The 72,089-nt window shown below is 40.0% G+C and overlaps 1 protein-coding gene across 1 annotated transcript; it reads right to left on the minus strand.

Annotated features, from left to right (window-relative positions):
- On the minus strand, window positions 17,490–55,367 carry KCNJ6 (potassium voltage-gated channel subfamily J member 6). Its single transcript, XM_021405488.1, has 2 exons — window positions 54,453–55,367; window positions 17,490–18,282 (listed from the first exon to the last, which is right to left on the minus strand). The coding sequence occupies exons 1-2, from the start codon at window positions 55,348–55,350 to the stop codon at window positions 17,957–17,959; spliced, it is 1,224 nt and encodes a 407-aa protein (XP_021261163.1). The 5' UTR covers window positions 55,351–55,367; the 3' UTR covers window positions 17,490–17,956.

Consider the following 72,089-nt stretch of genomic DNA (forward strand, 5'->3'; position numbering starts at 1 on the left):
ATCTGGTTTTTGGCTCTAGACTTTTTGGCTATATGGATAGAAAGAATTGCAAAGCGTATATTTAAAGAAAATGGTAGTCTTGTAGCAGAAAACATTGGGAATTTAGTCTTTCTAGTTGGAGATGAGTTGTAATTGCTGATTTGCTAAGTGTAATAGTTATAGATAATTTGAACGAATGATTTGAAATAGGAACATACAACAGAGATAATTTATGTAGCCTTATCTCCATCAAGCATCATCTATTTTAGTGTAAAATGGAATAACTTTTATGAGATCTTGTGTTTTGTGGCTTTTTTTCTGGACAAATATTAAAAGTAATTTCAGAATGATACTGAAATATTTCTTTAAATAGAAGTTATTGATTTAGACAAACGCCAGTATGATTTTTCCCCCCAAGTACCTGTTGGTAATACAGTTGCAGCTTATAACTATGTGTTCACTTGCACCTCCAGCTATCTTCATTAAGCTGGCTTTTCTTCCCTACTGGCTCTTTTAATTTTACCCAATGTGCCATCTAGAGGCAGTTATGGTGAAGCAGCCTTGAATATCTTGAGTTAATATAACAATTTCCATGAGCAGAAATAGTAATTTGATTCTTAACTTACTGTTAAGAACAAGCTGTATGATGAACAACATGGTTGAGTAATGACAAAATAAATGTATGTTTTGCTTTAACTATCACCTGAAACTCATACCCTCATTTAGCTGCTTGTAATCACTGCTGCTCCTTGTGGATTAAGAATGGTAAAGAAGGTGATAACACAGAGAAGAAAATGTAATGGAAAGTATCATGATCACTCCAGAAAAACTCTGTTCTACTCAGATCAGATTTCAGCATTCACATCTGCTTCCTCATGACTACAGTGCTGGAAGTCTTTCTCCTTTTTCTGTCCACCATTTTGCTCCCTCCACAAAGGATTCCTCTTCTCAAGATTTCCTGATTCTAGCAAAAAACAAACAACAAAAAAAAAGACCAAACCAAACCACAAAAGCCCAAGAAATGAGAGGACACAATGAATCTGCTTATCCCAGTGCTCTACTTACATGTTTAATTTGTTTAAATGCTGTTTACATTTGTTTAAATGAAAAGCAAGATAACATTGTTCTTGACAGAGAAGCATAAGTCTTTTGGTCTACTCCATCATCTGTAAATCAAAGGGAACTGAATGGTTCCTGCTGTCTGTATAGCTGTGACTGTGCAAAAGAGATGCAAAGCGGTCTGCTCACATGGTTTCCTCTGTTAAGGAGGCACTCAGCGGGAGCCTGGGGCAGGGAAGGAAAGCATGATGCTATTTCAGAGGATGTAAGTTACAGCAATGCGAATGAAAGCAATATCAGTATCTGAGGTGACAGCAGAAGGCCGTGGATTAGCACCTGTGTCCATACTAGACATCTGGAAACAAGGTGAGGAAAACAATGGGAAATCCCATAGAGGATGCATGGTGGTAAACTTGGGCAGAGTTCATGGAAGCTGTGAGGAACCTGAGAGGCACCTCACCAAGCTGGGGAAGCCACCCAATGGCATGCTGTGTGAAGCTGGCTATCTGCAGCTCAGCACAAAGGTCCAGTGGGAAGGAACCAGGAGTACGAAGAAAGGGTGAAGGGTGTGAAAAACACTCACGGAAGGTGGCTGAAAAGACTTAGGCTGCTTATTTAACATGAAGGAGCAAAAAGGATTAAATATACCAGTGTATGACTTTGCAGAAACTTCTGTTCACCTGTTGATTCATAAGGTTAAATAATGTGAAATTATTTTGCTGAAAAATTGAAATTGAATTGCATTTGAAAATGATAAAGTCAAAGCTTTTCTATCCTTTGCACTGCTAAGCACATATAACTCCTTCCCCTTACTTTAATTGGAACCAAGGATTGAAGAGAAAGCATTAGATAACATGGGGATAATGGTTAATCAAAATGAATAATGGATAATTATGAGGAACATGAACCCTCAGCCTTACAGGCACTAATCAGACCTGATCCCTGAAAGTTAGGAGAAAACTTCCTTGCTACTTCTTGGTACAAAAAGCTGCCAGCACTGCTTTCTGCTGTAGCTGCTCTCTTTGAAAGTTTGGTGCTTGCTATAGTTAGGGACGAGACTACGAGGATCCTTTCTGTGACCATGTACGGGCTTTATCAAAGCCTGCCTGTCCTGCAGCCTTCTTCATCACTGAATCCACATTTGGCTTCCCTTGTATTACATAAAAAGCTTCTTGTACCCTTTTTTTGAATGTGGGCCAAACTCTCACAGCTGTGAGTTCAAGAAGGCATGTTTCAAAATCCGAATGAGAGAGGAGGATTTAGAAGGCGTAATCGGAGAACCAGGAAAAAGCAGATCTAAGCACGCACATTTCTACTGACTTGTTTTTCCTGTTGTTTGGAAAAAAAAGAAAACAAAAGCATGAGAAGGTGACAAACTCTTCATAACCATCTGAAACAGATTTCAGTCTAACTCACTAGAGCGGTGTACCTGAAAACAGGTACTTTGGTTGGAATTAAAGTAGGTTCTGAAAATATGTTTGTCCATGCCTAATTATAGCTGCTGCTCTGCATGTGTTTGATTTTGCAGCACGGATGGAGCAGCTATTTCACTTGGCTGCATGTGCATTGGCCTGCAACCTGCCCCCTCATTCACTGTGTGCTGACACTATGTTTAGAAACACCAACTATCCAAATTGTAATGGGTCTCATGCGTTGCATTTTGACTAGAAAAGTTAAAGCCAATTAAAACTAATGCCACAGCATTCTTTTTTTTTTTTTTCTTTTTTCTAAATTTAATTTTAGGATGTTCTAAAAATCTATTTCGGTGAAATGTGCTGAAGATACATTTACTAAACAAACCTATATTTTATCCATTGCATTTATCTTGCATTTTATGCCACCTCTCCTCAAGTATTAGCTAAGAAGAAAGACAGAGTTTTTCTCAAATATAGGTTTGTAGAGAAGGGAATGAAATGTCTTCAGCCGTGTGGAGCAGCACCTATCTCTGGTCATGGGAGGGGAGAGTGTGCGCAGCTCCCTTCCTATCTGCACTTGTGGCACTGCCAACCTCTGGTTATTCTTTGTGTGTTGTGACATTCTCTTGCATTCTTTTGTTTATAATTTCTTCATTTTTTTTTTCTGAATGCAATCTCTTATGGGCACAAATAGACATTGCAAAGAAGACAAAATGTTGTACTTCTTGTGAATCTCATTTACTGCAAGGATATTCTGATATTCAATAAGGGATTTTCAAAGCCTTTTGCTAGAATGCGGTGAAGGTAGAATTTGTGCTGTATTTCAAGGGGCAGAAAGATAAAAGTTACAATTTAGTCTGAGATGTTTCAGGAGAACATAATTCAAGAAAGGGAGATGTACACGGTTGGATAAAGTGCAGAGGCTGCAACTGTCAACACAGAAATAACTGAAAGTCGATTTGAGTTAAGAGACATGAGGGATGGACAGCTATTAATAATAACAAGACATTGAAAAAATCCCACAGCAGCCAATGGAAGAAACCTGAGATTGTAATGCTATTAGAAGGATTTGTAAAAATAGTAAGATATGTTTGCAGGGGTGATTTCTCATTCATGTTGGTGGAGTAATGGAACATAAAATGTAAGTTTCTAGAGTTGGAGCATCAGAGATCCATAAGCAGACAGAATTGTGGAACTAACCAAAATCCATACCAGAGGAAAAGTCTTACAGAAATAGCTGAACTGCTGTATCGGATGACTGCAGCAAAATTACATGTGATCCAGCATGGAAAGCAGAAACACTTGTACATATCACTCAAGAGTGGAACGTGAGAGGAAGAAAGCAGAGTGGATACAGCTCAAAGAAAGTAAAACATTTGTGCTAGCCAAAAAAAAAAAATCCTTTGAAATCCATCTACATTTTGAGTGCAATTATAATTTGCAGTGAGTAGGAACCATTTTTTCCAGTCACAGTGTTTGGACAAGAAATGGAAAAAAAAATAAAGCAGCGCAGACTCAGTGGAAAAGGTGAGAGTCTTAATTAAGGCTGGCTTAACTGAGTGATGAGGGCCACAAAAATGGTCCAAGAGAAGGAACACCTCCTCTACAAGGGCAGGGTGAAAGAGCTGGAGCTGTTCAGCCTGGAGAAGAGAAGGCTCTAGCGAGACTTGAGAGTGGCCTGTCAGAATTTAAAGGAGGGATATAAGAAATAAGGGGACAGACTCTTTAGCAGGGTCTGTTGTGACAGGACAAGGGGAAACAATTTCAAACTAAAAGAGGGGAGATTTAGACTGGATATAAGGATGCTGTTGGCTGCTGGTCTCTGTGTAAGACCATCCCTCACCTGGAAGGAGGTGTGACTCCCCTAGCTCATCTCTTGGACAGTAACGCTGCATGCAGACACTACGTTGAGCACTTTGGACTTAGGCTGGTATGCTTATATGGTAACTCATGTGCCCTAGTTATTACTGTTCAACGAGGAGTAAATATAACAGGTTTACAGCCCACCATATTAAATGGCATTCAACCATAGGTCATTTGCAAAATCGGATGGTTTTAAGATGATCCTGCAATGTGCTGAGTAGCTCCAGTAACTCCCATAGGCTCTAATTTGGGAAAGGTATTTGTACACGCCCATGACCTTAAGTGCCTCTGTTCCTTTGCCTAAAGACAAGATTTCCTAAATTGATGGCACAATGCCTTCAACTCTTATTTTTAAAAAAATCCCCAAATTACAATGCAAATGTTGATAAAAATGTTACTGTCTTGTTTTTCTTCCAAAGTGTTTTAGCAAAACATGAACAGCATAATTGCTGCATGTTACACTAGTAAAATATGCATGTTGTTTGGAAGTTGTATTCTTGTGATTATTTTGTATAGCATCCATGCTTTACCCAGTTTTGTACAAGGTATTAATTTTCTCTGAAGAGTCAGATATATATATATATTTTGCTATTATTATTCCTTTTACAGAAGTTATCTAATATGTGTGTGGCATGCAGGGAACGATGATCTATTGACATATTGTAAAACTTTATCTGAAAATACTTTTAATACCAGCAGGAGACTGAATCATAGATAATGCTATTTCTCTTCGTCTTTGTTTCCATAACAAAATGAAATCATAGAAACTGAAAATCCGTTATTGAACAGCTTAAGAAGAAAATGTATATTAGCAATCAGGTGAGGGAGCTGGTATGTATTTTAGTGATTCATATTCCCAGGTTTGCTTTTTTGTCTTCTTTGCTCCTTTTGGTACATTTAATTTGCTTATCCTTACTCCATTTCTGTATTTTTTATTAAAAACTTTGGAACCAATCATTCAACCCGAATATTCAATCCAGAGGGGTTATTCAGTGATACAGTACCTTGAAGCCTACTCCCCTGTCATATGGAAAGCAAACATCACATCATGAATGTTCTTGCCCATCGTCCCTCTGTTCTTCTCTAGATGCGCTGAATATGCTGTTTGCGTCTTCCTCTTTCCAATCTGCCCCTTGGTCCACCCTCTCACTTGGGCAGTTGCACCATCACTGGGAATTGGGGAGATGGCTTTGCAAGGAAATCTGAATGGTGCACCATCTACATTCAGCCTTTGCAGTCTCCTGTTGGGCCGCTGAAACACCAAATGCCCGTTGTTTCAACTTCTCCCTTCTGTTGGCTTTCTCCTGCGAGGTCTCCTGCCCACACAGAACTCCTGCTTGAAGCTAATTTTTCAGCATTTCTACAGAGTTATACCTTATGTCCCTCCAGAAGGATCTGTGGGAATTAACTGTGCCTCTGTCCTTGGGCCCCTTCTCTACCTGTTCTTATTGCTGACCTGTTCCATCCTCTAACAAAAATTCATCAGCCATCTATGTGTAAATCTCTGTAATCTACCTCTCTGTTCCTGTCCTCAGGTGTCTGTCCCTAGGGTCAGCTTCACTGAAACAGAGATTCATGGCCCATAAATTTAAACTAGATTTATATTTAAATGCAGATTTCTCTGTTATAAATTTAGTGGTAAATTATTGAACGTCTTCCTTGTGTTTCTCTTTAGCACTGGAAAATAACTCTCCAAAAATAGCAACACTATGGTTTTATGTATAGCTTTAATTTTCCTCCTTGCAGCTTCTGTGTTTCTTTTTTCTTTTCTTTTGTGTGTGTGTGTGTGTGTGTGTGTGTGTGTGTGTGATGGTTACAAAAGCCTTAGTACTGGATGTTTCCCATGTTCACTGATACTGAAGCCTTACCTAACTTAACAATACTGCTCCATTATTTTATTTTCTCTTCATATTTAGCTGTTGCTTCTCATTTTATAATTGAGACTGTGAAAGTTAAGCTAAAATACCTAGAGGTATAATTTGAAGAAGATTATTTTGATTGCTTTGAATCATTTCTTTGGCAACTACTCAGAATTTAGATGGCTTTAACTTATTTCAATTTATTCCACTTTCCGTATAAAAATCAAGTAAGATTGAGCTACAGTTAACTATTATTGGCTTTGCAGAAGAATCAAATTTTGAAAAACTTGAACAATAAGAAATGGGTTTACCTTGGTATGTAGTGAAATGGGTGACTAGAATTTGGTAGAGGAGAAAGACTGATGAGAAAAGGGACGAGTTGCAGAAAATTGAGTTGTCACTAGGGAAACAAACTCTGCAAAAATTAAGATTGTAAGTAAGTGTCTGTTGATCTGAAATCTGATTATAGTATGTTACGTGATAATTTAGTGTTGTAATACTTAGAGAAAGCATGAAGGAAAATATATTCTCATATAATGTGGGAAAGTGCCACTTGAAACTGGAAGTGCTGAAAAGGAATTTCAAAATGTCTCTGAGACCCAGATAATTACCCACCAAATCCATTCTTTAAAATTCTCTGTTTGCAGTTTGTTAGCTGTTTTCCCCACATAAAACAGAACTCCACTGAAATACAAGCTGTAGAAAATATCTTCATCCTTTCATCCTATTATCTAACAGAACATTGTTTAATTTCAAGTACTCTAGCAGCAATAATAAAACTCTTCCTAGGAAAATGATTGGAAGCTGAACTTTCATAAACATCTTAGAAATTAAGGAGCTTAAGAACTATTGAAAATTATCTTACCTTTTAAAATATTAAGTGTGTTAAGATAACTAACTTTTTAACTGTTAAACTCTAGAGTTTATAGTGCTGAATAATTGAAAATAGCGTTTTGTCTAATGGAAGGTTACTACATTCTTAAATGTTAGAGGAAGAGTGTTATTTTTTTCTCCCATGATTCTCTTCTGTTAGCAAATTTTCAGTGTTTATCTGCTATTGTATGATCCCAAAGGCTAACAGTGAAGAACTATGTTTATAGGAGAGATGTGATCTGAACACACGACATAAAAACATAATCGTTTTTTTTTGTGTAGATTCCTGACAGACTGTTTCTGTGACTGAGTATCCTTAGTTTTCAGACAAGCATTTGTGCATATTCCTGTAGTGCCATAAAAGTGATGTTTGATGTATGCCTACATGTGTTGTGTGGTCATTGGGGACCAATGGGGCTGCGCACTCTGCGCTTGCATTGTATGTGCTGCAGCTCTGCTTGTATCTGCAGGCCAGACGAAAGAGACATTGCAAGCAAATAAGACACATTTACTCAGCATTTCACTGATTTTCTGATGAAACAATTGCCGGACAAACCAAGAGTTAAATGCAATTTGCTGCCAAGGAATGTCGTTTGCCTTCTGCTGAGGTGAGTAGAATGTGAGTCAACCAAAGCATCTGGCTACAGCCTGCTTCCAGGTTTGAGACTGAAACAAGATACTAGCTGTCTACACCTGCTGTACATCCATCATTTCTCAAAGTGCAGAGCCTTGTAGGCACACCACCTACAGGTGAATGCAAGCTCATAAAGCTACTGCTTGGTCTGGGACAGGAATAGGAAGAAAACCCAGCTCCAGTTGTACCCATGCCAAGTTCAATTAATACTGTAAAACTGTTAAACATTATGTTCAAAGTACGTGATTTTTTTCCCCTGTGTCCTAGATTTGCACAAGAATTACTCTGGAAAACCAAAGATGGAAAAATGGAGCCAGAACTCCAGGCTATGAACTAAGGACTCTAGGTCTTTACTAAGCTCTAGCCAACAGCTGGCTGTGCACTTGTATTTCAGTAGATTAAACATGAGCAAATAAAATCAAGACAATGCCCAAAGTTGTTTATTATTTCAGAGGAATTTATTTATTAGCATCCTTTTTTATTTTAAATTAGGTAAATAATTTTCCTATAACAATAGTTTCATATATATTTTATTTAAAATTTAAATTAGTTGTCTAAATACATAATTTTCTTGTGCTTCCTTAGTAAATATGCTTTTATCATTACCCATTCTCAGGTGCGTTGAATTTGTTTCTAGGGAAATACAGAAGACTTAAAGGTAGGTCAATAAGCCAAATTCTCTCTTTTTCATACCTACCTCCTATCTTCTCTTACTGACAGAATAATGAAGTAGATGTCATTATGAGAACAAGTCGGTAATTGAACTTTCTAAAGATTTTTTCTGATTTCTCTTTATTTACTAAGATGACTTGTGCATGCACTTACACAATATTACTATTTATTCATAACCTTATATGAAAGTATTTTAGTTCTTATTTACTAACTCAATTGTGTTATGATTTAACTTCCATAATTTAACATTCTGCAAAAATGTGGAATGACATGCTGAAATGCAGACAAAAATTATTTGATATTTCCATAGAAAGATGTGACTGTGCCTTGCAGTGGTTTGGAAAAAAGCTCTTTACCTGTTTGTTTTGCTTACCAGCAGAAGCGAAATGCTTTTGAAGGTTACAGATGTCTCAAAATGAAGAGGTGTGGGAAAGGTTTCACTTTTAACTGAATGAAATTTCCACTAACACCATACAACTGAAGTTCTGATTACAATAGTATTTCTTATTCTACTGGAAGTTATATTGTAGATTTGAGGCTTTGAAAAATTTGAAATTTGTATCTACTGGTAAAGCAATTTCTAAATATATTCAGTCACATTTATCTAAAAAAAAAGTACTTTAATTTGTATTTTTCCATTTGCAAGATTAACTGGAAGAAGAAAGAATAACAATTCTCTCTCAGGCTCTGGCTCTAGCAATTAATGATTTTAAAATGTAATGTTACAGGAAACTGCATAGACTGTTAAAATATCGTCATGTGGTAGTTCTGATTACAGTTAAAAGAGCATACTGGTATTAAAAGTTTAGTTTCTTAGATGATTTTTGTAAAGTAACGATACTAGATAACAGAAAAGCAGTTTTAGTTTTATGAGTCAAATGGACATTGTTGACTTATGTTATAGAGATTTGTAGGCTCAAGAGTTTGAAAATTCTTGGTCTTGTCCTTGTTGTAGTCACATAAGATTTGTTCTGTGTGGTATGGCATGGGAAATGCTGAGTGGAAACAACTGGTCAGCTAGCTGCCTGCCTGCAGTGTTGGAGACTAAAGGACCAGCAAGCCTAGAGGAAAATGTTCTCTGTTTTGAGGGCTCAGGCACAGACCAAGGTTTCCCAAGAAGTGTATGGAGTATTTGCTGCCAGTTAGTTGAATTGCCAAGAAAAAATCTTAATAACAAATTTTGAATTTATTACTGCTGAAAGTTTCTCTAAGGTACCCTAAGGTCATACCTTTTGCCATCAGTCAAGTGCTTATTCCTTAGGAAAAGCAGGCTTTTATATATATATATAATAGCTTTTCAGAGTTCACAACAGATTGAACCGATAATTCGTAATCTGATGGACAGAAACTGTAGGGGGAGGAAGGAGATATGGATAGAGCTTTTGCAGTTCCATATTTGAGGTGATCTGAGATTAAAAAATTTTGTTAGAGTCAGTTGGAGAAGGAAGTTGAGTCTACAATTACTGAATCCCAGGTGGCTCCATGACATTTTGGTACGAACCCTTCACAAGTCAATTTCTATGGAAATGTTCAGAATGTCATTTTGGGAAAAGCTTTATTTTAGCTGTAATGGGAGTCTTGGCAATAACTGACTCATATTGCAAGGGTAAAGATGATGGCAGATTACTGCACTGCTAGATATCTCCAGCACAGTTTTATTTTATTTTTTAAAATCTCTTACCTATTCATTTTTACAGTAGGTAAACTGACATTAATGTGATGATCTGAATTTGTTCATTGTCTGCAAAGATTTCAAAAGTTGATTTTTTTTTTAACCTGTTTCCAGAAAATCTCCAACTGAACAAAATATTCTGTTACAGTATCTGAATGCTTTGCTGTGTTATTTGGGATATGCAAAAGGAAAAAAACTGTGAAAAGAAAAGACAATTCCCTTCTGATTTATCAAGAAATCTTTTTTTAAGATTCATGAATTTTTTTCTATAAAGCAGTTCACTGTATTATTCTAATGAATTCTTTTTGAGAGGTTTTTTCATGGCCGCAGGACTTCTGTTTATTTGTTTTTAGCAAATCTGAGTGTTGCCACAAAGAGAGAATTAAAGGTCATTAAAAAAGGAAAAATAAATTCTTACTTAAATATTTGAAATTCTCTGCCATTATTCAGGAAAATTTCTGTGCAGTTTTTTTTTTCTTCCATTTCTTCTCTGGGAAATGAGACTAAGCAAAAGTTTAACTCCTTAGTAATGTAGTAGCAGTAATGTAATAGTTATCACATTATGTTATCTTGCTGGGATTTTTAATCGTGTTCATTCTGATTTAATGTCTCCAAGGGCTAAAAGCTTTTCTGGAATCAATACCATAGGTACTACCAGCACATGGCTGATTTCTTCCTTGTCACATAAATAAAGGCCAAAGATCCTAAACAAAGTCTTTTGTGCCTTGAACATTTTCCCCCTTTCTTTTGAATTCATTATGTTTAAAAGGAATATTGTCTTCTGCATTTCTCAGGAAGTAAGTGCTAAATGTGATTCAAGCGATGAATTCTCTCCCTTGTCTTTTCTCATTATACAGATTTAATTTTGATGTTTTGAGTAGTAAAAAAAAGTAGTGAAGCTTTAAAAGCAATGGTTTTGTTTATGTTTTGCTTTACAATATATATTTTATATTTTTATATATGTGTCTGAATGTGAAAAAAATGATGCGTATGTATAAGAAATAAAAAATGGCCAGTAGTATCACTTAGCTTTCAACATGTGATTCCTGCCCTTTGGCCAAGATTTTTGTTGGGTTTCTTCTGTAGAGTTTATACTTGTTTGTATTCCTTCCTTCCCTATCCAGGGACCTTTTGTATTTGCTGCTATGAACATCTTTAGCCTTTTGATGAGAAAGTGTTAACTTTCTAAAAACACAGATTATTTTCTGGTGTTCTAAAAATGAGCTCATTAGAAATGAGGGAGGATTGCTGACCTGTCTGCAAAGGGATGAATTACACCTTTCCCTACAGAAGCTGCACGGCAAGGGCAAACTGTGCAGCCTACTTTTCTTGACCCACTGCTATGCCTTAACACATTTTCAAATAAACTGCCTTTGTGAGAGTATTTTGTTCTTGTTGGTAGTGTCTTTAAAGGCACTTTAGACAGTGCCCTAATTTGCCTAATAATATGTGCCTAAAATCGACTGCAAAATGGAAGGATGTAAATACTCTTCCTGTGCTTTCTTAAGACTTTGGCATATATTTGATGCTGATGGAACATCACTGAGATGAAAGACCTTGCCTGACTCCATCATCTCCTAGGGAGCCTAGAAGCTGGAACAAAAGGCAGCAAAAAATCTCATACACTCATCTCAGCAGATGGTCTCTCTTTTTTTTTTTTTTCCCCCAGAGATGCCTCATCATTGCTACTGATTTTGGTAAGAACTGGTATATGTTCAGTATTTCTGGAGACTTAGGAGGGTAGCTGTAGCATCCCATCCACATAAACCAGAAATATTGCTGAGAAAATGAAATAACTTCTATTATGGTCTGATCTACATGCATTACTATGACTTTAAAGTATAGCAGTTTGGGTCCCCCAACTCCAATATTACTGACATTTTTAGATTAGAGATTTCTTAGTAAGGTATCTTAATATTTTTTCAGAAATTTTTTTTTTTTTTTTTTTACTGTGAGTTAAATTTGATTAGAGTTATGTTCTTGGGAAGATTTCTTTGGTATTTGACTAACTCTGCTAATGGTGCAAAGGTCCAGCTCCACTTCTTCAGCTCAGAAGGTTGTGTCTGATGTGGATCAAAGTGGATCCAATGAAGTGGATCCAACACTCTGTACTGCATTGCCATCCTTTCTGAACTACCACCTCAAGCACCACATTGTTCATCCTTTAATACAGATATTTCAGGGAGGAAATTGGGTTCTTCCAGTTCCTATGGTGGGGAAGCAGCCAGAGCGGGTGGCTGTGAGGATTCGTGCTCATGTGCCACCCTGTGCTCCTGCCTGAGCTGGAAGAAATGCAGAGGACTCCAGCCCAACAGGCTTGAAAAGTGTGCAGGGGAAAGTGTGGTAAAGTAACAGTTCTCCACCAGTTCTTCCAGTTTAAACCTTGCAGAAAAGTTAGTGCAAGCTGCTGCCAACAATTGTTTGAGGGGAGACAGTGTGATGAGGGATAACACTTCAGTGCAAACTGATAGCAAGATGGTACCCATAGCTTCCAGAGGGATACCCAAGACCTGTGGCAGTGGATTTGGAGCTCCTGCTGCCTTCTGAAATCAAGAGAAGAAAAAGAAGAAGAAAAAAGAAAAAGAAATCGAGGAGAGTTCTCCCTGTTTTACTCTGAGAAAAAAACTCTCAAAGCAGCTGGTATTATCTGAAAGTCCTGAATTTTTATACTGTGTGGATGACACACATGTTAGAGGGGATGAAAGAAGAACTGTGGTTTATACTTGTGAATTTGCTTGAAATAGAAAACAGATTTCACACTTGAGATGAAATAGCAAGATATGCAGGTCTCTTTGGAACATTATCTTTGCGTATGATTTCTGTGTGCTGTCTACATGGAACTGCATTACAGCACTGGCATGTGGGCAATAAATGGAAGAATGGCAAGTGGTAAAATAAGTACTCTGTTACACTGAAGTTATCATAACATTAACTGAAATATCTGAAAATCCGGGGAAGCTGAAATAATGGAAATGGGTGGAAGCAATCTTGAACCAAATACGTAAAATGAAATGTGCTCTAGAATGTGCAACAACACCCCTCCTCTCCAAAAGGTTAATCCTAGAAGTTTAAAATTAACTTGGGAAGCATAAAAGAGAATCATTTATTGTGAGTAATAAATACATTTCCTGTCTTGTCTTTATGAATTGGATAGCAGAATGCTGCTTTCCAAGTCATTTCCAAAGAACATGTTTATGAGCTGAAGGAACAAGAGTGTAAGAGAAGCCAATGTTTGTTCTTGTTTAGTTAGGTCTGATTTATAGCCTAAGTAGTGTCTGAATGAGGTAATGTGGTTGTTAATGGGGCTGATGTTCTGAAAAGAAGCGTATTTCGGCAGACAGAAATTACAGTAATAGTAAGAAGTGGATGTTTCGCAGTGAGAATCTCTGCTGTTAGCTAAAGAAATGTCCTACCCTCTCATTACCATATAGACAAGTCACATTTTCAGCTTTAAGCCTCTAATTCACCTTAACATCACGTATCTGAAGCAAGTGGTATAAATTCACCATTCAGTTCTCCACAAGCCAGAAGTCCCAAGTATCCCCTACTTCTGCCAGGAAGGCAGTATATCCATCCATTCTAGGCATAACATCCTTGCAGCTCTGTACCCGTCTCACAGTGAAGCTGGCGTGACATAAAATGACTTGGCTTTCCTCCACCTCCCAGGAAGGCTGCTCGGGTAGGTGGTGTTGAGAGCACATCAAGTCCAGACCTTGCAGGATTTGGGTCCCTGGGAGACGTGCAAGCTACTTACATTCAGAAGCATAGGCAAAGGCTGTGGTGATGCACTTCTGCAAAGAGCAGCTGACTGCTGGACAAGGTGAGAAAAGTGAGTTGTGTGCCTCCCCTAGCCTGAGGGATTGTACCCATGTCTGCCACACAGCCAGGGATTGCCCTAGTCAATAGCATAGAGCCTCATAGGGAGTGAGGAATTTTCCATTCTTTTGTTAAAAAATTACCTAAGGAAGGATTTAAAGTTTCTTTGGTCTAGTGAAAGAATTCAAGTATCCATCTGACCTTGGCATGGGTGTTGGAACTTTGCTGTTATTGTTATGGCTAGGTTGTTTCTTGGGAGATGCAGGGTGTAGGCTTGAACGTCCCTGTTCTGAAGAGGGCACTGAGCCCAAGTCTTCCCTTTCTTCAGTAGTCTAATGCCACACAGTTGAGCAAAACAGGAACTTGTGCCCTGTTGTTGAAAAGAAGATAGATTTATTCCCTGTCTTTAAAAGGCCTGAGCTGCTTTACCTGCAGAAGAAGAATATGGGCAACACCGGAACTAGGCACCTCTGTGCACCAGAGCTGAGCGCGTACACCCAGAGCCTGTCTGGTAACTCCAAACTGTCCATCAAGAATTTTACCCCTTGCAAGCACGCTGTACTGCTTGATTCAGTAGCTGCCTGCTGGGGAACCTTCTATGGCATACCACCTCCTTCCTCCATGTGGCAAAAGATGCTCAGAGCTCTGCTAACTCAGGGCTGTGAAGTCCACTCTGCACGTTCTGCAGATGTAGAGATGTACAAGCTTGCAGCGAGCCAGTCACAGAAGCAGACATTTCACCTTGATCACCATATTTACATTTTTTGGAATGTCTCACATCAATGGCAATGGCTGTAGCTGTGTAGGACAAAGATCTAGAGAGAGTGAGGAGGAGCAAGAGATGACTCTGCAGTACTGTGTATGAAGTCTATATGAATGTCCACAGCATTTTTGTTTATAGAAGGAACTGAGTACTGTAGTAGATGACTGCAAGTCCACATTTATATCTGAAAATTCTTTTGCTCCTGCAAATTACAAGAGACACTGAGACAAAGACATCAACATGTATTAGTGAAGTATATGGAGATAGAATGGGTTTTGATGAGTTATGTAGCCAATTAAGTAAAAATATTACATTACTCATGTTTCTCAAAAGTGATTTTCCAACACTATTCCCATAGGGCACTGATATTTCAGAGGATATTGCTTAGGGTTAGGAGATGAAGTTCTCAGGTTGTTATAATGAAAACGCCACTCAGCATATACGGCTTGAAAATCCATTGTTAATTAACAGCATTCAATTCTTAATTGTCTTTTTACCAGTTCAGTTGAAATCATTGACACAAAATACATTGTTAAACTGCTTAATCAATCATTGTAGAAAAATAGAGGTGTTTGATAGGGACATTCTAGTACAAAGTTTACGTGAAGCTTCCCCATTGAAAGCTTTGGAGGCTTCTATTTTTTTAAGCTTATGTTACAAAAATGAGATTTCATAAACTTTACAGTCCGTGCTACATGAATACCAAAGACAATAAAATACAGAAGGGGAGAGAGAAAAAGACAAACACACACACCTTAAGCTTGAAGTGCCCTATTCACAAAAATATAGCTTACACATGCGCATGCCCCAGTGGCGTAAAGTCTATTTTTTGTGCTAAAGGACACAAAAAAGGTTTCATTAGGGCCCTGAGCTGCTGTTCTAATTAACACAAACTTTTCTTAAACTGCAGCAGTGAATTACAGAGGGGCCCAGTATATTCCAAGAGCAAAAAGCAGGTTTATCCTCAGAGGAATGGTTTGCTTTCAGCTCATGCACCTTTTGCCAGGACTGCAGACTGACACACACAGGCTCTTGGCTACCCACGTGCTATCCCTGGGTTCTCTGCTGCAGAGCTTCTGTCTTCCAGCAGAGCTTTGGGGTGACCCTGCCTTAGAAGTGCTGGGTGACATTACAGATGGGTTGTGGTGGGTCAACGGGAGGACTTGGCTGGTTCTTGTGTTGGGGCAGAAGACCAAGCTTTAAAATGTCTGCAGCAGAAGGAGTTGTATCTCATGAAACCTCAGTGTAAATAATCTTTACAGAGTTGATAAAATCAGCCATCCTGGGTGGATGGAACGAAAATCCATATTCTGAACAATTACTTATGACGTACTGCTCTGTGGAAGCCTTTTGAAAAGATACTCAGGGCTGAAGCAAGACTTCCTATCCAGCCTGCCCTGCCCATTCCCAGTGTGCAAACCTTTCCCCACCTCCTGCTCTTCCTCCTTGGCATTAAGCACAGCAGGAGGACCTGCGCAACCCCATGGATTAGTCACTCTTGGTAAAAATTAGCAAGGGGCAGTTGCTTCAGCAAGAAATAGGTATGTAGTTGAAGTGAAAGCTATATCACAGTGCAAAATTTCCACCTGCCCACTGAGTTTCTCCTGAGGATTTTTTTTTTTCTTTTCTTCCCATTTTAATGTAAATGTTTCTGTACAAAAGATACTTTGGACTCCCTTCAGTGCGCTCCTTCTTTTCAGAGTAGGCAGGTATAAAAGTAAAAAAAAAACCAAACAAACAAATTAAGGCTGCAGCTTCCTTTCCTTCACTGATGGAAACGTTGTTGTGGATGGGCCTGGCGAAAGCCAACTGAGAGCAACGTGACCCGTGTTGAGTGGGTGGCACTTAGCGCATACAGGCCTGGCCGTGACCCGCAGGCTGAGCGGGTCAGCTCTGCTCCGGATGCAGACGTTGTGGTGTAAGCTATGCAAGCTGTCCCTGCCCCGGCAATTCTGAAGTCATTAAGTTAGGGTGTATAGGATTTACAGTGGTTTATGGCAGCCAAGGAGCTGATGTATAGACTCCCCTCTCCTGAGCGCGGGCGGCAGGATCTGTGTGTTTTGCTGAGAAGCCCTGTTGAAGCCTGTCACCCAAGGATGGCACCTGTTTTGTGATTTTTTGGGACCCACTAAGCACCGGTGCTGCTGGCGAGTGAATTTCTTCCATTGCAGCTTCAGCTGTTTCCTTCCCGGCTGGGTAGCTGCCATCTGCATGCGACAGGCCCACTCGGTTTTCAGTGGCCTGTGCCGTTCGTGCATCAAACCGCTTAATTGAAATCCTGTGGTTTGAGTGGGGAGAAGGGAGAGGTTTCCCTAGATATTGCACATAAAGGCTGATACCTCCGCATGAAACATGCTTGCTAGATTAAGAGTACGCAGGAAATTCTTGTTTGCCACAGTCTAAATTTAGGTTGAACTGCTGAGAAAATACCCAGGAATGATTTGCCTTATTTGTAAACATTTTCACAGTATATCAGTAAGTATGTTACAATTTTTCTACCCTGCCCTCTCCCAGACTTATGGCTTTTTAGAGTCAATAAAATGACCTGTTTGGGAAACAGTGAGGTACTCTAAAATAGCTGCCAGTCTGGTACACTGAAGAAGATGTCATGCACTAAAAGAGCCAGAGATATAGGGGTGAGAATCGATATGACACTCCGGATATTAGAAGAGAAGTGCTTACTCAAGGGGTAGTTTGTTTTTGCATCCCAATATTTCTAGAACTCATTTTCTAAACCTATATTAATTACACATCTATGTACATTATTTAGAAGTTCTTTACTACAGTACTTTTGTACATGCGTTGTTTATTACTAAATGTAAAGAGAAAGTAATTACATAAGGCATATGTACAGTATCATGTTGGGTTGCAGATCCCTCTGCACACCATCCTCTTAAAGCTGCAAGGCCCATTTTACAGAGGCTTGTCATCCAGTTTGCAAAGCTGTCCTGAAATGCATAAAAAAAACTGGAGCCAAGGCCCATTGCTTTGATGAACATCAATTAGTCTTTCCTTTTTATTTACCTTGTTTAGATTCCGGTGGCTTTTTTGTTATTTGAGGAAACCTGGAGGTCTGAAGTCAGAGAGGTGCAGAGGAAGCTGGCAGTCGTTATCAGGGTGGGGATGGAGATTCCAGTGAAAGTAATGGGTATTGCAGCTTTAACCTACCTCTTAGCTTAGTCTGTGAAACTCTTGAGTTTAAACTGGGCAGGTAGATATTTCACATCTGAAGCATTTATTTTCCCAGAATTAATGATGACAAGGAAGAAAAATAAAAGTGTGTGGAAGAAATAAAGGGGGAACATAAAGGGAAAAGTTAAAGATGGTCATGTGGCCCTTACACCTCTGGTTCTACACTTTGGACTCGTTCTCTAGGTTTGCCACATCACCGTTTCTTTCATTTTGGTCTTCTTGATTCTTCTCTTCCTCTTCAGTTTCCAGCTCAGCATGCTGGTCCAGCTTGCTGGAAACAGACCAAGTCAGGGGCAGTTCTGCTCGGCTGGCCATCTCTGCCAGCTCTTTGGCACTGTAAACTGGGGTGTTGGTCTCATATGTTTCATGAAAACTATTGTAGTCAACTTCATAAAATCCATCCTCCAGAGTGAGGACAGGGGTGAAACGATAACCCCACAGGATCTCACTTGTAACATATGAACTTCGAGCTTGGCATGTCATTCCTGTAACAGAGAAGGAAGAAGTGCTGTAATAATGACCCACTGCTTTCCCAAAACCTTAATTATTTTTTCAAATAGCCAGAGAAGTGTATGTAAAATGACACATGCCAGAAAAGTAATAGTCTTGACCTCATATGAGGTTGAGCTTAGAAAGTAATTTTATGGTGTGTAGGCTTCTCCTTCTATGCGTACATATAATAACATGCAGTACATCTGTGACCAAAGTCTTAACAATTCTTTATTATATGCCGTTCTTCTTCCTGTATTTAATTCATGAATAACTTGCCTGCTGCTGAGTCTCAGACTGCTTGTTGAGAATGTGATTTCCTTTTGTCATCCGTTTGTTCCCTGACAGATGACTTGTGTAACGAACCCACACCACCGCATTCAGCAGTTGCCCAGGCTGAGAAGCTTCTGCAAAACCTTTTCTCTGTTGGAGCTAAGTCCTGAGCCTGTGATCCACAGGTTGACTTGGTTTCCTAAGTGGCTGGAGCCACATTTTAGTTAAACTATACTGCTTTGATATTTGGGCTGGTGGTCAATGCACAAACATCAGCAAAGTTCCTAGGGGACACTGTAATATTGTGTGTGGTGTTGAATTTAGATGACTGGGAGTATCTTCTTTGTTACCTTCCCTTCATAGCTCTGCTGAACATCGTTCCAGCAGCTGCTGTAGTACAACAAATCTGTAAAGTACTAGGTCGTATTAAGAGACAAGGAGATAAGCAGCCATTCCGAGTTCAAACTCTAATTCAGGCTGTCCTCTGACTGAAAAAAAATCTGGACATGGTGGGGAGCTGTGACTTGGAGAACATGTCCCATCTGAAGCAGACAACTCAGGGAAGTACAACAATAAAATATTGTTGCTCAGTAATGGAAGGGGAAACTCAGCAGACTAGGAATAAGGTCAGGAGAAAGGAATTTATGAAGCAAATGCATATTCTCAACAAAATGTGTTTTCATGGAGAGGATGTGATGGCTTTCCTTTAATTATTTGTACATTATTAGCTATGTGTTCCTAAGCAAACCTCAGTTAAATACTATATGTCAAATACTTATTAAATACTGATATATATCCTCTGGATAAGTCTCCTACACATCAGGTATTTAGAAGGTAAACAACAAAAAAATCTTTCATTTGGGTGTACAAATGACATTCTCTAGAAATGACAATTATTTCTCTACCATATGAAGTGACATGGAGAGTTTCAGGAAGAGCAGATGTGGATAGCTGAATGTTTCTGATCTTTTTCAGGGCTGTGCTAGCTGCTCTTGATAATTCTGCCCTCATCCTCTCAAGTCTTTTCTTCAAGCTCAGGTAACTCATTTCTGACAGGTGAAAGCTACTATTCTTGGTACTCAACCTTTTCCATTTATACTGCTATTTTTACAAAACCATTTGCTGGCTTTTCCCATGCTGTGGTACTTCTCCAGTACTTTTCTCCACATCGCAGATGCTGAGGAGTGGTGACTCTCAGGACAAGCTTTAGCATGAAAACTGCCTCACTTTTTCTACTTGCTAGAAAAGAGAACATAGTTCTGCTCTGCTTACCTTGTCTTCCCCTGACTGGACTACTCAGGTCTTTGTTTTTCATGGTTTTTCAGCACAGGTCATGTTTGCATTTCACTTCTCAAGTCATGCACAAACAGAAATACAAAGATCTTACCATTTTACCGTTCATTTCATGGGTGTGAAGGAAGGAAGGACACCAGATATCATACGACCAAATTGTTCACTGTGAGATTTCCTGTATGATTTTTAGTCTAAAGGAGATCGTCTTCACACAAAATGACAGAGGAACTTGACAGCCCACAGAGCACTATGCAAGAGACAAATGCACTAGATGTGCAGCACCTTCCCAAAGGACCGTTTCCTTTTATAGAATTGTTGGGGTTGGAAAAGACCTCTAAGGTCATCTAGTCCAACCATCAACCCATCATAACCATGCCCACTAACAGCGTCCCTATGCAGAATTCTGGAATGGCCAAAAGAATGGATGTGATGTTTGGTAGGACATCCTTGACACAGAGATGGCGGCATTACCAGACTGGAGGCAGAGAGGGCTGGGAGCAGCCAGTCCTAATGTCTTTCTGCTATCTCAGATCCATCTCTGGTCTGGCTTCCCACCAGATCCTTTGGTATGATGTTACCCCTGGATGGGCTGTCCTCAAGCAGTGTGTCATCCATGACACTCATATGTTTCTAATTCCTTTCCTGGAGAAATTTAACTTTAAAATGAGCAGAAAATCTGGACTTTTCATTAAAAAGGCACTAAGATTAAATTAAAAAATACCGAAGTGCCTCCAAAACAGTGTTATCTTCCTGTGCTCTAACCAAGTACACACTGTTCCTGCTGTTTTGCTTAGGAAACATTAATTTGACCACTGGAAAAGAAAGGAGCAATTTTCTGTAGAAGTCAAGAAGATTAATAGAAATACGCTTGAGTTACAGTTCATTAAAATCTAGCCAAATCTGAAATTTTGACCCATCTCTGCTTTTTAATTTAGTCTCCCATTCCCACAATGATTTAATACTTGTTCATTTTCCATAGCTAGACAAAATAATTTCAGGGCTAGAATGAAAGAGTCAGGATTTTTGAAGCAAACAAGTTCAAATTAAGAAAAAGACTAAATCTAGCAAGGGGTGTGTGTTGAGAAAGGCTTTAAAACCTTAGATTACTAATATAGAATAGAGTCTGTGAATGGAGCGCAGCAATTCCAGAATAAAATGTCCCACAGTTGCAGAGACCCTTGAAGTGATTGCCAGTGAACCTGCGTGCATCTGGAGGCAGAACAGAGAGGTTTCTGCAAGGCTATATTGCATGGGTTTACCAGCTTGTGTCTGTGCTGGCCCAGGGTTCCTTGAACTTGTTCCTTTACCATATATTATCTAATTTACACACATTTTTTATTATATGTCATTGTTTTAAATTGTGCTAAAAAAGAAACGTGACTCATTATTTGCTCTAAATTCTGAAGTTTGTGGATGAGGCTGTATCTTGTGTGATGGTGTTTTAGACTTCAGGTTTACAAGTATTGCGTGGTTTATTTAGTAATCATGTGGTTTATGTGTAGCCAGAGATCTGCTGTACAATGCCTTTAAGAATAACTGTGGTTTGACATTTTGACTAGTGTTTCACTTCAACTGGATCCCTTCCGGGCAGATGAATGCTGGATGGGGAGCCTTTGGAGCTTCTTAGCTCAGCATTAATTGGACTTCTTCAAAATTAGCAGGGAAATTAGGAGACCCAAATAATTCATTTTAGATTAATTACAACTGTAACTGGAAGGAGTGGTCTGTTCAAGCAGGAGCGTTGCAGTGCATTGAAGACCTTGAGACTGGATGCTCAGATCCTGCTAAGTCCCCATGGCTGAGGGGTGTCAAGTGAAGCCAGGGTGGCTTGTGGTGACTGAAGGACAATCTCGGCTGCGCGGGGCAGCTGCCAGCCCCTGTAAATCCTTGTGAGGCAGCTCCACAGCCTCCTGCTCCATCTGTCTCTGCTCCCTGGCACGTTAGAAAGGCAGAAGCGGGATTAGGTTGCACCGCTGTGGGCTTTATCTTGCACCTGTTCATCTAGCTGCACGCTGGACTTTCAGCACAATGTGAGCTGATGAGACCTCTGATGGTTCCCCTTGGCTGTCTCACTCCTCTAAACTCACATAATCAGCCCTTGTGTTTGTAGCTTTCTCATAGGTCTTACTTAATAGCAGTGTTTTGGTCTGTTTATTTTATGTTTACACAGGCTGCAGCATCATAACTCAGTGTTGCCGGGCAAATTACCTCTGAAATAAAATTAATAGCCATATTACATTATTATTATGATTATTATTAAATTGTGCTTAATGTGCAGTTAGAACTTGGTGGGCTGTATCCACAGTCATAAAAGACTTGCCACTTCCTCCTGGAAGAACTGCACTGTTGTGGATACCATTCCTATGCTCTTCTTGTCCCATTTCCTGGGAAAGAACTATGCAGAGTGAATTTTGGCCCTTTGCAAGCTGAATTTTGGCCCTTTTTACATTACAGAAGGCAAAATAAATTATGGGTTTTGGGGAAGGAGATTTTTTTAAAGTGTCCAAGCTAACACTGCAGCATTTTCACAGTTTTGCTTTCAAACAGGAACAAAAAGATCCTGCTGACAGTGCTGGCTTAGTTCCATGTATCTGAAATCAGACATTAGCTACTATTTTGGATTATCCCATTACCATACAGCCAATTCGCCTAACATTTTATTTATTCCCTAAATGCTTATTATTCCTGTTCAACAGGTGAGGAGCTGAGCAGCACAGAGCCTTGAGCTGCACTGCAGAGTGAAGAGTGTCTTGTGAGCATAAGGCAGCCTGCTAAGCAACTTTCTGTCCCCCTTAAAGTTGACACACAGCTACTGCCCCAAGGTATCTGTGCCAGGGTGAAGATGCTGTGTATTTATCCATGGGTTAGGCTGTAGAGGTTTTGCTCACATCCATGACATTACATCCAGGCTGCCTCGACAAGAATTTGGGACCACGTTCTGGCTCCTGACGTGTTCCTCTCCAGGCAATCTAGGAGAGAAGGCTGAGGTGGCTCCCTCTGGCTGAATGGTAGCATGGGCTGGCTCAGTTTCTGTGCATCCCATCAGTAATTTTTCTTGCAGTTAGTATGTGAGGTTTTATCAAGCTTATTATTTGCAAGTGCAGTCTACGAAAATGACAAAATAATTCCTTCAAGCTGTTGCTAATATGAGGGTAAGGTTACAACCCCACCTTTGACTGCCTAGAGTTAATAATGAAATTGATGATATCTCCACATTCATTACACATGTGAAGTTGCCCTGTGCAGTTATTTTGAGGTTACAGATTGTTCGTGCTGTCTGCTGCTATTTAGGGTTATGCTTACCACTGTCTCACAGTGGTATAAAGATTTGGTGTGGTAACCCAGAGTGACTCGATGCCTTTCCTCACGGCACACTTAATTTAGATTTCATGATCCATTATACAATGTCATGTACACTTACCATGTATTATTTGACTTTGTGGTGGGAGTAATCAAAAATAAAACACTGTCAAAATGTTAGGGGAATAAGAATCATAGAGTCAAATACATGTTTGGGCTGAAAAACAGCAGTATTCAGCTCTAGGTCAGCGTACTGCAGATTACCCATAGGAACAGCCACACTCAGCTTTTGTGCTATGTGGGGTAGTTTTCATGACAACAGAACATTTTATTTTCAAATTCTGCTCCTGTGATAAAAAAAATGACTTGTAAGATATGTATTTAAATGAAATGGGGGGGGGGGGGGGCAATTATTGCAGCCAACTTTTGACTGCATCTTCTTGGCTGATGGTGACGTCAAGTGGATTTTGAGGCTCCGTTTAATGAGGATTTCCTCTGAGACAGACTTGCTGCTGCACAAGATCGAACCAGCTTCAGTCCTTGCATGGGAAGTTTGCTTCACGGTTCAGCTTGGAGTGAGATCTCAGCAGCTGAGGAGTGGAGAGGCCACAGAATGCAGTGGTGTCCCCATTTCTGGGGTGAGGAGATTTTTGCTCCTTTACATGAGTACTGAATTTTGTGTGGGGTCTCAGCTGGGAGCTGAGACTTTCAGGTGCAGTGTGTCCTAGCACACTACCTTCAGCCTCTCTTTAGTTGTAACATCCTCTTCTGAGTATTACTGTAGAGATTTCAATTTGCTTTGTCTAAAGGTTCATTTGTACAAGAACCTTTTAAAACCAAATGTAAACATTATAAAATCCTCTACTCCTTGAGATTAATTCCTGTGGCCTCTATACCAGCGTTCATGATGAAACTATTACTGTAGGAGTTATAAATAAAAAGGGAATTTTGGCTCATAGCATCAGAGCCAACTTTTGCACCTTACCTCAGGCACAGGTCAGAAAATAGATGAACTTTACTTAAACACCTTGATGATGGCACTAATATTGAGGTGATGAGATGAACGTGCACCTAATCTCTTAAACTCTGGTATGGCACAGTGACTTTCTGTGCTTGTGTTTGAGCATTGCTCCTGTGTTTACTAAGCACCAGCAGTGTGCTACAGAGATTCCATGATTCTAAATTCTATACAAAGTTCATCTTGGATCAGTCAAAGCATCCTGCTTTCATTCTGACTTTTCCAAACTTGATGTACTTATATAACATGAATAAGATGATCATATTTTAGTCTTTTTCAAAATATTAAAAAAATGCACTTTTTTTTTTTTCCCAAGTGGGGGATTTCATTGTCACTGAGATGATATTTTCCAATGGAAAAATGCTCCATTAGAAATATTTAACTTAATATTTCTCCTTTCAAGAATTAGAAAAGCATAGAGTATGTTGATTTGGAAGGGACCCACAAGGATCAATGAGTACATGAAATTCACTTCACTGAATATTTTGTATCTAATTTCTTGCTTTCTGGTTACATTGAGCTTAGTCTGAGAAATGCTACGCGCTGAAGGCAGAAAAGCTTATCTACATCAATCTCCAAGTGTGCTGCCATTTTTAGCTACAGTACCCATATACATTCTCAATAAACAGCTTCTCAAAGACACAGTACAACTACTATTCAGCCAATATTTAACCTTCATTTAGCCTTATATTCAGGCCTTGCCCAGCAAATCAAGCTTCCCGATGTGTATGAATTTAAATCATTTTTTCAGCTGCGCCTTTTCAAATGGACGGTGATTGCATTTTTATGCTGACTAAATCTGGGAAATTCAATATATCAAACAATGCAGCATCTGACCACAGGGAGAAGCACGTGGCAGAGATGGCTCTCAGAGTTTACCCCTCTACTCTGCCCTTGTTAGGCCCCATCTGCAGTACTGAGTTCAGGCCTGGGGCCCCCAGCACAAGAAGTATGTAAAGGTTTTGGAGCGAGTCCAGAGGAGTGCCACAAAGATGATCAGACAGCCCTCTCCTGTGAAGATGCCCCATCCCTGGAGGAGCTCAAGGCCAGGTTGGATGGGGCCCTGGGCAGCCCGAGATGATGGGGGGCAGTCCTGCCCATGGCAGTGGTTGAGGCTGGGTGGGCTGTGAGGTCCCTTCCAACCCAAGCTGTTCTGTGATTCTATGAAAGAGGAGGTCCCACTCAATGATTCTGGAACAAGAAGTACAGAGATTTCATACCCTATTCTGGAATACATTATTAGACTCAGTGGTATTTTAGACATCAACTCAGCACCATGCTTCAGTTCTCCTGCCAGACATCTACCGCAGGAGGATATAAGAGTGCAGTGCATGGCTGTATCTTCAGTGACTCCGCTTTCAAAACGTGAAGTGCTGATGAAAGAGACGACCTATCCTGACCTTCTCAGAATGCACTGCCATCAATCTGTGGGATTCCTCCTGAATTTTGGAGCACAGGTGGGATTCTCTCCTTCAGCATGTTGTGCGGACGTCCTGCTTTGCAGTTTCCTGATGAAACAGGGTAGGGAGTGGGCATTGAGGCACCAGGCTCCAGCTGAGCTGCCTGCTGCTGCCTCTGTCCTGGCAAGATTTTTGTGTTTTCGTAGCACTGCAGTTGCCCAGCTGCACACCAGCATGCCATGATGTTGTGCCATGCTTGCAGCATGACCTCAAGTTGGGAGAATGTAAAGGGAGCCTCTCTTCCTCCAGGAACTCTGAGTCCCCTCTTCTTTCCCTCACCTCTTGAAGGGTTCTGCAGGAAAAGCTGGATTTGGATAACAGGAAGGTGAAGAAGCCACTGCCTGAGCTGTTGCATTACTCATCTTGGGGAAGAAAGAGGTAGACTAGCTCATGTTCCTCACTGATCTGCAAAGACCCAAAAGCTGAATGAGATCACCTTCTCAGCAGCTGGTTCCTGTCTCTCCACCCCTTTCTGGGGAGCTAGAAGATGGAAATGGGATGGATATGAATCCCAGGAAAGAAAAATGCATCTTCTAACTTCAAAATCTAAAGTTTGATAAACTCCACCAATTTTTGAAAACTTGCGCTTTTATGTGCAATTTCATAAAATCTGCTTATTCTCCAAAATGTTCAGGCTAATGCTGCAGGATGCAATGGCTCAGACACACTTGAAGCAAGCATCCTGGTGCAATGCCTGGGGGTGGCATTGGGCAGAGCTGGATGTTCTGTGGGCTGCGTGCTGAGAATGTGGATCCTCATGTATTGATCTCAGAAAGTGGAAAAAGCATTGTTTGTGTGAGAGCTCTTTCAAGATGGCATCCTTTAAGACATATAAACAGAGAGGCAATCCTTTGTGGAAAAACATAGCTGACTGCTGTATCGGCTTTATGCTAAACAATGCACAGCCTATGAGACACCCTTGAGGAACATCTATTTAGAACACAATAGTAACTGGGACTGAGAATAGACCAAGACATCCCACATCACCGTTATGCCAAGGGATGGCTGGGAAAAATAATAATAATAATAAAAAAACCTATATTAAGAATGATGATTTCTGTGAAAACAGCATTTTTATAATGGCTTGTACCTGCTGCACATTTGTGCTGTCATGCCTGTGAGATAAGAATTTTGTTAAAATGCAAGTGAACTTTCTCACTTCTTGCAGTACAGACTTCTTAAACATATAATTTGAGTTTACATGTCTGGACGTTTTTTGTTTCTCTTCTTAAAACGGTACTTAAAAAAGAATAGAACATCCACTATTTGCTCTGTGCTAAAGATCAGTGACTTAGAGCTTTTTATAAAAATGTCACATTTTACTGTGGAAATGTTTGTGAACTCGGGATTACAGACAAAACAGTGTGAGCACGCAGCTTGGCATGCTGTAAAATGTAGGAAACGAGAAAGATCACTAGCTTTTTGACAGCAAAATATGAGTCACCCACAAAGTATTTGGTGGCAGTTTCTAGATTTGTGGCTAATGGCATTGCTGAAGCCTGGTTTAGCTGTTGTGAAGCAGGAGGAGGAGATGAAAGAGAGGTTGGGTAAAGCACTTGCTTCTGCCAGGCAGATGCTGGTAAGACGTGATGTCTGTAAATGCATCATTAAAAAAATGAAGAAATAAGCGATGCTTTATCCAAAATCACTTGGATTTTTGATAAGCAACAAAATTTGCTGGTGGGATTGACTGGGTGGTTTTGTAACAATGCGTCCTTTTAGGTGGGCTGGAAAATAAGCTAAACATGGGTAGGTGGTACTTGCTTTTAGCAGAGACAGCTTGAAGAAATCAATTTTCTAAAAATATCTTAGTTTCAGAGATGGTAATTTCAATTTATATTTTACCAGAAAGAGTCCCAGGAGGACTTGTACAGATTCAGAGGTGCTCAGTGGCTTTCAGAAGAAAGCTCTGGCTCTTGACAGCACCACTGGAACTGTCTCATGTACTGTTTGAGAAAGCCAGATGGGAATGGGGATGTGAGGAATGGAGAGATGGAATGGTCCAGCTCCATACACTGACTAATAACAGCACAACTGCTTTCTGGTTCTTACAGTAAGTAAGCAAGGCAACTAATGAGCTAATGTGTCTGCTTTGGGAGAAGAAACACCCGGGTTGGTTTTGTTAATATAGACATTCAGTCCTTTCATTTACACCATGAGATAAAGTTTAAGCAATCAAGTAATTGTTAGTGCTGTTATTTAGGACTGGTCATCTCCTTTATAAAAATCTTTTACAGGGAAATTTTTAAATAAATTAACCTTAAAAATTAACCCGTCATAATGATGATTTTTAATTAAAGTTTAAATTAGATGTATGGATTCAGTTGTTACCATTACCATAACAAAAGAATCAACCAATCCCTGACTAAAAGCAGCCCAGATTTTTGATGAACTTTTGCTGTTCTTTGCCCTTCTGGCTGTTATGAGAAGAAAATCATCTGTGCTGTTAAAATCCTCCCACTGAATCTCTAGTGCGTTTTGATTTTTTTCTATTTTTTTCAGTTCATAGGATGAGACTTAAGATAAGTTGATGCTTTCAGGTTAATAATGTCGGATATCTGTCAACTTTAGCAGCATATTTTGAAATGCAGTCCTGAGCAAAAACTGGCTGCCTTAGGGAATGAGATGCAAAATCTTTCACTTCTGAAGCACTGTTTAATATTCAAGTTATGTCAAAACCTGTATCCATATTTTAGCAGTGTGGCATCCTGGCTTGTAATAGGTGCTATTAATGTACCTGCTAGAAGATCAATAATCATTTTAGAAAAATTAATATTTCATTTGGTTTTAATTGACTTTGGCTTTGTTTGAGGTGGTGAGGATGGAGCTGAATTAGATCTTTAGTTACTGCCTAGAATTTAGCAATGAGTCCAATAAGGGAGGATAGCAGCAGTAAAACAGGGAATTTAGGGAAGCTTTGGTACTACTCTCCTGATACTTTTATTCTGGGAAAAAAAAACAGGAACCACACATTTCAGGCTCTAGGGTTTTCAATCTAGCACTTTCCTCAGTGCCTGAATTCATTTAAAAGGATTTAAAAAAAAAGAAAAGAAGCAAAACCCAGCAAAAGGGTATTTTGCTCCTTTCCCTGTTCATGCGTTTTAAATATTTAAGCTAACTGTCTCTGAGTGAGGCACAGACAGATGAATCCATGTGCTGTGCCTGATTTTGGGACAAATATTTCAAACCGTTGATGGAGCATGAAAGATTTAGTTTCTTTGACTTTCATACCTCATTTATGGAAGAAAGACTCCTTAGGACTTTCCACCACCATAAAAATTCTCCATAGTCTTAACAATATTTACCTAAGCTGGTGAGAAAAGTTAGTTGTATTAGTACAGAAAAATTACTGAGCTTGAGAGGAGGTGACTAGGAATAGGGTAAGCTGTCTGTGCAAGTAAGGAGAATATGGTGCTCACACCCAAAATCGTGCAGGTCCCAGAAGAGAGGCACCTAAGATCCTGCAGAGGAGGATGAAACACAATGAATGGGCTGCTGAAGCACCTTGTGTAATGGCCTGCATAATTTCATATGGTTCCACTGAGGGATTAATTTTTGTTTAATGTTGAGGTTAGGCTTGGTGTTGAGCAAGGATGCTAAGCTTTTTCTGTGAGAACAATGATCGCAAAGCACACCTTTGGCAAAGGAGTATTTGTCTCAGGATGCTGTGGTGCTATGTGAAAGCTGATAGGAACAGAGAGGATGGGCTATTGCAGCCCTCCCTGACCATGGGCACATGAATGCTTTTAGCTTTACCTCTGTGGGTTGTTTCATTCCTCTCTAGCAGTCATGAGGTGGCACTCTCTTACCAGAAGAGATAGCTCACAAGGATTTTGTTGTATGCATATATCTAAATGAAGAAAAACAAGCAATGCCTGGAAATGTTGTTAAGAGGTTATTGCAGAAGATCTTTTTGAAATGTTTGGGCAGGCAGGCAGCTGACGTACCAGCAGGATGCTGTGTGTTTGTGGCAGGAATGTAGTAGTTGGAGGAGGAATCTTGCTAACTTCTAGTTGAGCTAGAGGTTAGCAGCCTACTCGATTTTCTTCTGACTCCCATATAGATTTGAGGCGTTTCTGTGCGCCAGCTGCAGACTATATTCTTCTTCATGACAAGCACAATTACACAGTCTCTTTCTTGCAGCTTTTTTTACTGCTGCCAGACCACTGCTAATTTGGAGCACTTCACTGATATATGGTTTGTATAATGAGTGCTTGGCTGAAACTGGACATCCTTCACTCTGCTAATGTCCTGCCTCTCAAAAAATCAGCTAGAACAGGCTCTGAGTTTCAGAGGTAAAAGGGAGAAAAATGAAGCCTGGACCTTGCTGGCTAAAAAGCTCTACCTCTAATGTCTCGTATGAGTGTTTAACACAAAGTTTTAAAAAATGTATGCTGCAGCAAATGGAAAACACAAAGCCAGATTCCAGTCTCAGTCAGAAGCAGTTCAAATCAGGAACATCTTCCACCAAGGTACTGATGTTCCAGACTGTGGACATGACTCACATCTCCAGTTACAGACATCCATGGGATCCTTCCTAAGTCCTAAGCAACAAAGCAGATGCCTGTTTGTGAGCCATCATTCCTGGGCTCCTGCTGCGTACCTAAGAAATGCTTAACCTCTAGGATGGGAAAGAGAAATAGCATTTGTCAGAGCCCTTTTGGAAGCTTACTGACCCCTTCTCTCCTTCGCTCTTGCAGTGGACCAGACTTGGATACTACAGGAGTGCAGGGATGATGTTAAAGCCATTTGTGCTTCCTTTAAACAATGTAAATCAAAAAATCTAGAAGGAAAATGCAAGAGTGTGGAGACAAAGCAGGCTAGCAAAAGGGACTTGTTAGGGAGTTCAAGAAAGCACAGGAGGAACGTTGGGTCTAACCAGCTCAATGCCGTGTCCTTCTCTTCCCTCCCTCCATGACAAATGTTTTCTCTGGATGCCTAATGAAGTACAGTGCAACTGCCTTCACTTCATACTCCAAGCAGAGCTTCATTTATTAAAAGAGAGATAAAAGAAGCAAAGCCCTGCTTCAGGGATGGGTGGTATTTCATGAGTGCCACCTTGGCTCTTTTGTCCTGCCCCTCCTCTGAGTACCACTGTGGATCTGGGCCTTGATGTGGGTAGGTGCTCGTCACCCCCTGAGGCTGAACTCATGACTGCTGAATCTGAAATTAGCATGGGCAGAACCCCAAAAAGCCCAAGCCCAAACCCAAACATTGCCTGAAGAAGTCACTACAGAACTATCACAAGCTGTGTGTGTATATGCTTAGAACATTAGATGTTATTTGTTTGGTACAACCAGGATGATTTGCTGCCTCTGTTTCCTATCAATTTTTAAATCATGTTTTATTCTGATTTTACTGGAAATGGAGGCCAATGCAAATACAACAATGAACGTGAAGAATGTAGCCAATCAATTTGCATCAGAACGCAGAAGCTCAGCAGGGAATGAATTACTGAGACTCAGAAACAGTAATAGTAGTAGTGTTTGGGTATTATTTCCCAGGACTTTTTTTCTGAAAGTCTCAAAGGAAGGGAAAAAATATTGTTTTTGTTTTACAAATGGGGAAGCTGAGGCAGAGAACAGTGACTTGCTCCAAGGCCTCCAGAAGTTATATAGCAAATAAATACTACTGTAGTGAGAATACGTATGTTTTGACAACCATGTGGGGTCATGGAGGCTGTCTGCTGTCCTTTGATGTGAACCAGAAGGATTTTTTTGGCTGAAGCACCAATGCAGTTTGCATGAAAAGCCAATGTTTTGGAACAGCATTCTTTTTCTGATCCTGTTATTTCAACACAAAGCAAACTTCTGCTCATTTCCAGAGTCTCAGCAGAGCTCAGAATTTTCCTAAGACCAATTCTTCCCTTTGCTTTAAGCAGAGAAGGGTACAGATGGCAAAACTGAGGAGATGATTGTTTCAGAGACAGAAGTCTGATGAGATGGATCCAGGCAAGGAATGTGAATTCTAGAGTCATAATTTTGCTTCCTCAGCCTTTTCCTTTTGCTTGTGCAGTGGAATTCTCTCCTCCTTTTAATTGTGTTTTTTTTAAAAATGACTATCATCAGAATTATGGAGATTTTGCCTGCGGGTGCTGTGATAACATGAGGCCGTGCCACTCACACACACACGAACGGGTGTACAGAGATGCATAGATACCGTGTTCGGTGATTTTGCAATTCTCATATACCCAGAATAACAAGTTCTTGATGTGTGAGCCTTGGAAATCCTCAGTCCCTTCAAATACTTAATGAAGATAGGTTGATTATCATCAAATGAAAATTACTTCTGTCGTGTGAGGGGAGGAGAGGAGAATTTAACTGTCAGCAGTGAGAAGACAATTAACAGACATCAGAGAGGCACTGGGAGAGTTAAAACATTGTTACAAGATAATAACTGGGGATTGATGTATAGTATAGATCAGGCTATTTAAAGCATATGGTGACAATGTACCACAAGCTACCACAAAACACGGAAGACTGTTATGATGGGATTAAATCAGCTGACAGTGAGTGAAATGCCACTGTGCCATCATGGCACAGAAGTGTTTGTGATCAACATATTTTGAAAAGTTTAATGGCATTTCCTCCCTCTTCCCACTTGCTGCCCCCCCATGAAAACATTTGTAGTGCAGAAAGCTTAATTTGATTTCTAATTCGTATAAATGCTGTAGCACAACTCATAATTCTCTTTCTGCACAGTTTACTGGGGTAGTATTACACAACTTGGCTTTAAGAAAGTCCCCTAGTAAATGATAGCTATAGGCAGCACGCAGTCCAACCATCACTCTTGTAAATGCTCCTATAACCACTGAAAAGTTGAAATAATTTGGAACTATGGCTTTACACATTGTTAATCACAGAGCAAAGTGGTTGCTCTGATTTCACCAGGCATGCAAAAGAGCCTGTGACACTTTCAGAGGCCAGTACAGGGATAGAAGCACAGCTGATCATTTACTACCCCCATGACTGGGTTTCAAGCCCATTAATTCGTGGAGCATTCCTCAAAATTTGGTTAAGATTGGAGGTTTTCATTTAACAAATCCCTGTGTGAACTTAGCCAGGTTGTTTGTGTACTGACGTGTGTCCATGAGAGAAGAAGCAGCTGATTAATATCTTGTTCATGTTCCCAACTGATAATGAAAAAGAGGAATACGATGCAGTCCCCTAGTGAACTGACAGCTCTAGCTGTAATATATGCCTTTGTGCTAATCAAAAGTCCCACTTCTGCAGGCTTTCCAATCCAAGGTGAAGGTCCGTCCCAAGCTTCACAAAAACAAAAAGTAACTTCTAGCTGCATTTTGTATTTTGGAATGGAGTGGATTTAAGTCCAGATGGGAGATGATTTCAATAGGCTCCATAGGAATGGCACTGTGCTTCAGGATCCCTGGTCTTTGGGAACATTCTCCAGTTTTTCATGTGACTGCTGAATACCAGGAATATTTGTGAATCAAACTGTTGTAATACATAGGGAAGGACAACAAAAGAGCTCATTCAAATGAAATCATCCCAAGATAATGAGGATGTCATGACCCGAGTTGCACATGTCATAGAATACTAGAATCATTGAGGTTGGAAAAGGCCTTCAAGGCCATCAAGTCCAACCATCAACCTGACCTACTGAGTCCCATCACTAAACCATGTCCCTTAATGCCACAAAAAGGTGGCATTCTGCTTCATGAGCTTTTGCAAAACCTAGCAACAATATCACAACTGATTTCTATTACACATAGTGCCACACTCATGCCAGATCAGGCTGGCCTGCTGTTTTGGTTATTGTATCTTGAACTAAATTGCTGTGAGCAAACATCTCAAAAGAAGGAGTATAATCAGAACCCTGATTCTGCACAACTCGTGAATAGTGCTCTGGCTTGCAGCTCTGTTGCTAATAGGAGAAAGATGAAGATTAAGATGGCAGCTGCTCAGAGAAATTCATTTTGCAGCCTTCTTACATTATCATATTTAAGAGATAAAGTTACAAATATAACTACTGAGGTATGATGATTTAGAGGAGGACAGTTTGGATTTGCAAGAAGCTTTAAATGTCTTGTTTTCTCACAACTGCTTCCATCTCCCTTGGTAAGCTAATTTTAAAAGTTAATGGACTAGATCCTTCAACATGTTAATGCTGCATTGTACTGCTTCAGTGGTGCAAAAGAGCACAACAGCAATCTTCTTCTATCACTAGAGTTTTTCCCCTGTTCCAAGGAACTGATGGACAAAATGGGTCAGCCCTAAGAGATCTTTCTTGAGCCCTGGTACATGTGGAGCAAATGCTTCTGGGGAAGAAGTGGGGCAAGAGACGTAACCATATACCCGGTTTGGAGTGACTACTGCCTTGGGGCTGTAGGCTGAGAGAGAAAAACATTTTAGAGGCTATTGATGGAGTAAATAATTCCAAGACTGCGAGAGTGCTGAAAGCCTCAAAGCAGTGTATTGCCATGCCACTCCTCCTTTACCCAATGTAGAGTAAATGTGTGTCTATGCCATTTTTGACCGCATATTTGGAAGAAGGCAGTAAAAACATCAACAGATAAATGATTCCTTGCAACTCTTTCCCTCTTTCTCTTAGCTGTGCTGACAAAACAGCAAATATCCACTGGGCACTCTGGCACCTGTCAGTGTTTGATGCGTGCTGTACTGAGCTAAGCTCTGGGATCTGAGAGGTGATGCTGATCAGGGGTAGTAGCATCAACACATCCACTGTATGGAGTCTAAAAGTTAGTTCTGTGGGTTGAACAACCTACCCAGATCTTGCAGTGCACCCACTTAAAAACTCTGTGCTTACATGATTCAACCCATGGTTTTTGGAAGGTTTTGTAAAGATTCTGGAAAACCACACAGTGCAGGAGAGATGGTGTCCATTAAAACAGCCCCAGCTGAGATAATGTTTGTCAGTAAGAGGAGGCTGGCAGGGAGCAGTAACAACTTTGGCTGGCCAGTTTTAATCTGCTCTCTTAAGTCAGTCTGACTCCAGCTCATGGAGAGATGCTGAAACTGGTGCTGATTCTATGCACAAAGCTGCTCTCTGCCTCTGCCTTCTGGTAGAATACAAGCTCACAGTAAACCAACCTGAGCAGGGCGTCTACAAAAAGAAACATCAGTGAATAGCCAAGCAATCAAATTAGTTAGTTTTACAACTTGGTGGGAGAGGAGAGGAGAATTCTCTTGAAAGGGACCTGCAAAGATCAAGTCCAGCCTGAAAGAACTCAGTGAAATTAGTCCAAAGCTTGAGATGTGAACAAGTCTAAAGCACAACTGTTGGTTCTCCTTCATTACAGATAAATGCAGCACGAGGATTGGACAGACTCCATGAAGCCTATATTCACACGCGTGTAACTGTGGCAACAACCAACCTGAAGCTAATAATGAACAGGAATAGTATTGTCTCCTCCTTATGACTGTGAATCCTCCAATGGTGCTGTATGTTGCACAAATGCTATCTGCATATCAACTGGTACATCTGCCTAGGCCTTATGTACTGCGTGTGCTCAGTGAGTGTAACTACAGGGACATTAGGTGAGTCTTTCATTTTGTGCTTGTCATGCAGACAGCAGAATATGCCACAGAGAAATTTGTGCACTGTCCCTTTCTGTTAAACATCCTGCTATTTCTTTTGTGAGGAGAGATTTGTACCTTCAGGCTTGCCTGCGCTTGCCTCTGGGAAGTCCATTTCCTTGCACAGAAGCATGGGACCTGTCATTTGATCTGTACAGCAAGAATAAAAATGTGCTTATTTTCAAGACACTCATTACTTGGGAACAGAATGACTGTGGACTGCTTCCATCTTGGGTAAGAATAGTCTAACTGGAAATTTTCTGTTTTAGCAAAAGCAAGAGAATGGGGAATAGACTGCAGTGACAACCATGTGTTTTCCTAAAACTCAGTGGTTTTCATTTGAAGAGCAAAGCAAACATTTTTGACCTTGTCTTTTTAATACAAATGCAGAATAGTAGCCATGGCATCTGACATGTTTCCTTTGATGCAGGGATGGGAATGACCACTTCAGATAGATTTCAGTGGTGCTGCATAAAGTCTTCAGGCACTGAAGCAACAGGGATCTGTCTGAGAAGGGGACAAAAATGAGCTCCCTGGGTAGAGCGTAATGAGATCAACAGGGAACACTTCTTCCTGGGAAAAGCATCACTTACAAAAGGGCTGCTGTTTGTCAGGACAGTCAGAAAAGGCCTACGTGAAGGGAGACAGCACTGGGAAATCTGGATGACAGAATAGCACAGTCGTATGATTCAGCATTTCGAGGTGATCGGCTCAGGTAGGCCCCAGACGGATGTGCATCTGTGCCCTGTGAGGTGAATCTGTCGTAAGGGAGGACAGTGGGGGAAGATAAGAAAACTTTATTTTTCCTGTTGTCTATTATTTTCTATTTCTCTCCTTGTCAGAGAATGACAGATGCCTGCATGTCAAACTGACACTCTGTCAAGTGTAATTTTGAGCTGAACAAAGGCTGTAATTTTTTTTAAAGGGATTTGACAGGTTTTGAAACAATGGAAGTTTTAAGACTGAGCCAGGAGGATTTTGTTCATTAATAGTCTAGGTGCTGCATAACACAGTTTTCATAAACCTTTCATATTGCAGTGGCTGGAACATCCCTCCATCCACTCCTCCTGCTGATTTCAGAGGGACTGAGCGGAGATGAAAGATCTGGGGGAATGGACAGGTAATGAAGTGAAACTTCAGGGAGGTTGGATTCAGCAAATGAAGACTTGTGGTGATTTGATGGCTGCTGAGAGAGCCATGTGGAAAAGAAGCTGAAGCTCTCACAAAACACATAATTGGTTTGAGATTAATTTCCCAGCTCTCAGTTCAACTCAGCATCACAAAATTAATAAATTGGTGTCTTTTGACAGAGTCTGTACTTACATGTGGGGGTGGGTATAAGACCAGTTACAGCTCAGTAAAGTTGATTAAAGTCCATGGTGCTGTCAGCACGGATACAAAGCTTGAGGTGAAAAGCTGTAGGCCAGAACTGAAGAGATTTTTCACTTGCATTTCCTCAGAGATTATTCCAAAATAATTTTCCTGTGTCCTGTATGAAAAACTTGGTAGCTGGGTGGGAATCAAGCATATGAGTCAGATCAAATTGCTCTTAACTCTGACAAATCACGTTCACTTGGACTCTGGTTTGCATACAGGCAGATGGATTGACCTTATGGTGCCTCAAGGAGAAAGCTGGGTTTGTGCACTGCCTGTTGTCTTTAATGTTTAGGTTCTAGGTCTTCAGATGTAAGCAACCTGGTTAAAACAATGCAGTATTTTTCTGTTCTTCATCCTCAGAGGAAAGGGCTCCTGTTCCTTTCTGCTATAACCAGGAGTAGATTGCTGGGATGACAAAGGGACACAGTCTTCTCTTCTTTGGAGACAGCCAAACCTAATAAAAGAAGGCCACTCCTCTCCTAGGAAAATCCAACCCTCTGTTAGAAGGAGGGGAATCTCTTTTCCATTACTAAGTGCCTACTTTAGTAGCACCTACGCAGTGTTCCTTGTATTAGAAACTTAATAACTTCACTTGAAAATCATGCCTTTTTGATGGCAGTGGAAATAACATGACTTTTAAACAAGTAGAGGAGACTGTCATTGAAGTTGAGCCAGTTATGTGGGAGTCAGATGATTAAGGTAGATACGATGTAGGAGGTAAGAAATACTATCATTTGGAAAAAAATACCGTATTTTGAACAGGTTTAATGCTCTCTTCCAGGAAAGTGGGGATGTTACTATTAAGTGCATTATCAACATTAGATGCAGGGCTCGATTCTCTGTTGATGTGCCTTCTCTCTAATTGCTCCCATCCATGCAAATAGCTTCAAAAATGAGTCTAAGTTGTTACTGAATAGTACAGCTGTAGTCTAGGGGAACTGTGTGCTCCCTTTTTCAGATGTAGAGACAAAGATGCAGCGGATGTGGTGAGATGGAGCTGCTCTTTCATTCAGGCCATACTGGTATATGCCTGTCTGTAATGCCAGGGATCTACTTTCTGATCTATTCATGTGGTACCTCTTCCACTCCTTGGTCTTGCATTCAGTTGCACTAAGCTGGAGAAAGAGGTCTGGAAGTAGAAAACCTGCACTGAAACCTAATCAATATGGCACTTGAGATAGATTTATTGTAATATCTTGTGGTCTGGATGCAATAAAATCTCAGTGTAGTGATTATGCAAATGTGATAAGCCCTTGTAGTTATCTGGTTGGACTTCACTCAAAGCCATGTGAATCTTTCTGTTGACTTCAGTAAACTCAGGGTGTTCTCTCACTTTAAGGTCCCTTCCAATTTAAGCCATTCTATGATCCTATGGTTCATATTGGGAGTTTCATCATTTTAATACAAAGAAGTGCCTCTTGAGTAGCATAGCAGCTCACAGCAATACCATTCTGAACCATTTTTTTTGTGTTGTAAAGAAAAATTTTCCACAATAAAACTTCATTTTCTCCTCCTTGGAGGAGAAACTTGAACAATTTAAAGCTGATAGAAAATTAACATAAAGTGTCACCTCTGCTCTAGATGGTTTACACCACATTTCGGAATACAGCTACTTTCTTCTCTCTGAGTTTGCAGTGGAGAAGCTCATTGACCCTGAACTGTAGCCAGAATGGTTACAGCTCAGCCTCTGAGCCTGCAAGATGTTCTGCTTTAGCAAGTATGTTTTGATTTGCATGAATTCCTCCACTTTTCTCTATCCACAAATGAGTTAGAAGACCTTGCTACTCATTTTTCACTTTGCTTGGGATTTGAGTGACCACATATATTTGAGCGGCCTCTGCCCAGGCATGTCTCCGTTATTTATTGCAATGCTGTAAACTCAGTGTTTTTAAAAAACCCCTTGAGAAAATCATGTTTTTTTCCTTGTCAGATTACAAATATTTTCAGGATCCCTTTAGCACCAAGCCTTCAGACTCGTGATGATGAAAGCTGAAGCTGTTACAGTCTGGAGTACAGAAGGCTACTACCTCGGCACAGATTTAACTTTTACGTTTTCTAGAATGAACATACTGTAATTACAAGGAGTATATTGAAAATACTGTTGCTGTATATTACCACCTCCTGTTTGGAATATCCCCCTTATATCAGCATGGTTCATCATTCAAATGTTGTGTGATGCTACAGCATTTCATTATAAAGGCATTATGCCACATGATGATGTACTAAAGTGTATTGTAAATGCTAAAAAGGGTTTATGCATTAACCTGCAATTTTTGCTTTCACAGCATCAGTTATATGCTGAATGCTAATCTTCTGCCAGTGCACCTAATGGTGCTCAATGCTATTTTCTTCTCCTATCATTAAACAACATACAGGTCTGTTATATATTTTGCCCATTTAAGTAAGTTACATCCATCCTCAAATTAGATTATTTAAAAATTGTTTTTTCCTTATCTTCTTGAGTCCTGCATAGCTAGAATAGTGGAGATAAAACATTCTGGTCTGTATGGTACTGTTTCTACCTGGAAGATATCTGGCTGAAGTGGCCAGTGATAACTTGGTGCAGGCTTTCTCAGGGAAATGAGGATGTTCCTTGTTCAGTGGTTTAAAATGAAGCAACCTCAGGATTACACAGTCATCTATGGCTCTCAGAGACACCCCGAGGAGCTGGTTCAGATCATGCTTAGCAGATGATGGCACTACAACCAGATTCCTTTGCCTGCACTCCTTTCCCTGCAAGCTCCGGAGTGGGATGGATGAGAAAATGTATCTTGGCCTGCTCCTGTCCTGACACCACCAAGTGCCTGTGGAAGTGGCCATAATGAACTGCGAAGAGAGCCCTGTCTGGGGACTGAGCAGATATTCATACAGTAGAGTGGTACTCTACCAGTGTACAGTCAGGGGCAGATTCCAGCTGCCTTGGGACTGCCTGATCCTCTGTGGGGTCCCAAATGTGTGATGCCTCCTTAAGTGCCTGTCAAGCGCCAAGAGCCACTTTGCTGTTATTCCTCATCAACCTCACAACAGTCTTTCTCAGTCACAAAAATCCCCTTTCAGCAGTGCAAATAGTCTATACTTGTTCACATTTAGATAGCTGCTGATATTGCATCACTAGAGATATTCATTACTGAAAGATATCCCCTGAAAGATACACATGGTCATTTTGTGTGACCTCCATATGGTTTTCTATGTCACAATGATGCATTGCATAAACCCAGAAGAATATGGGAACAGGAGACCACAGCACACACTTTCCATTCTGCAGGCCTCAGGTGAAAGATGTTGTATGAATTTCTGGATGTAAATGACTGTGATTATTTACTGCTTTATTTATTTCTGTGTATTTTATTTTGGTTGCCTTGCAGTCACCAGAAAAACTTGTCTTCTGTCTTTTCAGCATCACAGATTGGGCTGTTGGGAACACACTGTTAACTAGAGGACTATTTTGAAATGTACAGATTGTTTGGCCTGTTGGATCCTTAACAAAAAAAAAAAAAAGAGGATATAAAAAAAGAGGAGATGAAGAACATGGCAATTCTAAAACAGTAATGTCAAGACCTTATATCATAAACAAGTTTTAGTGACCAAGGAACCTCCTTGCTGCTGAAGTGAGAAGGGCTTTATCTGGAAAAAAGTTCCATGGAAACTCCTTGAGGTATTTCATTTTTTTTTTTTAAATGTTCTTCTGATGTACTTGATAAGATGCTTATCTAGTGTAAAGAAAAGAGTTTCAAGAGGAATCTAATCTTGGTCTTGGCTGCCATAACGAGGATCAGACTTGAGAGCTGTATGTGTTTACAAGAGTCTCTAGCTCTCTATTCTAGTTCTGTTATAATTTAAATGAAATCATTAGCACATCTTTTTAATGGACCTGCAATATCTGGTGAGATTTTGGCTCTCAGTTTCTATTTTTTTGCAACAGATTATGTACTGAGCTGTGTATGGCAGATGGAAAGCTTGGTAGGAGGTAGTTGGGTACATAAGAAAGGGAGATAGGGTAAGGTGTATTTTCATGGACTAAGTGCTTTTATATGTAGTAGTGCTTGTATTTACTGTGAACAGTTTGTATGATAAAATATTCAAGATTTGTTCGGGCTGTCTTTGTAGAACAGCTTGTTCCATGTGTATGCAGAAGGAAAGGTGACTGTGGAGAACAGAGTGACTGCAGGATTGTTTCAATGCAGTGTGCCTGCGGGGAAGATATCCCGCCTGAAAGTACCATTCCTCCCATAGGTATGGAGTCCTCTCAAGTGTCATAATGTCCCCTTTTAATAGACCAAAGTTCCCATATGGGTACTTTATCTAGATTATAAACATTTATCTGCTTTTAATCTTTCATTTGTCTTTTAATTGGAGTATTAATTGCTTCTTCTTGGAGGCCATTAGAGAACTGACAGGCATTGCACAGCTCAATTTATTCCTTTGGGGTCCTAATTTAAAGGCCACCAGAGACTGAGACCTACTCCATGAACTTGGTGGAACTTTGGAACAGGCTCAAAATTGTATAATAAATATTTGATACACATTAGTAGGGGATATTTCTGAACTGAATTTTTATCGCTGATGGCTTTTCAATTCTCTAGTACCATTTTATATCTCTTTCAAGCATAAAAGAGCGTAAATGTGGTAAGATTAAGATTCATTTTGTGTGTTCTTCTGTCTCTGGATCTTTACTAATTTAACAGGGTTTTAAAACTCTATTACAGTTGTGTTCAACCACTGAGGTGAGAGTCTAAATGTTGAGTTTGAGCACCGTTGTAGTCCTGGAGCACAAACATGGAATTTTCATTCAACTGTTTCTAATTCATTTGCGAGTTGGAAAATCACTACTGGATCTATTTTCTTTTTGGAATGAGTTAGACGTTTGCCTCATTATTCTTTGCTACAGAATGAAAAAAAATCCCAACAATTTCATTGTAAAATTTGGACCAGTTGTTTCTCTTCAGGAAAAGAGCCGGAGAAGGCCATTTGTGAATGGTGGGCTTGTACTTTTTCTACACCTGCTATTCTGATGTCTCCCCAAAAGATGATGTCTGTTGTTGCTGGTCCTACTTCCTGCCCTTCACCACAGTGCAAATTATGATGGAAGTGCTGCAAACGGATATTTCGCATTGGTCTTGACACACAACTCTCATGCTACTTACAGTCTTCATCTCTACAAGGAATACTCTGTGGAAAGGTGTGGAAAAACTTGAGTTGCTGCAATAAGAGTGCACACCATAGGCCAGATCCATGAATGTCACCTGAAAAGCACTGAACTTTATTAATTAGGTGCTGGTGAAGTGCAAGACTGCTGTGATGCAAAGATAAATGCTGGCTTTTCTCTTCCAAAGAGATCCTGCTCTTGGTCTGTAGCAGGAGAATGACATTTTCCTCAGACTGCAAAGATAAACTTCATTCGCTTCACAGCTATGTAGACATGGGTAGTGTGCTCAAAGAAGATTTTTGACAAGACAGAAGTCTGTAGCTGACTCGGAACCTTTGGCTTTGAACTCATCTACAGTTTTTCACAGCATCTATTATAAACATATTGATAGTTAAAACTCTCATTACTGTACTTACTAGAAAAAAGAAAGGAAGAAAGAAGAGCTCCCATTGTAATTAAAGGACTAATGGAAAAAGAAACTGAAAATTATGAAAGGAATGGGGGGACCTTTCCCATTGTGGTGATCTAAGTGTAGTAAGCTAATACTTATCCAGAAGTGAAGAAATTGAACCTTATGTCTAGTTAAAAAAAAAGTGTCAGCGCAGTTTAATTGGACTGTCTGAGTCTTAAATCTTTTTTGCAATGGAGGTGCCTGGCAGCTCTGCCACTGTCAGACTGATTTTTCTCCTTTAATGGTAAGCTCCTGTCTCTTCAGTTCACATTAGTCTGCATCAGTCAGAAAGGTGTAATAAAATTTGTCAACCCTGATGTGCCTTAGGGCTCTCCCTAAAGATAAATCTTAACCCACTTGACACTGTTGTTGGATACAAGGCTATCCACTGTGATGACAACCATGATGATGATGATAACAATAATAATAACTGAGCAACTGCAGATAGGTAGATCTTGTGTAGCCCATTTGAATCATACAAAGGCTGTCCAAAGGAGGGAGAAGCAGACAACTGCAGTAATGTTCGATATCATCTCAGTCTTCCTCACTGTTTAGAGGAACAGAAAGATGAAAAAGAAGGAGACTGTGGCAAGGGGAACAAAAAATATCTGGGATAGATAGGGAACACTGATATAGTGCAATCTTCGGACCATTCTTCAAAGATCAGTTGTCTGATGAAGTGCTGCCTCACAATTTTAAGATATGCTCTTGCAGCAGACCTCCTGGAGCAAAGCTTGGTTGCATTTGCTGGCTGGCTGGCTGCCTGCCTTTCCAAAGCAAAGCACTCATACTCCTTACCCAGTTTTCAGGTATATAAAACACAATTGCTTAAATGGTGACATGGGAAAACAATGCAAGTCTTTAGATGGGCTAATCATTTTTCAGAGCCTTCTTCACTGCTGTCACATGCTAGTAGAAGCAGACTTTGAGTTTAATAAGCAGTGAATAATTTAGTCTGGAAGACATCTGTAGAGTCAACTGGTCTTACTTACTCCACAATGCATAGCCAAATAGCTCAGTTTGCTTAGGGCTTATCCAGTCAGGTTATGGGCACCTACAGGGATGGCAGTTCTATCCTTCTGGGACCCTGCCTCAGGGTGTGATCAGGGACATGGTAAAAAAGGCTTTTACCATTGTCTAATCATGTACCCATTAATTCTTGTCCCATCACCCTGGGCCTCTGAGACATGCCTGTCACTATCCTCTCTTTAACTTTCTATTAGATCTGTTCAGATAATGGTAAGATTCCCCCGGAGGAAAAGGATCTGAGGGTGCCAGTCAAAATTCACCTGAACAAGAGCCAGCAGTGAGCCCAAGTAGCCAAGAAGGCCAATGGCATCCTGGCTTGTATCAGAAATAGTGCAACTAGGGGTAGCAGGGAGGTGATTTCCCCCCTGTACTTGGCACTGGTGAGGCTGCATCTCAAGTACTGCGTTCAGTTTTTGAACCCTCATGATAAGAAAGAAATTGAGACCCCAGAGCATGTCCAGAGAAGGGCAATGAAGCTGTGAGGGGCCTGGAACACAAGTCTTATGGGGAGAGGCTGAGGAAACTGGGATTGTTCGGTCTGGAGAAGAGGAGGCTCAGGGGAGGCCTCATTGCTCTCTACAACTACCTAAAAGTAGGTTGTGGCAAGGTGGGGATTGGCCTCTTCTCCCAGGTTACAGTGATAGGAAGAGAGGGAATGGTGTTAAGTTGTGCCATAGGAGGTTCAGGTTGGATATTAGGAAACATTTCTTCTCAGAAAGAGCAGTGAGGCAGTGGCACAGGCTGCCCAGGGAGTGGTGGATTCACCATCCCTGGAAGTGTTCAAGAAATATGCAGATATGGTAGTTAGGGTCATCGTTATTGGACATGGTAGTGATGGGTCAACAGCTGGACTAAATGATCTTAGAGGTCTTTTCCAACCTTAATGATTCTATGACTCTATGATTTTATGATTCTATGTTCTGTACTCAAGCCCCCAGCCATCTTGGTGGCCCTGTGCTGGGCTTGCTCCAGGAAGTCCAAGTCCTTCTTTTACTGGGGCATCTTGAACAGGACACAGAACACCAGAGATGGCCTCTCAAGTGGTAAACAGAGGAGAACAATTACTTTCCTCAATCTGCTGTGTATACTTTCACTAACACAGCCCAGTAAGCAGTGAGCCTTTTTTTGTCATAAGGACTTATTTCTGTGTGCCATACACTCTTCTAACAGCTTGTGCTAAAAGCCGTAGCTTAATGAATTGCTTAGCACTGTATCTGTGGAGATTTTTTTTCATTTTACTCCAGAGAATTTAGTGTGGTCAGCAACATTCACTGTATGTATGAACCTGAACCCATTCACCTCCTTGGGAAGCCTGCACCTGAGGGCTGAGGTAGGCAGAGGTGCTTGACAGCTTCCTTCCTCATGTTGTCTTTTTTTCTCTTTTATTCTTATCATAACTTTGGTGATGTCAGGGACGTGCTGGCCTCTTCCAGCTCTTTTTATTAGCAGGTATAAATTCAGTGCCAAATCCCTGGGTCTTTGGCTCCCTTAAGTTAATTGACCATTGCTGTGAGCAATCCTGAAGCAGATGACATGGCTTCAGTGCCCCCTTCCCTTGTTATGACAGAGGGCTGTATTCACACTATCATAACTGCATGACACTGCCCTCCTCTAGTGCCCAAAGCATGAGATATAGTGCTGATCAGTTCTGTCTTGGGAATGTATTTGTACAGTTCCTCGCTTTGTAGCAGTGAACTGCTGGGAAGAGACTGGAAAGCTACAACCTGGCATCATTTGCAGGAGAGAAAATCCCCTGGAGTGTGTTTTACCCTTGCCACTATTTATTTCACACCAGTGGAGCTGATCCAAACATTCCCTCTAAATATTGTCACTAACTAAAATTTTATTGTTTCTCAGAATCTTAAGGAGGTTTCTGACAATCACTGAGAACTTTTTAAAAATAAATCTCTTTGATGCTTGATACATTTTCATGTTTTGAATGTTTCTTTAAATCAAGTTTCTTTATTTGAATGAGTTGTTAGAAGGGACTATTTCCAATTCAGTAATTCTATTTTTATTAGAATACTATATTTTTAAACAAAATCTTAAATTCCTCAGAAATAGCAACAAATGAAAATTGTCCAAATCAGGAAGAACAGAAATCTTGGAAAATTTTTTAATTTTTTTTTCCTGTAATTCTCTTGGGAATGGCAGGAATGAGTGAGCAAATATAACCACAATTCTGATCACACAAGCTCTTTCTGCCATTCACATTCATTGCCACAGTGGCTGCCATAATTCCTAGCCGATATTTTCTCTTTTCCATCTCTGTTAGCAATGCAGTAGGTCTGGAGAGGGGAGGAGAGGAGTACAAGAAAGGTGAACATGGGTTGCTTGGCAGTCATACACGTTGTCAAAGGAAGAAATGTTTTTTCTTTTTTTTCAAAATCAGTCCTGCTTGTTCATCAGTCTTTTAGGACTTTACAGTTACTACTTTATTCAATTTTGTGAAAACTTTCTGTTGAAGATGAATAACCAATCTGCTCACCTTCATTGGGAATTAATATAAACATCTATAAATTTAGAGAGATCTTATTGTTATCAAGAAATGTAATGTAACATGTTTATCCTTTGTTACAATTCAGTGAGATTGAACAGGAGAAAAACAATGTTATACAGCTGGGAATAAATAGGCACCAAAGGGAAAAGTGCAAAGATCTTTCAGAGACATAGGCAAAAACAGACTTTGCCAAAAGTACTTCCCAAGGTTTTGAACTACAGGCTACTTAAATATGCTTCATATCTGGAGATCAAACACAGGAGAACAAGCTGATCAACATGAAAGAATCAGTTCGTTCCAGAAAAAGTTCCAGGGCTGAGATTCTGCCCTGATTCAAAGCAGTGTGTGCCTAGGATTTCATCATGGTGCTCAGCAGCCTTTGTTTTCCGGTTGATAACTACCTCAGATGATCAAAAGTAAATCTCTAAAATTAGAAATGATAGTTACTCTTTTTCTTTTCCAAATCAGCTGCTTCCATGCTGGCTCTTCATTTACACCATTCCAAGGCCAAATGAACAACCTGAACAAGCACAAATTAGTAGCCATTATCTTTAAATGTGCTCAGAAATGCAAAAAGGTCTTCATAGTCCTGAAGCAATTCTTAGGAGTGTTCAGAAATAATGTTTCCACTTTGGAAGCATGGGAGGTGTTCAGTCAGCAAATTCTGCTTTGGGAATCCTTTGACCCCAAAAAATGGCTGCTGTGCTCTTTGTCTAGTGTCATCCATTTTGTTCAGCAATGTAGAGATCTTTCTGGTCAAGACTGTGTGGACTCAGGGGTCATCAAACCCAGGACAGTGCAGCTCATCACATGCTTGCTTGGTCCCCTGAGTTACGCACATTCTTTGGGGTCTGATCTTGGTCTGGAGACCCAAGAACTCCACAGCATCATAGAATCATAGAACCATAGAATTATTCGAGTTGGAAGGAACCTTAAAGGCCATCTGGTCCAACTCCTCTGCTGTGAACAGGGACACCTACAGCTACATCAAGTTGCTCAGAGCCTCATCCAGCCTGACCTTGAGTGACTGCAGGGACTGGGCATCCTCTGTCTCTCTGGGCAACCTGTTCCACTGCCTCACCACCCTTATCATAAAAAACTTCTTCCTTATATCCAATCTATATCTCCCCTCTTTTAGTTTGAAATCATTTCCCTTTGTCCTATCTCAGCAGGCCCTGCTGAAAAGTCTGTCCCTTCTTTCTCATAGACCCCCTTTAGATACTGAAAGGCTACTCTCTGGTCTCCCTGGAGCCTTCTCTTCTCAAGGCTGCACAGCCCCAGTTCTCTCAGCCTGACCTCGTAGGGGAGGTGCCCATTTCTCAGCTCATTTTCTGGATGTGCTTCGACAGGTCCATGTCTCTCCTCTACTGAGCACTCCACATCTGGACGCCTTTGCAGGTTCCTTGCTTTTCCGTTAAACTGCTGGAATGCAATGTTGCTTTAAGATTTGCTGGAAGCATCATTGTTAATTGCCCTTCTGCTAGGGATGCAGGAGCATGGCCAGTGTTACACCACAGCTTTGTGATCCTGTGGTTCCTCTGGCCATGGGGATCATGATTGCTTCAAAGGATAATGTGGGCAAGCCCATAACTGAGAAAGAATAGTGAGTGCAGAAAAAATAGCGTGCACCTATCTCTGCTTGCCACTGTGCTAAGAAAGGAGCCATACTGACTGTGGAGGTCTATGGAGCATGCACAGAACTTGGAAGTGCCCTTTTTCTGTGCCCCAGCATGACTTGCAAGGATACAATGCACAAAATGAAGCTCTTCTACTGAAAGTTTGATCTGTGTTCAATGCAGACTTTTAAAAATAATATCTAATTTCCAACAAGGATTTATTTATTATCTCAGTATAGCAGGGTCTGAAACCTGCCTTTAGGGAGCTTACATTTTAGCATCTCACTTATTGCTTGAATCTGAATGTCTAAAGGTTTAGGGGTGAGGGAGTAGCTGCTGTTGTGAAGAACTGAGCCATGAATTGGTGAGGAAGACATAAAAGAAGGATAAAAGGCAGTTATCAAACTGTGTAAAATGTTTGTGTAGTATCACTATTCAGAGAACGAAGCTGTTAGAGAAAATATGTAATTCCTTTTCCTCTCCATCCCTGAAATTGATTTAGGCACTTGTTCCAAAATTTTAGTTTAGCTAGCATATCTCTTTTTTTCTTGTGACCTTTGCTCCCCGACTTCTTGCCATTTTGCATATTGTTTTGACTCTTACTGTGAAATTGTAACTGCTCCGTTTAAGTCTTATATTTTCCTTCACCTTCAGGAAGCTTCCTGAAAAGAAACTTTGCAATGAAACTGGAGTGATTTTCTATGCCAACATTCAGAACTCCAGCTCATGACCACAATACTTTCTGCTAATAACCCTAACTTTCTGTGTTAAAATTAATAATAATGAAAAATATCGTTAGAATTTTAAAAAAATGTAAAGGAGAGCAAGGAACATAAGTGAAAGAGATTGCTGGCAAATACTAGGGCAATTGGTAGAGGTGTGTATGAACTTTGATGTCTAGCACCTAGCACCAAGAGATGTTAAAACAGAAAGAAAAAGAAAAACAGCCTAAGGGCTGGAGAGCTGTTGTGTTCTGACCATTCCTGAAACGGTGATGATACAGTGCAAACAGAAGCCATTTATTCTTAAACCTGTTTAAATTGCATGCCAGTCAGTGTATGTTTGTCACATCCTGGAGCACAACAATCTAATCTACTCTTACCAGTTGCCTTGCAGAAACACTTGGGTGTGAGAAATCCTGATTCCTTTTTTGCCTTTCATCTACATCCCCTTAAGAAGTAATTTGAGAGCATAAACATCTCTTCTTTGAAGAGCAATAAAAAATTCTGGTGAAAAACTCTAACCCAAGCAAGGCTTATTTGGAGAGAGAGAGAGAGCAAGGTCTGCTGAGATGTTTTGAAATGCTGGAACTGCTAACATACAAAGGGAGATATTTGTTAGGATTGGGCAAGGATAAGGGCTAAATTTTATTTATATATTTATATATAATTCAATAGAGTGAAAGCAAAAAGACAATAAATCAGTCAATCAAAGGGGCTGTAGTGAAGAGTGGGAACAGCTTTATACAATGTTTGTCTGGTAGATAGCATCGTTTACTATATAACCATCAGTGTGAACATTTTATTGTTTGCTGCATGCATTTTCCACAGCTTGCAAGCGTGTTTGTTTACGTATGTGTGAGCCATTCTACAAATACTGTTCTCAAGCAGCCCATGTATCAGAATTATAAATGCACCCTATCACAAGTTTATTCGTAAAATTATCCATATAAGCCTGAATTTCTAAGCCTAGCTTTGTAGCTTATTATCTTGACAGTTATAAATGTGCTGATCTTTTTTTTTTTTTTCTTTTCTTTTTCTTTCATAGTGTTTCATTTTTCATGTTTTATTTTTAGGCAGAGGGAATTCCCAGAGTGTCATCTAGTGCACCCTACTGGCCAGACACAACTTCACCAGGTGTGAGGATCTTTCTGGCTAAAGTAGGCTGATATCCTTTATGATACTTTCCTGAGTTGAAAAAAGTTACTACTATTATTATTTTTGTAATTTAATGCAACTTTAGATGAGGATTTTGAACTCCATTATTTATAATTCACAAACCACATTAACACAAAGTCTATGGGATGTTTGGGACACTCCTCTTTCTCCCTCTTTTTTTTTTTTTTTTGAAAATTCCTCTGGGTTTTTCTGTTTCTCCCTCCTGGTTTCTCTCTCATCTCATATATTTCGCTTTCCCACTTCACATCCCCAGTTTCAAATGACTTTCAATTTCTTTATCTTGTTTTATTTTTCCTACATTAGAATTTGAACTCTGGAAGTATCTTTTTTTTTTTTTCCAAGTGGAAAGTTTGTTTATGTTTATGACCTCCCTCAAAAACAGACTTCACTTGGAGAAAAAGACTTAAAAATGTCAAGTCTATTGTAGGAAAGTGGCTGTTAACTTGCCATAAAACATGTTAATTGTAGATTTCATAGAGTCAAAGAATCAAAGGACCGCTTCTTTTGGAAGGAACCTTTAAGATTATCTAGTTCCACCCCCCATGCTATAGGCAGGAGCACCTCCCACTAGACCAGGCTGTTCGTTTCTTTTTTAAATTTGAGATAAATATGTAAATTACTCAGATCCAAACTTTTGTGCATACAGTTTAGGGGGGACAGGGTTCAGGATCTTTGTGCCTCTGTGTTCTGTTTTTCATGGATAGGAGGAGAAAAATTATTTACTCATTTTCCACTGCAATAAAACTGCATAGTCTTACAAATATCTTAATTGATCTCCAGAAAAAAAAAAAATTAAAGCAGTGATGGCACTTTAATATAAACCAAGTATTTTCAATAGCAGATTTCAAATACTGAGGAATTGAGATTGGTGTGTTGGTCTTGCTCTTTTCCATTAGCAGATTTGCATGCAGCATTGCAGCTCTCCCATAAGGAGGGCAGAGATGCTGGAATCCTGTTGTTTCAATCCCACAGCTGTATTCTGACACTAAAAGATGCAACAGTGCCTCAGAAACCACTTCCCTATTAAAGGTGGGTGTTATTTTTGTTACTGCTGAATTAGTATTAGTACAACTTGCTTGCACTCTTACCTGCCATTAGCAGAATGGGAAGTGGAACAGTGGCTGTAAAAGCTGGAAATAATTGATATGTCCTTTAGATAGGGTGATGTTTGGCTGTACTTTTGCACCCCCATCTTGAGGGGTCATCATTTGCTTCATAATGGCCTGATGTACTTCACAGTGTAGGGCTGTGAAGAGCTGACCTCCCTTCACCTTGAGGAGTAACAGCATGGCCCACCAAAATGAGAAGTGTGAGGTGCTACCTCTTCAGCTGAATCACCAACTGTTGTGGTAGGGGTTGGAGTAATGTATCAGTTGTGAGTACTATAGAACAAGTCCAGAAACACTCACCCACCATTGCTTTTTTGGGTGCTTTAGAGATGTGCGCTGGTATTAGGAAGGCCATAGGAGTGAATCTTTGCAAGAGTGTTATCCTTTTAACCCAGAGGGATTGTTGAGCAAACAAATAAGGGAAATTGCATATTGAAAGGATCCATAATATGTTTATAAAACCAGTGTTATTTTCAGTTCTTGCTGATACAATATGAAAGAGTCAGATTGACATCACATTTTGTTGGAAGTGCCTTTGTGAATCTTCTGCCCTCAAAATAATCCTTATGGTAGAATTCACATGAATAGTGAAGGTGTAGTGATATTTTCTTGGCTGATATTTCAATTTCTGCCTTGGCAGACATATCTACTCCATTTTGTATCTCAGAAATACAGTGATGCTTCCAAGGGGAATTAGGGTGTCCTTGATCTGATATTTCTTCTAAATTTTGGTTTGGCCAATAATTTCTGTTTCCATTCATAAGATGTGTTATTCTTCATTTCCACTCCTAAAGCACAGTGCGAAGTTTGCATGATGCTTCATAAGCAGTTATGTATCATACTAGAAGTAGCTGACCTTTTGAATCCTTTAAGGTGGAAACTATTATATAAGATGATATCATTTTCTCAATACAACTTTAAGCAGAATAATAACAATAACTGATAAAAATAATAGCAAATATTTATACTTAGCACTTTTCACTATATTACTTCTCATTAAAAGGATACATGCAAGTGTAGAGAAGCTCTGAAAATTTAGAAAGAATTTTTCTTGTGTTGTCAGACTTGGGAGTGACTTTTTCTGATGCACAGAAGATAATTCTATCCATTTGTGTTTGATGCGTGGAAAGTGATACTGAATGATGTTGCTGCTATAGCTAAGGACACAGTTCCTTAGCTTCATTGTCAGTATTTTTCTATCCCATGACTTCGAGCGATGCTGGAAGGTATGATTAATGTGATGGAGATTTTTGCAATAAGCAGCTTCTCTTGCTGCTCTCACTCTACCCTTGGTGTCAGAAGGAAAAGTGATTATATGATGGACTAAATTTCTTTCAATATTTGCAAGAATGTAAATGAAAAATATCTGTAGAGAGAAAAAAAATGGGAAAACATCCAGTTGTGGTAGAATGTTGGTTCTGGTTGCCTCTTCAACAGAAGTAATCCTATGTATGTGGACTACCATACAAACATGTATTAGAAATTGTACTAGTAATCACGATATTACTATTCCTGATGATACAGTTAAGAGGCATTTTACGATGCCCTCCCCTTATATCTCGTGCAGCTGTGTGCTATAGAGCTGCCCCAACAGAATAAAACAGAGCAGCTGGAAATGTGGCAGGGTGACGCCTTTATCCTGGGCATCTTCAGTAGGTTTTCAAATCATTACATCCAGTCTTTCTTTTACTATGGACTTATTTCAAAATTCTTCTAGAATTTTAACATTCAGCCCAAACAGTCTGAGAGATAGCCCTCATTGGTGGAAGTTGATAATGACTGAGTGGAAGATGGGATCAATGTATCAATACCAGAACAGCAAAGGAGAGAACAGAGGGCTGTGTAAGTGTGCAAGGGTCAAAAGGAAGTAGGGATGGGAAGGTTAAATAGTGAAAAGCTTGAAGGCTTAAGACAACAAGGCTACATTTGATGTACCACCGAAGTATACATACTGAGTATACTGTCTTTTGATCTTTTATATATTTTCAGTGAGATTCCTGTCACATAGATTGCTCTGAAAGTAATGCCTCCTGTTTATTTCCATGGAAACTATGACTGATACAAAGAGCACAATCACCCTGTTTGATACAGCAAATTCTCAGCTACAAATTACTATTTTTCGGCACAGCCACCACCACTAGCTATGCATTTTTGCCAGTGATGAACAAGAGCCTGCATACCACACTTGAAAAATCTGCACCAGTGGAGGTGACCCATAGTTGCCACTAGTGAAATGCACCACCCACCCCTCACTGCGCTCAATTCCACTGTTTGGTCTCCAGAAATGTTCAGAAAGTGTCGATGAATGTCAGTGGGTGCCATTTTTTCCACATGGAGGAATTCAGTGGCACACTTTTGCTTCATATGTACTTCCATGTCAGATGTCATTTTGTCAGTCTGCTCCTCTGCTGCCATCTGTCACACAGCAACAGATTGTAATGGAGTGTTGGTGGGAAGGTTCAGTCTCTACTGCCATACCACCAACATCCACCTATGGTGTTGTGGAGCATAATAATAAAATTGGAGGCACTACTTTCGGAGCAGCCCTCAAATATTGCTATTACTTGCCAATCTTTTTCTTCCTCTTTTCTTTTTTTTCCCCCCTGGAAAACTTAATATTCAATAAATCTGAAAAAAATGCTGTTCTTTGGGATGTCAATTTCATCAAGCTGCAGTTCAGAAACTTCAGAATGTTTTCAGCTATCAAACAGCAGTTTACTCATTTTCTCATCCAAAGGTGATGCAGATGTTTGAAACCTCTATGCTCACTGCATGTATCAGAAACACTAAACAGTTCATCTCCTTGATTCCTCTTTATTGCCACCTACTTTCTGGAAAATGTGGAAGCCTCGCATTTGCCTCTTCAGATTCTCTGCCAAGTTCCCCTTGAATCATATTTTACTTCATTTTTGTCTCACACGTTTATTACATGGTGACAAATGCAATTTTCTTCTGACACCACATAATAGATGTGTGAAACACACACACATGTTCTGGTAAGAGACTGCTCTTTATTTCCTGGCTCCAGTTGCAAAACATGAGTCAGGGTTAGGAAGGTTGTACTTGTGTCAGAGAAGTGTAGTCTGCAACCTCAAACTCTCCTAGCTTTTACAGTAATAGTGAAAATTGCAAATCTGTTTCTTCTATTTCTCTGCTCACTACTTTCTCCTTCCCAAGCACATCCTTTCTTCATTTCCTAATCACCATTCCCTTGTATTGTTCATGTTTATTCAATTCAGAGTTCGATGCTGTTATTAGCAGGAAAAACATCTCTCCTAAACCAAGTATATCAGCACTCTGACTGCAGTAGGTACACCACTTTTAGACAAAACATCCTCCTACTATTCTAGTTTTAATGAAAAGAAGAAAAAGCACTAGTCCATTTACTGTGAATTCCAAGCAGTATTTTCTCTGCATAGACTGATATTGATGTTCTGCTGTATAATTACAGGTGATGACCAAACAACCTCTCTACAAAACTTTGGTGACATAATATGCCTTATTTACATATACTAGAATTGTGTTCTATGCAATTCTGCAGTGTGAAGGAGACATAAATGAAATACAAAATCAGATAGATCTTTTGTGAACTAAAGTGGAACAAGCCCCAAGTTACAAGTTAAAACAAAAACAGGTAAACAAAGAAGTTAAAAAGAGAAAGCTAAACATATCATTTCTGACTGGATCCAAACAGGCTGGGAGTTTAACGTGGCAAGCAGTTATTTTGCAGCTACCCATGGGTGATTGGAAGCAGCAGGAACTATGGTACTTCCACGTTACTCATAAACAGAGTTTTGAATTGATTTTTTTTCTAAAACATTATATCCCACAGGGTCCTAGTGGTTGAGTGGCTCCTGCAATAGAATGACAAATAACTGTGTGACATGCTGTGAAAAATTTAGAAAATGAGAAAAACGATCCCATTTTCCAAACAGAGCAGAAACAACACTGATTTCATTAGGCAAGATGGAGCAGACAATTAAACTGGGCACGCTTTTAATTTCGAAGCTAACCAGATAACTGATGCCTTTTGCAAATGTATCAACTATTGAAATGATTCCTTTAAATTGAAGCAAAATCACTGATTTTCCTTTCTAAAATTAAAGCATTTACCTTACACAAAGTATAAGAAATGTTACCTGTTGCCTCCACCATTCCTTCTAGGATTACAACAATTTCTAGCTCCTCTTTGGGCAACTGGGCTTTGGAAATCTCCCAGAAAGGACTCTGCTGGTTAATTTCATGGCTGATGATCAGTGGTGAAACCAAAAAGAGACGATCATCCCCTGTGTAATAACCTACGTTGATATCTGTCTGGTTGAGCGGTATAAATTCCCCCTCCTTTGTCTGTTTGGATTTGATCAACTTGGCTCGTATTGATGCCTCTACAATGTGTGAATTCCTAAGGTCTCCTACTCGGAACATCAGACATAGCTTTCCGTCCCGCATGGAAATAACTGCATTTGTAGAAAAAACCAAGGTTTCTGCCCTCTTCTTGGGTTGAGATATTTTCACAAACATGCAGCCAACCATGAAAGCGTTGACGATAGAACCTAAAACAGACTGAATTAAAAGAAGAACAATTCCCTCGGGACACTTGTCTGTGATGACCCGGTAACCATACCCAATGGTAGTTTCTGTCTCGATTGAGAATAAAAAGGCTGAGACAAACCCATTGAGGTTGCTGACGCATGGTGTCCACGTGCTGTCCCCTATATGATCCATATCTCCTCGCATGTAGGCAATTAGCCACCAGATCATTCCAAAGAAGAGCCAGGTCACTGTGTAAACCATGACAAAAATCAACAAGTTGAACCTCCACTTCAGATCGACTAAAGTAGTGAAGATGTCAGTCAAGTAACGGTAGGTCTCTCTGACATTCCCGTGGTGGACGTTGCATTTTCCATCTTTCCTAACATATCTCTGGATTTTTCTCTTGGCACATTCTTTGTTTAGATTTTTTGGCAGATCCTCTCTAGCTTGTTTGGGTAACTTTGGCTGATGAATAGGGACAGGGCTCTCTATGTCCTGCTCCATTGAGTCTTCTTCCAGTACGTTAGCTGCCATTAAAAGCAAACAAACAAGAGAAAGGCAGGCATTATTTTTCTCATTATTTCCCCAAGTTAACACACAACTTCCTCCCATGTTACCAAAATGATATCACTATTAATAAATAAAATTATTGTCCTCATTCTTTGCTCACCTATTACATGCATAATGCAGAAGTCAAATGATGTCAAGCATCTTCAATTTATTACTAAATAGAAATACTTTAAAAGCAAAGCTCTTTTTTCCTATCTATCAGGTCATCCAATCTACACTCATATTTAAATTCTGCAAGACGCATTAAAATAAATCTTTCTTCCCTCTGTCCTCCTTTACAGTTTAATAAATGATTTTTTTTTCACCAAGAAAGATCTTCTGGGAGATAGTAGATACAAATGAGGAAATGAGTTTGCTTGAGGGTTTCCGTCAAGATGAGCAGAGAAAATGAGCAATTGTTGAGCTATTTTTTTCTCTGAATTGCATTGCTATGGGGAAAGTATTAAATAAGTTTCAGAGGTTTAAAAAAACAAACATTCTTTCAGAATGAGCCAGTCCTACTCCTGTTGAAGGAAAGGCAGGATTTCATGTAATATATACCAAGTCCAATTCAGGTGCATTTCTACAGAAAATCAATGTCTCACTGATACTGAGACAGGGAACTGTGTGTCGTTCTCCCAGTAACGTAAAACATACAGTGTTTCAGAACATGATTTCATTTGAATTCGTTATGCCTGTGGCCTTTAATTCAAGTGTTCCTCTCTAATGACATCAGCCTACAGAGTGTTCCCCAGTTAAGTGTCTTATAAGAATATAAAAACCAGAAACAACAAGTAACTGTCTTTTTTTCCCTTTTGCTTCCCAGCCTCTTGAGATAAATAGCTTCATTAGTTTGTGAGGTTTTTCTTATGTACAAGAAAAAAAGAGTTTACTGAGGAGAGTGGCCTCCTGCAGGAAGCCAAGGACCTTGGAGAGCTCTGGGTTAAGTGTGTCTTATTGGAAAGCCTCCTGCACTCTGAGGCTTCTTTCTATCAGAATTTCTGCTGTTGACTCCTAATTTTCTCATTTTTGGCTCCTGTCTGACCCAGTGGTCATGCCTCTGGTATCCCACAGGCTTGGGGTCTCCACTTGGCTGTCCTGGGCAAAAGACTCAAACCCTTTCAATACTGAGGAGCTACTGGGCAAGGCCTGGGCTCTTATCTGGGGGGAAACTTGCACAAGGGACTGCTCTGGATATGTCAGTAGGGCTCGAGGAATGTTTTGGTCTCTCTCTCTCTCAGCAGTGAGTGTTACGTGGAGGACTGTTTGTAGAATCCCATGATACCTGTAGATTTTTCAAGATGTGCAGCTTCACCTCTGTGGAGAAAGGCCCCTATAAGGTTTTAGGATTGACTGAAACACCCAGGAAAAAATGGACTGTAGACTGGTTGTCTCACCTCCTGGCCTGCTCCAGTGACAGCCAGTCACAGTCTGTTCAGTCCTGCAGCCTTTTCTGTATTAAAAGAAAAGCTCAAAGGCTGACAGTAGCATGGAAACATGGAAGCAGATCAGTATTTTAAACATTGTACTGCACTCTGTGTCACTTTTTTAGTTTGGTACTGCATCTTGAGAGCATTATTCAGGCTGACTGCAGTGGCAGCACTTAAAGTCGTGTCCCAAACGAGTCAGTTCTGGATGAACTTATCCCAGTTGGTGACAGTATGCCTACTTGGATTATCACTAATGCTATATAATGTATGACAAAATAAACACAATAAAAAGGCCTTAAAGGAACCCTGTGAGACAGACTAAAGAAAAAGGCAGAAAATTTGAAGTTAGGGCTTCATGCTTTATGCTTAACTCCATTGTGCCTAAGGATATTTCAGTCCAGAAGATCTATCACATTGCTGCAGTAACAGACCTCTCAAATACTCATGAACAGCCTACAAAAGCTCTGGCTTTTGAGAATTTAATGCAGTGTATGTTAGGTGAGTAGTGCAGGTTTAATGTGTTTCATTACATTCAATGCATTGTGAATATTGGGCTTTCCCTTCCCTGTTAGAGGACAAAGATACTGTGCAGGTGTTCCCTGTTGCATTTCAGAAGATATCTGCTGCTAAAGGCAGCCATGCCCTAGACCTTCCCCCCGAACATCTCTTACCAGAAGCTGCAAGGCATATTAAAAGCCTTAACAGGATGGGGAAGGAATGCAAGCATTGATTTTATTAGTGTCATCAGGAGAAATCTGAAGGGATGTACCCATCTGGGGATAGCTATCAGTCATATACTGCACCCACCTAGCCTGTTTTGTGTGTTTATTTCTTACAGAAGTACTTACAAGCAATGAAGCATGTTCTACTCATACTGCAAAATTTTACCAGTGCTTTCAAAATACAGTGTGCTGATGAAGACCTTGTGCATCATAACCAGCATTACTTGCCTTTTACAGGGCGTGAATTGAGCCACAAGCAGAGCTAAGGGCCGTGTTTTCTCAAGCGGCCGTAGGTTTTGTAGCACAGAGCTGCTGTGCTCCCAGCACATGTTGGTGGGCTGGCTCTGTCACTGTAAGTGGTCTAACGTGTGAGAATTTTCCTCAGCCTTGGAAAGCAGCACCAGAGCTGGTTCTTGTGTGGATGTGGAAAAGGGCAGCTTTTAACAAGCAGATCTGATGGCTGCATTTAATCTACGTCTCTTTCAGTATAGCGCCTCACTAACATTTGCAGATATTGTAATCTCCCTGGAGGCATTTGGCCGTTTTGTCAACTCTTCAGGCTGTTTCCAGTGCTGTCATTTCTCAACTCCCAGGCAGTCTCAGAGAAGAAAAATTTAGGCAGATTTTTTATTTTTTTTCTCTTATGCAAGATGCCCTTTTATGATCTCCCTCGCCCAAATGCCTGTACTGTAAGACCCCCAAAATACTAGTATGGGGAGGTTTTTAGATCAGAATTATTGCCCAACACTCTCACCTGGGCTGAGCTCTCACTCTAGAGTGAAGCCTGGGAGCAGTAGTTCCTGAAATAAGTGATCCAAGGACTGTGCATCTCTGTGTTTCCATGGAAATGCTTGATGAATAAGTTTTAAACACATGGCCGGATCCCTGTTCACCAGTGAGGCTGAGGAGCTGCCACATATTGATGGTGCTTTTGCCACAAAATGCTTTGGCTAATTATATTTTTACTTGATATCAACCCAATTAACTTATGTTGTTTATTTCATGTAATTTTCTTTTTGGTTATATAATGGCTGACATGGTTCCAGGAACAGGGGAGTGAATAGCAGCTCTCTCACTTGTGAGCTATTTTTACTATCTCTGTTTTTCTTCATGACAAAAATATATACACATTATTAATCTGCACAGAAAAAAAAATCAGCAACATTTGAACACTTCCCCCTTTCTCAATAAATATTATGTTAGTTTTAATTCAATGGTCAGGTATCAATACCATGCCAATTTAGAATATTCTGTTCAAAACACTTGTTCTAATGAGCCCTTTAGGCAAACACATAAAACATGTACGGGATTTCTGTGACTGGCTTGATTTTCCAGCAAATGACAAGAAGAACTTCTCCTAAACAAGTCCCTGGAGTTGTGCTTCATCACAGCAGTATGTACTGGCTATGTTAGCATATTAAATGTGCCCAGGCCTATTCTTTAGCATGGAAGCTAAATGGAAGGGTACAGCCCACACTTGTACTATTTATCCCCATTTGTTTTCAAAGCAGGGTAGGCTTATACAATCTACTCATTGGAAACAGTCTATGTTCCATAATGACATAATGACACCTGTAATGTAGCCAGGAACTGTGTATACACAGTTATGCACTGGCTGAAACCATGGCAGTGGCTTTCCTTGGAATTTTACCACACAGGCAACGGGGTGCTTGCACTCAGGACCAAACATTTTATTTTCTAGTAAAAATGCAACCAATTATAGTGTTCCGGTCTTGTGTACTTTAGGACAGACTTAGAAAGGCACAATTCAATGTTTCCAAGCACATATTTTTATTTAGAATCCATGGAAAGACATGAATCCAGTATCAACAATAAACTATGAGCTGTACTTCCGTTCTCATGACCTTAGTAGTTGTGAGCACAGTGGCTTGCTATAATCCCTAAGTCACCATTTTATAATCAATTACAATTTTTTGTATTTTGATAGTCCTTCAGAGATCTCGTCGTGGTGCTGTACAAGTACAAACCAAAAAGGAGGTATGCAAATGACATACTTGTCTGAGTCAAATACTCTTAGTCTGCTTTGGCTGTACACTGTATTAGAGGATGACCTACAAAATAAGTGTTTCAACGCAGAATATTACAAATTGTAACTTGACCATTTTTTAATAGAAGCTGATGTAGGGAATTCAGTTAAAGTTTCACTACAGTTTAGTAGATCGATTTTTTCTTCTAACACAGTTGTGAACAATTTGTGTGCAAATTTATTAAAATATGACTAATTAAAAAAAATCAGTTGTAACCTGCTAATTGCTCTCATGGAATTTATCATACAGATGCAAATGTTGTGCAGACGTAGTTTTAACTGTGATTTCACAGAATCTTAGAATCACTAAAGTTGGAAAAGACCTCTACGATCACCTGGTCCAACTGTCAGCCCACCCCCACCATACCCACTGACCATGTCCCTCAGTGCCACATCAACATGGATCTTGAACACCTCCAGGAACAGTGACTCCACCACTTCCCTGGGCAAACTTTTCTGATGCTTGACTGTCTGCAATTTCTGTCTGCAGGTTGTTCCTCACTTTCCTGTTAGGATGAGTGCAGCTTTTAGATTAAGCATATGTTTGCATTGGTAACGTCCAAGCCTGCACTTTTGTGAATAGTCTTCAGCATTCACCCTTCATTTGTTGTGATCATAAGCTTTCCCAACACTGAACTCACTTATGGAATATTCGATAATACCACGTGGATATTTCTGTTCCCCACTACCTCTGGAAAGTTGTTGGTCTTTGACATCAGGGGAAGGAGTCATAGTCTGCACAGTACAAGAGATTTTCTGCAATGTTCAAGGTCTTTTTGTTTCTTTTCTTGCAGGAGATGCAAGGAGAAGTCAGACAGAGGAAGCAGACAGGGAGCTTCTGAAATGCTTTTCCTGATCTCTAGCTTGTTTTAGTCACTGTTTCAAAGCTTTGTAGAATCTCAGTCTAATGAGCATTGAGGGCACAAGAACAGATATTCTCAGAATAGAGGAGGATTTGCTTATTTGATTAACTCAGCCTGTATCCTTCTCAGTGAGACAGGGTAACCTGTACTGTGACAAACTGTGTATTATCACTGTACACGAGGAGAAAGAGTCTTATTTACAGAAAAAGAAAAAGGAGCCTTTTGTGATCAGCTAACAATTGTAAGCAGTCATTATCACAAAATGCAGATTTTCCTCTGAAAATGAGAGAAATTAGGATCTGGTCTTTCACTGTTGAAATCAATGAAAGACTGCCTACTCATTCAGCTGGGAACATTGTCTAGTTCTCATTTGGAAATATTGAAGTATTCAATAAACAGTGACTTGTCAAATTTCTTCAAGTACCAAATTACTTATTTGCTCCCATAGAATCATAAATATAAATTCAGAGAGAACAAGTGTGATTTAAATTTATTTCAGCTGCAGTTTGCTCTAGAAAAGAAATTCAAATTGAAATACATTTATGATTAGAAAAGTGAATGTAAGAATGATACCTTGATTTTTCACGCTACCTGCTTTGTTATTACCTTCTAATCCAATCCAATAAAAAAAAGTTTCTACTATTTTTATTTCTTTTAAGCCTGTACAGTTGCAAAGAAAAAAATGTCTAAGTAACACTTTGCCTCTGTGCAGTAAAAACATTTTCATGAAGTTCTGATTCTTGGCCCTTTGAATATGGAGAACAGAAAATGATGCTGCTACATACATTTAAAAAAAAACATGAATCCATTGTTGGTAAACATTTGACCTTGTAGATGTTGTTTTATATTCTAACCAATTCCAACACAGAATTTACCACTAAAGACTCCAGAATGCTGTTTTCACATCTGCTTTGCTATATGTGGGTCCATTTAGAGCACAAGCAAGGCAAACAGTCTAGGCTGTATTATGTGTGTGGGGTAGCATAAGAAGGCTACAGACTTTGAACCTGCAAAGATATCTGGAGATAGCTGATTATCATCATCTTCTGCCTTTCATTAAATGGGGAGTCTTGAACTAGATTATGAAACTTGTTTACTACCTGAATTCTGAGTGCTTGTGTAAATGCCTGGCATTAAAAATAGGTTTCTAGAATAAGGAGATTTTGCTGTTACACATCTTTGCTCCTCTCTGATTAGTCAAGTTATATATGACTTTTACCAGACTTCTGGCTTCCAGAAAATCTGCAAGTTTGAGAGCATGTGAGATTTCCCTGTGGGCAGTGGTCATGGTCCCAAGCTGCCAGAGCTCAAGGAGAGTTTCAAGAATCTCTCAGAAATAGGGTTTGGATTTTGGGTGGTCCTGTGTGGAACCAGGAGTTGGACTCGATGACCCTTGTGGACCCCTGAGAGCTTGAGGTTTTCTGATTCTATGATCTACACAAATCATAGAATCATAGAATCATAGAATGGCCTGGATTGAAAAGACCAGAACATAGTTGGCCTTCTGGGCTGCTAGCGCACACTGCTTGCTCATGTCCAGCTTCTTGACCACCAGGACCCCCAAGTCTCTCTCCGCAGGGCTGCTCTTGAGGATTTCTTCCCCCAGTTTGTATAAATACCTGGGATTGCCCCGGCCCAAGTGCAGCACCCTGCACTTAACCTTGTTAAACCTCATTAGATTCTTATGGGCCCATTTCTGCAGCCTGTCCAGGTCCCTCTGGATGGCTTCCCTTCCTTCCAGTGTATCAACTGCACCACTCAGCTTGGTGTCACCTGCAAACTTGCTGAGGGTGCACTCGATTCCATTGTCTATGTCACTGATAAAGACATTGAAGAGCACCGGTCCCAGGACTGAGCCTTGGGGGACACCACTTGTGACCGGCCTCCACCCTGACATAGAACCATTTATCACAACCCTTTGGCTGCGACCAGCCAACCAGTTCTTAATCCACCGAAAAGTCCATCCTTCAAATCCATACCTTTCCAATTTGGAGAGAAGGATGTGGTGAAGGACCCTGTCAAAGGCTTTGGAGAAGTCCAGGTAGATGACATCCATTGCCCTTCTCCCATCCACTGATGCCGTCACTCCAAATAAATCTACTGTGTTTGACTTCAGCACATATTCTCACCATTGACCCTCTTACGTATGTGGTGACAATGTCCAGAGTCTTTTTCGGGGGCCCAGTTCAGTGCTGACTAGATACCATTCTTTTGAGCAGACTCAGCATGTTTGTGGGCTACTGCTGATATTGCATATGTGCTATGGCTTGTGCTATGCCCTTATTCATCACATTCCCCTTGATGGTACAAGTCGTCTTTGTCATAAACTGGATCCTACGTGGCAGAAAATCTACTGTCTTTATCTAGTGCTCAGTACCTCTTCATGCTTAGCCTTCCCATTTGTGTAACAAGTGAAGTATAGATAATGGAAGGCCACCAGAAAGCAAAAATTAAGATGACAAGTCATAATAAGTGTACAAGACTGGCATTGAAGTCAGAGACTCTGGCATGCAAGTGTTCATAGTAACATACAAAGAAGTCAGAGAAGTACACTATCTATTTGGAAAAAAATCAGACCTCAGTTTCCCTTGCTATAGTGTTGTCCTATCTACAGCCAATGCAGAAATGACCACCTCAGAAGCTGTACTTCTTTAGAGAGGGTGAGATAGAAAGAAAACATTTGTGCACTTGGAAAATGGATACTATCACCAAAGCTGCTGCAAGAAGTGAAGCAAGGTCAGTGGCAGAGAGAACGTAGGTGTCCCTCCCTGAATCATGCCACCATACAACATCAGACCTTGTATAATTTCTACTGCATAGGGTAAAACTACTGACAGCTGCCGTAGAAGAGATAATAGGGATCATTAATGATTCTCAGTGCTGACAGGCCTTAATAGCTGCAAATGCTGGCCACATGCTTCCCTTATGATACCTCTGCATCAGATGCATGTCTCCCTGAATTACTGTAAAATGTCATTGTCTGACGTGCCCCTTGAGGATTTCTTTTTGTAGTTACTCAGCTCCAGCCATTTCTGCCAGTTACTATGACATGCACTAATGCCAAAATTTTTACTTTTCTGTTTCAGTAGTTCTTCAGACGATTACCAAGAAGTCAGTTTCATTTCTGTGAGGTGTACCAGGAAAAGGCGAAAGTATGAAGTATACTGATCTGAACGTTACCAGTTAAAAACTGTGTTCACATGTTCTAACTGCTGGAAATTGGATAAAAAATCAGAACTGCTTAAAATTATAGAATATTTTAGGTAAGACCTTGACCAACAGACTCTTGACCAACCCTCTGCCCAACACAGGATCAACTTCAAAGGTGGATCATAGTGCACAGGGCCAAGGATGGGAGTTTCCACAGCCTCTCTGGGCCCTGTTCTAGTACTGGGAACATTTTTTTTCTTTATATTCTATTGTAATTTTCCTTGCTGAAACTTGTGCTCATTGCTTCTTGGTTTTACCGGTACGCCTCTGGGAAGAGTCTGACATCATCTTATCTACAGCTTCTCTTTTGCATCTTGGCTATTGATTTACAGCTCTGCCTTCCTGGGAATTTCTGTGAGGGCTGATTAAATTCTGTTTTCTCCATGTTTTTTTCCTAACTGATTATGCAGAAAAAGAATGTCCTCAAGTTTTTTGACTAGAGATGAGGAGAATTAGTTCCTTCTTCTCATGATTTTTTTTTTCTGTTAAAATTTTCCTAACTGAAAATTCTAGGAATAAAAATTAAGTGATCAGCTGAACATTTTGTACACATAATTCTGGCTCTTTTATTTCTGCATCTGTACTGTCACTAATATCCGCAGATTTCTCTTGGTTGCTTCTGGAAATGTAAGAGTAAATAAGAGTGTAGTTATCCTGTCCAGTGTACAAGCCAATGGATCTGATGTGGCTGATGTAGTTGCCAAGCCAAGCCACTCTCCACCATATTTGAAAAGTTATGGCTGTCAGTGAATTCTCTCCCATTTTTAAGAAAGGGAGAAAGGAAGATCTAGAGAAATACAGGCTGGTGAGCCTCACCTCTGTGACTGGGAAGATCATGTAAAAGAACCTCCTGGAAGCTATGGTAAGGCACATGCAATACAAGGAAGTGATCTGCATTGGTAGACAGAGTGACTGACGTCATCTATCTGGACTTGTGCAAGGCCTTTGATATGGTCTCACATCACACTGTTATCTCTAAATTGGAAAGATATGGATTTCAAGGTGGGCCTATTCAGTGGATGAGGAATTTGTTGGATAGCCACATCTAGAGGGTTGTGGTAAATGGCTCTGTGTCCAGGTGGAGGGCCCCAAGTGTCAGTCTTGGGACCAGTGCTCTTCAACGTCTTCATCAGTGACCTGGATAGTGGGATTGAGTGCAACCTTAGCAAGTTTGCTGATGACACTAAACTGAGTGGTGCAGTTGATATGAGAGAAGGAAGGGATGTCATCCAGAGGGACCTTGATAAACTTGAAAAGTGGGTCCATGAGAATCTAATGAGTTACAAGGTGTTGAACTAGAGTCAGGGCAATCCCAGGTATGTGTACAGACAGGGAGAAGATCTCCTTGAGAGCAGGCCTGTGGAGAAGGCCTTGGGGGTTCCAGTAAATGAAAAGCTGAACATGAGCCAGCAGCATGCACAGGCAGCCTAAAAGGTCTACAGTATCCAGTGTTGCACCAAAAGAGGAGAGGCCAACATGGTGAGGGAAGTAATTATTCCCCTCTGCTATGCCCTCATGAGGCCTCATCTGGAGTACTGCATTCAGGCTTGGGGCCCCCAGCATAAGAAAGACAGAGGTGCTAGAGTGGTCCACAGGAGGCCATGAAGATATTCAGAGGGCTGGAGCACCTCTCCTATGAGAAAAGGCTGAAGGAGCTGAGCTTGTTCAGAATGGAGAAGAGAAGGCTCTGGGGAGACTTCACTGTAGCCTTCCAGTATTTAAAGGAAGCTTTTAAACTGGAGGGAGACCATTGTAGGTGTAGTCAGAATGATAACGGGTCTGGTGCCTATTCCAGTCTGTGAAAAGTTTAGAAATTAAGTCAGGCAGCTGTTGTCCTGATCAATGCCTATTTTTCCAGCTAGGTCCCTGGAGTAGAGATAAAGGGAGTCTAGGAAAAGGAGTTGCTGCCATCAGTTTTTCCTCTTCCTTGTTGGCAGGAGAACCCAACACTTCCCTCTCCCAGCTATTGGAGAAAATGTTCTTTTTTCTTCCTCTTCCTGAGGTAAGGATGGCTTTACTCACATCTTCATTCCCAGGACAGCCAGGTACAGTTTTTGCCTGCACTACTGAACAACCTTGAAACAACTCTATACCTGAATATTCATACAGCTTCTCGGGCAGGTGCTAGAACCACACTGACTGCTGCACAACCATACCCTGACAGCTTGCTCTGCTTTGATCAATGAGCTATCATAAATATGAGGCATAAGAAGAATGGAGAAGAAATTTTTGTCAGAAAGAACTTGCTTCAATCAGTATGCTGTACCAGACCAGTGAAGTAAATAACTTATGCAATGAAGTAAGCCAGACCAAGCGCAAGAATTAATTTCTGGAGGTACTTTCCTCCAGAAATGGACAGAAGACACTATACTATTGATCCAGATTTTGGATTTAATCACCTTAGGGATAGGGGATCTGAGACGAATTTGAGTGTTTGAATTTCCTCTGCAAAGCATCATCTACACTGAGTGAAATTTCAATTGGTCAAGACAACTTTCTCCTAGAGAGACAACAAGCTGTAGGCTGTGTGTATGTGTGCTACGATACGAAGTGGACTGACTGCTACTTTGCAGCTGATTTTGCCTACCAGCATCATTCTAGAGAAGCCAGGCTTTGGGAGAGCAGTCTGAAAGCCATTAGTAAAGATGAGGTGTTTGTGCTAGAAAGACTGTCACTTGCAATGTCTGCTTCTCCAAGAAATACAGACTGCAGATAACAGAGTGACTTTGAAGTGCAGATAACTGATTCCCTCTCTTTGTCCCCCAGTTTTCAAAAGAAGAATGAAAACATGTTACAGACTTCCTTAAATCATCGTTTCTTTCTCCTCTCAGTTTACATCCAGCTGCACCCCAAACAAGCTGCCTCCAGGTCACAGTCATTGCCTAAGAGTTTATTGGTTTTCCTTTTGCTGTTACCGTTTCATGAAGTTACAGAAGAAGCTGGAAAGATGGGAAAAAGTGAAACAGACAAGAACGTATTTTGCTTTTTATTTGGTAATTTCTTTCTCAGTAACTTCTCTGCAGACAAGGGAAGATTTCTGTGGCTTTTGCTTCTAGGCAGCGTGCTTCATAACAGGAAGGTGCTCCAGCCTTAAAAAATCAGGCAGGATTTTAATTTGACTTTATTGCACACTTAAGAAAAATAATTACTAAGACCATTCTTACAAGCTCTTTATAACTGCTGCTCTGTCATGGCGGTGACTTGGTGGATGTATGGAGCTTATTCATAGGTTGAGTGACATTGTTCATTTGGCCTAACATACAAAACCAAACTCTTGTATTCAAGCATTGCCGCACAAAAACTGTTTTGGGTACCTGCCACAGATCCCTCTTGCAATCACTCATTTATCTAAACAGTTGCCATGTTCTTTCCATTTCTTACTGCAGTTGATATCAGGGCTTCATCTGCTTTCTGTAAGCTAAATAATAAGGCCATTGCTGGCTGCATTGACTTTCTCTGGTGGAATAAGTCTCAGTGAAACACAGACATATTTTCTTGCTATTGGCTTCTCATTTCTACTTTGTGCAGTTTATAGACTGCAGGGAAATAAGACTGAAGTGATATTTAAAAAGACATTAAAAATAATTTTCTTAAAAAACTTCATAATTTCAACTGGATAAAAGTTTTGTTTCAGGTGGTAGTGTTTTGATAACCTAGAATCAGTATGTGTAGAATAGTCCTTTAGAAATGTTTTCTAAGGAAATGAGCCTTAGCCATTGCTCTGTCTGGCCTCTTCCCAATCACCTCTGAAAAACTTCAGCTGATATTTAGGTTTTTAGATTTCTTTTAGATCATCAGTTAGATTCTGAAATGTAAGCACAGCAATTTTTGACAGTGTGTGGAGGTCTCAGAAATACTAAATTCTTACCAGTGTCATGGAAACAGACTGAATTAACCAAGTTATCAGGTGCCAAAAAATTTGTATGGGAGGGATTTTTTTTTTCTCATGCATGAAATTGCTCCCCAAACTACCCTTTCAAAGCTGTATGTTTTTTTTCAAGTAATTTTTTCCTACAATCTCACTGTGAAGTATCTTCAAAAATGTTGCTCCTCCTCTGCGTGGAGCCAAAAGGGATGCACGCTTTCAGGCAGTAAGAGTACAGCCACAGGTTGCATCTGCCTGTTGCCCATGTTTGATAGAAGAATTTCCATGTTCAGCAAGATTTGCTTAGACTGGAGTTGTGGCTTTGCATACTAAGAAAATTGAGTACAAAAAAAAAAATCTGACTCAGCATCATGCCTTTCTTTTTTAAAGTTATTTAGTTGAATCTGAACAAAAGATTGAATGAATGTGTTTGGTTTGAGTTGAGACTTTTCTTAGCTTTGTTTATTTTGAAAGAAAAGCCACATGCAATTGCTGTTGTGCATCAGCTGTACAGGATTTTTTACTTATTTACATATGAATTTGTTAAAAAATATATTCAGGCTACAATCTCAGATCCAACATTACTGAAAATACAAGTCAAAAACACAAAAAATGATGTTTCCATGTCAACAAATAGCAACTTTTTGTGTTGGAATAATAGTTCTGTGGTGTCTAAACTACCATTTACAATTTTATTTCATTTAAGCTACATAATAAAGTACAAAGGCCTATAAACTTGTCTGAAAAAAAGAATCAAAGAAGTTACTGTGGAATTGTCATAACTGCTATAATTGCTATTCTTTTTCTACATGGTAATAGGTAGCAAAAAGGAATCATAAGCACTGAAATATTTTGCAAGTTGAATTCAATTTGGCCAATGGGATTTTACAAAATATTTTAGGATTGAAAAGACATTTAATTTCCGAGTTTCAAATATGCAATATTTTGTGTCTGAAATACTTAAGTATAAGAGCATTTCAGAAACAGTTTTAGAATTCAGATTTTCACTCATTTTTCACAGTAACATTTTACCTTGCTTTAGGGAACAAATAAGGCTGTTCAAAAGGATTAAATAAATAACCTCAAGATGGAGGGATTATATGGAAGATTTTGCAATGCCTGTTTTGGACTGGGAAAGGCTTTTCTATGTTTTTGTTTATTTATTTATTTGTTTGTTTTTCCTCCTCTTTTTTCTTCAGAAAAAGAAGTACATTAAAGAATTAAGAACTTTTTGTCTTGCACTTAGTTTTTCACATTAATTTTCTTCCAGTTTGACTGAAAACTACCCATCACTTACCAGGATGGCTCCCATGCATGAGTCATTAGATCATCTGTTTCCTCTCTTAAAAATGATGTACTTTGAGAATAACTTGAACCTTCCTGAACGAACAGAAAGAGTTGACAGTGGTGGGTTCTCCTGCGATCCCAGCTGGCTGGATCACTTCATCCAGTTTCTACAGATCTGTTAAGGAACCTTAACAGCATTTGATTCCGGATGTCTGAATTTAGAGTTTAATACAAAAATAAAACCCTGGTGTGGATTTAAATTTTCTTTCAGAGTATGCATGAATCTTTCCAGAATGGGCTGAACTGATATGTTTTTTAGTATTGGACATTTTAGATGGTACATTAGCCTTCAGCTAGTAAAGCCCATCTATCTTTACTGGAGATAGCAAAGCTCAGCTTGACACAAATAATTCAAAGCTTTCATAGCTTTTAGATGTCTTGAGAGAAAAGAGTAGTTCTGCTTTTCACACCTTCCCTGATTTGTATAGGGAAAAAATCTGTGTATGAAATGTATGAGCTTTCTTTCAGGGATTTGCTCACAGACATCAGAAATATATATCACTCTTGTTAGAGTCACTACGTGAAGCGATACACTGGAATAAAATGTGAATTCTGTGTCTTTTGTACTCAAGTACATGTAGCTGGACTCATTTAAAGAAACAGTAGATAAAGAAGCTGACCTTTTTAAGAGAAAGAAGCTCCCATGCAGCAAACAAATGTATTGAGCCCATGGAAGAGAGCTTTTGATAAATGAATAGACTGGTAACAAGAACACACTTCTTGCGCCTCCAAAAGCAAAATTTAATGGAAAACTGAGATGGTAAAAATAGAGCTTGGCTGCTTCAGAGCTGTTTTCTGTGCATAAAATGAGCAGAACATTTACAAACAAATTAGCCTGTGTGTTGGAGAGGTTTCTGGTTTTCTTCTGTTTACAATTAACTCAAAGCCCATGTGTGAGGCTGAGGCCAGTGGCAGAAGGGTAAAATTTTGCCAGGAGGGAGGCAAAGGTTCAGCTGCCCAATGCACTTTCCCCCAGCAGCTCGAGCACTGTGGGAGCCCACCTGATGACCTGAAGAATGTAATCAGTGCCTTTGTAGCAATGGTAGGCACAAGGGAGGACTTTCAGAGCAGAGCATGTTAAGTGGGGGAAGTATATATGGATTAATTTTTAATGAAACAAAACAGGCTTTAAAGGCCCTTCACCAGAGGTTTGATTCTGTTGTCCTGGTATGTGTGCCATTGTGGGAGCACCGGAGGACATGAATGCATGGGAAAGGTAAATGAAGGGGTTGTATGAAATGTACAGATGCTAAGAAAGATATTTTATTTCTATTCTGATTTGATGATTTTCTTGTTCGTGTAAATACCATAATTGGGTGACGTTGGAGGTGACTGGGCCTTACTTCACTGCAATAAAATGATCTCTGAGTTCAAATACAGAGTCTCGGACTTATTTTTTTCCTAGCCTTGCTAGTTTCCAAGGAGATCTAACCATGTAGATTGTCTGCAAAGGTGGTAATTAGCCAGCAATGAACAAGATGGACACAAAGCACTTCTCAGCAAAAATCAAAATTTCCGAGTAATTCCCTTTTAATGGCTAGTATGCAGAAGCAATCTGACCAGTTCTTTTCAGATTTGGAAAAATATCCTCATTTGCCTTCACAATATGGTTTTGTACACAGCCATCTTTTAGATCGGTGGCTGAACTTAAAAAAAAGAAAATGTCCTCAGACTGATTTTGATGGGATATTTTTTCACAATATTTGGCAATTAAAATCTGATGAATTAGTCTGCCTGCCTATAAATGATAACAGTTTGGATTTATAACTGGGAGTTCAGAAAAATGATAAGAGTCACAGGCCAAGGAGGAGAAAAGGCAAGTGCCATCCATGAAAGATTTGCTTTTTTTTTTTTTTTTTTTTTGACACAGACATGGCTGTTACATAGGGTGAGAAGTCCTGGATTTGTCTTTGAGTAAGGCAGAGACAGGTTTTGAACCTGGGTTGTTCTTTCTGCCTGGTGCCTACCACAGGTGTTGGGAGTGAGGTAGGGTGAAGAAGAAATAAGAGAGGTATTCTTGGGAATCTAACTTCTTGGGAATCCCACTACCATTTCTCTATTGATCTAACCCCCAAGTATACTAATGATTCTACATATGATATCCATACTTTTCTCCTTGGGAAGAATGTTTAAAAAATTGGTTGAAAAATATTTAGCTAGTTTTGACCCATATGTAGAGATTTCAAGCTAGAACAATTAAAATATCATTTATTCAGTAAATAAGATATTTGCTATAAAAACACCTCGTAACCTGTGCGTCAATGTGATTTTCAGGCACATCTAGGGTAATGCTTAAAGAGAAGATTCAGAAGAAAAGTCCTTTGAAAAATTAATTGTGGAAGGGTCAGTGTAGCTGAGAGTTACCCAGACATATTGTGTGGCCAGAAAAGTGGAAAATCTGCCAGTGTACTTGGACCTTGTCACTTCAGAAAGTTTTATCATTATTATTATAATTTTTATGAGGATTGGATTAGGATTTTGAGCTTGTCTTTGTCTTTCACAACGCCTGTATATCCCAATACGGACCTTATTTTTGTTAACCAATGCGTATTTATTTCCATCTACACCAAATATGTGGGAGTCATGTGTGAAACGAATAATGAGGACCTGAGATACTTGGAATACAAAGCAATGAGTATGCATTCAGAAAGAGTGGGGGAGGTGCACAGGGACCTCTTTCTCATCTGTATACAAACACATTTTTTCCCATCAGATTCTGAGCTCTGAAATGGTGACTAAACCCTTTATTTTGGGACTGTTACTCCTCCCCCACCTTGCACAACTGGTACTTCGTTCTGGAAGGCTGGTACATGAAGCTGCGTTGGAAGCTCTTTTTTTAAGATGCTTCCCCAAGTAGGCAACAGGGAGCAGCAGCAGAGCAAGCATTTCCTTCTGCCTGATGCCTGTGTCTGTCAAGCAGACGGCAGATAGCCCCCAGCTTACTGCTTTCCTCTGAAGCCCAAGAGAGCAGTGAGTTTGTAAATCAGCATTCCCAGAGAAAACTGAAGTGATCGGCAGCTTGAAAAGAAGGTGGAAAAAGCAGTGCGTTCCCCAGCCACAGCTGGCGTCTCCTGGCAGGTGGGGTCCAAGGGAGCAGATAGATAGAATTTATCTACTGGGAAGGAGGCCAGTAATATAAAGACAGAGATAATGTCACACATAGGCCTTCAGAAAGAGCAAGGAAATATGTAATGACTGCACAATGGTGTT

The sequence above is a fragment of the Numida meleagris genome, chromosome 1, assembly GCF_002078875.1.
Source record: "Numida meleagris isolate 19003 breed g44 Domestic line chromosome 1, NumMel1.0, whole genome shotgun sequence".
NCBI lineage: Eukaryota > Metazoa > Chordata > Aves > Galliformes > Numididae > Numida > Numida meleagris.

What these genes read in the sequence shown, in the direction of transcription:
- KCNJ6 (XM_021405488.1), bottom strand. Translation starts at nt 55,350, where the DNA reads ATGGAGCAGGACATAGAGAGCCCTGTCCCTATTCATCAGCCAAAGTTA. An exon ending in AGGAATGGTGGAGGCAACAG is followed by an intron (nt 18,283 to 54,452) that starts GTAACATTTCTT and finishes TCTCTGTTACAG; the next exon opens with GAATGACATGCCAAGCTCGA.